Here is a 69,373-nt window from a genome sequence, read left to right on the forward strand (position 1 = left end):
TGGCAACCCTCGTGCAGTTCGTGCTCTCAAGGAGCTTGTGTTCTTAAAAAAGCCGAAGTTATTTTTCTTTGTGAAACACTAGTAGTTGCTAGTAGAATTTAACAACTAAAAGTTGGGATTAATTATGAAGGGTTCTTTGCGGTAGATAGGTTGGGGAGAGGTGGTGGGTTAGCTGTCTTGTGGAGGTCCTCTGCTTCGGTTTCTTTGCTGGGTTATTCGAATAATCATATAGACTTGTTGGTGGTGGAAGCAAATAATTTTATATGGAGATTCACAGGCTATTATGGCCTTCCAGACCTAAATAGGAAAAGGGAATCTTGGAACTTGCTTAGGGCTCTCAGTAGACAATCAGCCCTTCCTTGGGTTTGTATGGAGGATTATAATGATATGTTGTGTGCGGAAGAAAAGAGGGGTCGTGTCCTACATCCAAATTCTTTGTTTCAAGGCTTTCGAGAGGCGGTGGAGGATTGCAAACTGACAGACATACCGTTGATTGGCTATCCATTTACGTGGGAGCGGGGACGAGGTACTGCTGAATGGATCCATGAATGAATTGATCGGGCTATGTGTTCAGATTCTTGGTTTGATTATTTTGATAGGGCTGAATTACACAATCTGACGTGCTCATCATCAGATCATAGTCCAATGTGGTTGGTGACTAGGAAGCATCCGTTTCACCTGAAACATATCAGATTCAAATTTAATAATTCGTGGGTTAGAGAACTCGAGTTGTATCAAGTCATGACCAGCTCATGGGATGGTTTAGAGGAATGGGGCTGCTGGATAAGTTTTGTATCTGTGCTGGTAGAGTATCACAGTGGGGGAGGAGTTTGTGAAGAAATTTTAAGTGGAGATTCGTGACTGCCATAATAAGTTTGATGTTCTTCGACATTTGGATGATGAGCATTCTGCAATTGAGTTTAAAAATTGCACGGACAGGTTTGCTAGGCTGTTAGCTCAGGAAGAGGACTCTTGGAGGCAGAGGGCTAAATATATTGGTTGGCAGAAGGGGATTTGAATACTAAATACTTTTACACGGTGGCAACAGCTAGGAGAAGAAGAAACATGATTTCCGCGCTTGTGGATGGTGCGGGTTAAGTTGTTGAGGATACAGAAGGGCTGCAAGGTGTGGCCAAGGATTATTTCACAAACTTGTTTGATGAAATGCCTCAATAGGATCCTGCTATGCTGAGTTGTGTTCAGCCATGTGTTACTGCGCAGATGAATGAGAACCTATTAGCACCCTTCAAAGATGAGGAATATAGGATTGCAATTTTCCTAATGGCACCTGATAAATCTCCGGTGTAGGGCATGATTGAGTAGGCAGGGTACTTTCATGCATCAACATTTTCATATTTCTGCTCCTTTTGGTTGGTGCAGAAGTTCTGAAGTAAAGTGAAGATAAAACTGGCTTTCTTTATGTCGTGTGTTTCTGCTTGTAGGCAGAGGAAGAAAAACCACCGAGAAAAACCAAGGGGAGAATTTTTTTTATAATTAATGGTGCTAGAAAGAACAAACTAGGTTGGTAGATGTCTGCCTGTTGGAAAGTGGATAGATAGCACCAAACAAGTTGTGGGAAAACTCTGAGAATGCTGCTACAGATGTGAAAGTGCATGTTGCGAGGAGCTAATTTGTATGAAGGTGGTACAAGGAAGTTAAGCTGACAGAGACCATTCTGACTTTTCTTTTAGCCTGATTCCCTTCACAGAGATGGGGTGGTGGGACTTAGAGATGCTAAGCTCTGTGTTAGGGTGTGCTCTTCTGGCAATGTGATGGACTTTTATGTTCAATGTATCTCCAACGAATGCCAGAACAGTCGCTGACATATTTACGTTGTAGAAAATGGAAGAGAAGGGTGGCTTGACAAAACATATACCACCATGATGACCTGACATTTGACTAGACTCTGATATGGTTTGTTCTTGTTAATTAACACCACAACAGATGTGGCGCCGCTCTAAAGTGGACAACTTATGCAACATTTAGCTGCCAACTTTTTCAAGCCATGATAGCAGTTGGGATCCTTCCGGTTTGAATCAAGAGCCAAAATTTATCTCAAAAAAGACAAATTATCTATCTTCCACTTCTTATAAATAGATGTGGATTCCAAACATTAAGTATGAAGAAATCAGAAGCCAAAGTTGAGAAAACTAGTCTTCTCTTTAATTTTCTATTTCTCTTCTCCCAGCAGGTTTTCTTCCACTCCCTTCACCATCATTGTCGCTACTAACCACACGCCAAACTTCCTAGCACCCCCAGCTACTCGTCTTCGGTCAGGCAAACCTCCCTCTTATTTTTCTCCTTAAAACCACCTCATAGCCATTTTAATGCAGAATTCATGCCGCATGCAAATGACAATATAAGTAAAGATGAGCTGGACCTATTTTATCCTAACCTAGATGGTTGGACCGGGTCCAATCCATTTAAAAAAGAGAGAGAAAACGAGGTCAAGTTTGTTGGGTCGCATGTCAGCCCAACCCGACCTAACTAGGTTTGACCCAAATGGTTGGGCCTGGCCTAACCCATATAATAATAATATCAAAATATCTAAATATAATTTTTTTAAAAAAAAATTCAAGGGTCATTTCAAAATATTTGTGATTTTCTCGCATATTTTCTAATAATTTTGCATAATATCAAGCTATATATTTACATTGTAAGATACAGATCCGATATTAAAATACCAGGTTTTCTCTAAGACTTTTCTTAAAAAAATTCAAAGAATTTTAAATTAATTTCCTCTTAAATAAAAATACATTTCCTCTCACGAATTATAGGTTTTCTAGTAACCGTAGTACTAGATGGCAACTCCTGAAATTCATAATCATAATTTTATGATTAAACTCAAAACTCATTTCTAACACACTCAAGAGGCAGACTCGCTTTTTTCGACGTCGTGACAGAATGGTGACTCCACTAGGGAACTCCTTATGTGGTTGTACTAAGCTTTACTTATTTGATTGTTTGTTTTGGTTTGTTTAATTTTAGTACATTTAACATGCATTTTTACATAATGCTCATGCATAAGTATGTCAAGTATGAATTAATGCCTTCATGCATTTTATTTTTTGCAAATAAACTTAATTCTATGTTAGGTGGGGAGTAACGGTCTGCCTCTTAACTTTCAATCAAGATTTAGACTCGTGAAACATCTAATTATAAGTTGAGCGTTTACGTGATAATGACAATCATACTATGCCCAACTATTTATTGTAAACCCTTATATTATCTTCACGAAAGGTGGTCACTAGATAAATCGTATACCTTTTTTAGACTAGGTAGAAAGCTTACCCCCATGTAATGGCCTAGAACCTTCATTTAGGGTATGAACTCCCTAATAATTTATTTTGCATCTTCTGAATATGAGTAAGATCAGAGATGATATAATTAGTTGGGGAAATAGCCTAAAGACTAAGGTTGAAATTACCGCGCGTCAAAATAATTTTGAATTAAAGAGTCTCAAACCCACCTTTTTGTTTTGAACTCTCCACCTCGAAAAGATCATTTCAAATTAATTAGATTGCATATTTTTGCCGATATTCAATAAAGAAATCATGGATTAGCCCTTTCGAACAAGTTAATCCATACCTAGTGTACATGTACATATACTTGCATCTATACATACATATATATACACATTCAGTTTGAATAACATACATGCATGCATCAGGTTGAAATATAGGTACTTAAAGAACTTTAGTGCGTAAAGTTTACAACACTCAACTCAGACTAAGAAACATGGAATACAAATAATATGCCTACCGTGATGCTCATTTCAAGAAGAATTGGAGTCTCTGAAGGCTAGCGTGGCCCACATGGCTAGCTTACTCGAGCAAACACTCAAAAATACCTCTGGTAAAAGTCCTTGTAATAGACTTGTCAATGTTGTTCAAACTTTAGAGACAACTCCCCTCAAAGAAAAAGTGGAAGAACAAGCTTAGAATCTCTACCATATTCCAACATTTGTGTAAACAATGGCACCGATACCTACTCCTGCAATAGTAGATGCATTCACCAACGAGTCCCCAGAGACAAAGTCATCTGATGACATTGATCAAGATAAAATTGTAGCACTAAAAGCTAAAATGAGGGCAATTAAAGGAGTAGATTTGTATGACCTAGTACAAGTCATAGAAATGTGTCTAATCCCAAATATGGCCATGGCAAAGAAATCTTGTGTTCCCGAGTTTATCAAATACATTGGAATACAATGCCCTGTCACCCTCCTCAAATCTTACTACAATAAAATGGCAGAAATAGTATACGATGAAAAACTACTGATGCATTTTTTTTTCAGGATAGTTCAAGTGGGGCAGCGTTGAATTGGTATATAAGGCTGGACAATACAAATATCTGATGATAGAAAGACTCGGTGTATGCTTTCATCAAGTAATACAAGTACAACATGGATATCACTCTTGATAGGACCAGTTTGTCCAATTTAGGAGGAAAAAAAAGAAAGAAAGCATAAAAAAGTACACTCAAAGATGGAGAGATTTGGCGGTGTAAGTACATCCTCTATTTTTAAACAAAGAAATGGTCACCTTATTCGCAAATACGTTTAAGACACCATACTACGAGTATGTGATGGGTAGTTTAGCAGAGTAATTCATTGACAATGTAGCTGTAGTTGAGCATATAGAGCATGAAGCAATGAGTAGAAAATTTTTTATGTCCATTAAGAAAAAGGATTTCAAAAGGAAAAGGAAGAAAGTTGATCATATTAATGATGGCTATATGAGTAAGAAAAACCAATTTCAAGGCTACCACACTCCATTCTCTTTATTCCAAATTACCAACATCACTTTTAACCTTTTATTTTCTGAGAGAAAACCTGAGCTTTAAATCAAGAACCAAATTGAAAGTTTTCTAAAGAAAAACTACTAAAGAGTCCAAAAACAACTACCTCCATTACTGTTACTTTTAAATGAGATGTGCCAGATTTGTTTGGCTAATTAACACCACAATGACTTAGATACCGCCTAAAGGTGGACAACTCAAGAAGTCTTTAGCTACCAACATTTTCAGGCTATGATAACAACTTTGAATCAACAGTTGGGATCTTGTTCAAATCAAGGGCTAAGATATATCCTCTAAAGAGACAAATTGTCCCTCCTCATCCTCCTATAAATAGGGGTGGATTCCAAGCATTGAGCATGAAGATATTAGGAAAAAAAAAAGTAGCATTCTCCTAAGTCTTTTATTTCTCTTCTCCCATTCGATTTTCTTCCACTCCCTTCATTGTCATTGTCACCACCAGCCACACGTTGGACTTCCCAGGAACACCACTAACAGCTTCTTGACTCCAGCCAAGCAAGCCTCCCTCCTTTTATTCTCCTTGAAACCTCCATCCATAGCCATTTGCATGTAGAATTCATATTGCATGCATGTAGAATTCATATTGCATGCGAATGACAATATAAGTAAAGATGGGTTGGACCCGTTTCAGCTCAGATCAGATGCTTGGGCCGGGTCTAGCTCACTTAAAAGAGAGAGAGAGAGAGAGAGAGAGAGAAGAGAGAGAGAGAGAGAGAGAGAGAGAATAAGGCCAGGTCTATTAGGCCACATGTCGGCCCAACCCGACCCACCTGGGTTAGGCCCAACCCATATAATAATAATAATAATAATAATAATAATAATAATAATAATATATATCAAAATATCTAAAATTTAAAAAAAAATCCAAAGGTTGTGATTTTTTTTACATATTTTTCTAATAATTTTACATAATATTGAGCTGTATATTTACACTATAAGATACAGATCCGATACTAAAATACCTTGTTTCCTTTGAATATTTTCTTTAAAAAAAATGAAAATTCCAAAAAATTTTAAAATTAATTTCCTTTTTAAAAAAAGAAAAATATTTTGTTTTTTGTATATATAGCCAAATCCTAAAGGTTTTTTTATGCATATTTTTCTTAAGATAAAGATCATATTTTTATCATGTTTTAAAAAAATATAAAAAAAGAATATCGCAACCAATTTATAATTACTTGTTAGAATTTGATCAAAATACAATAAAAAAAACTCATAACAATTATTTTATTATTCAGAATATTAGGACTTAGCTATATCTAAGAAATAAATAAGTCTGGCTTTTAGAATGATTAAATTTTAACATAATAAGTTAGAAACTTCCTCATAAAAGGAGATATATCTTAAATCTTAGATAAAATTAATGAATAGAAATATTATTTAAAAATAATAATTAAATAACAATACCGTTTATATTAAATAAGATATACTGACATGATGCACATCGCAAATTATAATTGTTTTAGTAATTATAATACTACATGGTTACACTAATTTTATGATTAAATCTGGATATTCGGAAGGCATGTTCACAGTTGTCCGACACCGCACATGCCGCAACATAAGCCACATACAGTGTTGAGACAGGGGACCTCTGTCTCCATACCTTTTTATTGTATGTAGTCAGGGTCAGTCTACTTTGTTTAGCAGGGCGGAGGAACGAGAGGTACATTGAGTTGCACCTGCGGTTTCTCATCTTCTTTTTGCCGATGATAGTTTCTTTTTCTTTAGAGCCAATGCGCAAGAGGGTTGTGTTGTTAAGGACCTGTTGCATCAATATGAGTTGGCTTCGGGACACCAGTTAATTTTCAGAAATTGGGAATTTTCTACAGTAGCAATGTCAAAGTGGACTGCCAGCAACATATCTCAGTTATTCTTCAGGTCTTTTCACCTCTAAACCATGGAAAGTACTTGGGGTTACCATCACTAATTGGACGTAATAAACATTCAATTTTTGCCTATTTGAGGGATCGTTTGTGGAAGAGAATTCGTGGATAGAGAGGGCGTTCGTTGTCAAAAGCAGGTAAAGCACTGGCGATCAATTCGGTGGCTCAAGCTTTGGCGACTTATAGTATGAGTGTATTTTTATTGCTGATAACTATATGTGCTGAGTTACAAAGGATGATGAATAGATATTGGTGGGGTAGTGACCAAAGAGATGGCGCGAGGAATAATTTGGCAGAGTTGGAATAGACTATGTAGAAGAAAGGAAGATAGTGGTCTTCGGTTTCGAAATATACATTGCTTCAACTTGGCTCTTCTCGGTAAGTTAGGTTGGAAATTGATGGCCGAACTGCATAGCCTAGTGGCTAGAATTCTCAAAGCAAGATATTTCCAAAGTGGGGACTTTTTGAATGCTCACTTGGGACATAAACCTAGTTTTGTTCGGTGGAGCATCCATAACTCTCAAGAATTGATAAAGAGGAGCTGTGGGTGGCGGATTGGTATGGGTAATATGGTGAATATATGGAATGATGCTTTGTTGATTGATGATAATAACAGGTTTATTGAGACACAAGTTGTGAAGGGCCTTGAAACTATGCATGTATATGATCTGATGGTGGATAATGGTTCTAGGTGGGACGCCCAAATGATTGATTCACCTTTTCAGAACAGAGATGCTATTGCTATTCAAGGGATTCCATTATCATCTAGAGGTGTAGGATGTTGGGTGCGGAATCCGGTGACCGGTGATGAACTGATAATTGCTCAACGGAGGGATAAGCACACTGAGACACAATATTTTACGTGGTTCGGCAAAACCGCCTACATCCACGGGAGAGAGTCCATTCAATTAGAGTAGAGAAAGAATACAATAAATACATGGAGGAGGATCATCCACTCAACTCACATCTCTGCTGCCCTTGCAGCTGCAGGGCTGCTGCCCATGGCAGCAGCCCTTTCTCTTCTCTTCACTCTTTCACACACTCACGTTATTCTCCCTCTCACCAATTTAGCTCTCTTTGCATGCCTCTTTTATAGGCATTCTCCAGCACATGTAGGGGACAAGACTCCCTTAAAACATGCCACCATTAGTGGCACTAATGATGCTGTCACTTGCTTAGTGGTGGTGGCCACTTTGTTTGGTGGTAGGGTAGTCCCACTAATGGCAATACCTAACAATCACCCCCTTTGCCATTTATGTGGGCAATTGTCCTCTTGCTTCATCAGCACAAGCTTGCATTCTGCAGCTTTTCCAAGCTTACCATTCCGAGAGCGTCCGTGGCCAAGTTTACAGGTACTCGCCAAACCTTTCAATCACCAGAGTCACCAAAGCACACCCTTGCTTACACCAAAGGATCACTTCAACCAGATGGTCTCACACATCACATCTGAAGAGTGTTAACGCTTGTCTCTGGGACAGAAACATTCCCCTTCGAGCGTATCATTCATGCTCGGTCCGGAATGATTCATCAAGCCTCACACCAAGACTTACAACACCCCCTCAAACTGATATTCCCAAGTGCGACAGTCATTATCTGAGTATCTCGATATGATCACAAAGCCCACCACTCTTCCAAGAGTCTACTCATCCAGGAGTTGCGCCTGCCCTCTGTTCCACCGTAGGAACCACGCCTTACTTCTCCATGAGTCTCTCGCTCTTAGTCGTAAGAGTCCAGGTAGCTCTCCACCTTTAACCATGGGGACAGCCCATTAAAGGTTGATCCATATTTGTCTTCATACTCTGAGTATTACAATGCCATCTCCGAGCTCACCACCTTGACAAGAGTCAACTCGTTCCCGGAACCTGCGCATGCCCTCTGCTCCTTCATAGCAGCCGCGTCTTAATGCTCCACAAGTTATCCACTTATTGTCCAAGGCAAATGTCTTCTAGCTCATTGATCTTTAGCATAGGGGCAATATCCATGAAAGTCAATCCTGCAATTGTCTTCATACTCATCATAGCCACTTCATTGGCTATCCATCTGTCCACTTATATCTAGCCATCACATCGGCTTTGGGGCGTTCTGAACTGGGGCTCCTATCATGGCCCTCACACCTTCTCCTGAGGTGTCTCCGCTCGTCGTCATGCGGCGGTCTGAACTGGGCTCATTTCATGGCCCTCACACCTTCCATCCGAGGTGTCTCCGCTCGTCTTGGAGCGGTCTCATCCTCCTTCATCGGGATGACTCCAGTGGCTTCAAGATTCTCTACCACCATGTGGACTTGGGAGAGATTACTGCCACTGACTACATAGAAAGAGAAAGTTGCGGTATACTCCTCGCAATTCTCCACCTCGATTTCTATGTTTGGAGCTTCTACGCCTTTCTGCTTGACAGCTCCACCTACACCACTCTCTTTGGTGTCTTCGCCTTTTATCATAGGCATTTGCACCCCCTCAATTAGGTGCCTCTGCAACAGCTCTCTTTCCATCCTTGCAGGCATTGGAAAGGTCTTCGCCTGTTGTCTTCATCAAGAGCATAAAAGACTTCCTGTTGTACAAACTTTAACAGTCTCTGCTCTGAGCTTCATCTGGGAACACTTCTTCTCCTTGCACCTGTTGTCTTATTTCAGTACCTCGTTGGATCCTTCGGGTACTCTTGCACAATCTCCGTGTGCCCTTGTGCAATTTCTGTTCTCCAGATTTCTCCCTATTCCTTGCTTATGTTTGAACAGCAGCTCATCCTGTCACAACACCTGGCCAAGTCAAAATAGGGTGCCAATCTTTCATCCCCTTGCTGTATTTCTCTTCCATTATCAGGGTCTTCATCAATTCTCCCCTCGAGAAAATCACAGTCACCGAATCTAACTTCTTTGGAGAAATCACCACTCCATCAGATTCCTTGATCATACGGAACCCAACTGTTCCCCTTATGCCGTCATCCTGCTAGTCTTCAATCGTTTCATTACAAACTGCTATATATACGAAAATAGTACCGTATGGATAATCCTTCCACTAAGCAAGTTCCCAGGAAAGATTGGAGGGGTCACAACGGTCCCGCTTAAAACCCAATCTCCTAGACAGAACTTCTTAGGCTATATCTATCCATCGTACTGTCTCTCCGTATATACAACCATTTGCTAGCTTTGTTGCGGCTCTCCTTTGCAAGTGATCTGGGTATCCTGGCTTCATACCTGATTTCTCAACATCTGGCGAGACTACCAGTGCTTAGATTCGTCAAGATTGGACTTCGTCAATTTCCACTCTCCACCTCTAATTGTTCACATAACCGGGTGTCTAGAGTGTCCCAATTTTGCCTTCCATCAAGGTATTAAATTTCCCCATTTAACATTACAGCACATGTAATTGGGTAAACATGTGCACCTTCTTCTCCTTCATCTCCATCGACCTCAATCCAGACCTTCAGATGCCTCCTGATCGGGCAATCTCTCTTTAATTATTCACCACTGCCATTTTTGGTCTCAAATCTCAACGATCGAACCGTACCATTGCATCCGGAATGATCAAATTAGCTGGAAACATGTCTTGAATCGTCCAAATCGCACATCAGACGGCTAAGATTTGATCAAAACAATTCTGGCCTGATCAACGGCTCAGATTCACTCTCAGATCCGGTTGCACGTAGAATCAGCTGCACTGGATCCTATCCCTCGGCTCGCGGCTCGGCTCAGTTCCAACTCCGCTCGGCTCGGCTTGGCTCTCATTTAGCTCGGCTCGGCTCCGCGGCGCTGACGTGGCAGTGGGCCCCACTTAGCTGACGTCACCAATTAATGTCATGCTGATGTCATCATGGGCCATGCTTACTGTGCATGCTGACGTCACAAATTACGTCATGATGACGTCACCCTTATCCGGGTCAGGCACGTGGGTCGGGTCGTCTGGTATTCGGGTCGGGTCAGCCATCCGGGCGAAGAAGACGCGTGTGACGCGTGGCGCGCGTCTGCGCGCGTGGCCAGTCACCTCGCCGGAGCGTGACGGCGCGTGAAGGAGATTCCGATGTCCGATTTCGACGCGGTTTTCACCAGTGGCTTCGTCTCTTCCTCCTCTACACAGTGGTATGGTCAAAACACAATTTTGACAACTTTCATTTTTGAGCAAAAAATCAAACACCACTTTAACCATATGCTCTGATACCAATTGTTGTGCGCGTAATCCGGTGACCGGTGATGAACTGATAATTGCTCAACGGAGGGATAAGCACACTGAGACACAATATTTTACGTGGTTCGGCAAAACCGCCTACATCCACGGGAGAGAGTCCATTCAATTAGAGTAGAGAAAGAATACAATAAATACATGGAGGAGGATCATCCACTCAACTCACATCTCTGCTGCCCTTGCAGCTGCAGGGCTGCTGCCCATGGCAGCAGCCCTTTCTCTTCTCTTCACTCTTTCACACACTCACGTTATTCTCCCTCTCACCAATTTAGCTCTCTTTGCATGCCTCTTTTATAGGCATTCTCCAGCACATGTAGGGGACAAGACTCCCTTAAAACATGCCACCATTAGTGGCACTAATGATGCTGCCACTTGCTTAGTGGTGGTGGCCACTTTGTTTGGTGGTAGGGTAGTCCCACTAATGGCAATACCTAACATAGGAGACAAGTTAATTTGGCATTTTAGCAAGGATGGGAGGTTTAATGTTAAATTCGCATACCGCATGGCAATGGAAATTTGTGGTCCAGATTTGGTTGAAGCTGTTCAAGGAGCATGAAGAAGAATTTGGAGCCTTTGTGTACCTCCAAAGATTAAATATTTGCAGGGATGGTTTGTCAAAATTGTCTCCCTACAAGATTAAGGCTGCAGCAAAAAGGGGTAGAGGTCCATGATTTTATTTTTTTGTTGTTGCAATGCGATTGGTGGATCAAAAGAACATTTGTATATGAATTGTCCTTTCTCCTTGCAGTGCTAGCAGGAAGTTGGTGTTAATATTCATAACAATATAAGTATGGAGTTCTGTCAATGGTTTAGCAACCATATTGTGGGGCTTGATGATGATCAATTGGCTAGAATGACCGTTACAATGTGGTTCCTTTTGAACCAGCGGAATTCAAGAATATGGAATGGAAGCATGGCTGGTGTGCAATCTGTAGTACAGCAGGGGCTGGAGACGTGGAAGTGTGTGAGGCAGCTTGTTCAACACTCAGTTAATGTGCAAGGGCAAAGTCAGAAATGGGAGAAGCCTCCTGTAGGATTTCTGAAATGTAACATTGATGCAGACATTCTTGATCAAGGCGTTGCCATGGGTGCTGGTTTTGTAATCAGGAATAACGAGGGAGCTGTGGCTTACTGTGGGTGCTGGAAGATTAGAGGTTCTTTTTCACCAACATTGGCTGAAGCATTGTGTCTAAAGAATGTGCTGCAGTTCATGATTTCTCAGGGGCTGTCAAATGTTCGTATGGAGTTAGATGCAAAAATTGTTGTGGATGGAATAAATGATAATGGTATTAACGATTTTGAGATGGGTATGATATTTGAATATTGCAGAGGGTTAATTAATCAAGGGAATAATTTTGATTTGTATCATGTAAGAAGAAGTGCTAGTGCTAGTGCTACATTGTCTGCAAAGAGTTTTGTATGCTAGAACCAAAACCCTGCGTTTAGATGTAATGATCTTGCGCATGATATTGCGTGTGCTGTTTAATGAAAGTTAATTTCTTTTTTTTAAAAAAAAAAAAGAAAAGAAAAAGAAAAAAGAAACGGCAAGCTAACCGAAGCGATGGACCGATCTAGCTTTAGAAATAACGGTACTATACGACATGGGAGAGAGACATTGTAGCTATGGGCATGGATAGTTAGGCAGACAGTAAATAATAAATAATAGTTAATGGCTTAATTAAATTAGAGTTAAAGATTTAATTAAATAAGAGCGAGAGAGGAAGCGTCGATTGGGGATGGTGATTTTCTGAGTGCGTGAAAGTGAAAAAAAAACTGAAGAAAACCACTACTTGTTTCCTGTCTCCACCACCGCATCTAAAACGGACACATAACACGCACAGCCTGCCTACCCCTTCCTCTGCTCTTTCCTCCCTCCCTCCCTCCCTCCCTTAATTAATATTATTGAACTGAGTCAATGCTAGATCTCCTTCCCTCCTACTAATTGCAGTCCATTCTCTATTGGCGGTTGTTAATTTCCTCTTCTTGACTATTCAACAGCGAAATCGCCTCGTCTTTTTCTCTGCTGTTTCCCTTTTTTTGGTCTCTCCATCCTCTCCTCTCCTCTCCTCTCCTCTCCTCTCCTGTTATTCTCGTTTTGAGAATTGGGAGATCTGTTTATTAGAATCTTAAAATCTCGAAATTAATTGAGAAAAAAATAAAATAATGGAGAGCGAGAACAAGAAGTCGGCCGTGTCGGATGTGGGAGCCTGGGCAATGAACATCATCAGCTCAGTCGGTATTATCATGGCCAATAAGCAGCTCATGTCTGCCAACGGTTATGCTTTCGGCTTTGGTATTATTATAATTATCTCTATCTCTAGATCTCATCATTCAATATCACAGTGATAATCAATAATTGATTGGATTCATCTGTTGAATCAATAAGTAATCGTTTTCTTTGCATTGCAGCCACAACCCTAACGGGCTTCCACTTTACTGTAACGGCTCTTGTCGGCCTCGTTTCAAATGCTACTGGTCTCTCTGTATCAAAGCACGTCCCTATGTGGGAGCTCCTCTGGTTCTCCGTTGTTGCCAATGTCTCCATCACTGGCATGAACTTGAGTCTCATGCTTAACTCTGTCGGATTCTACCAAGTATGTTACTTAATTAACTGAATTTCATTGTTATTGTTATTCTCAACCCAACAGCTAATCAGATCTGCTTGATTTTTTGTATTAATCTTTTTATTTAACACTCTAGAGCCTCGCATATTCACACATCTACCATTACTAGTATATTTATCTTAATTCACCGTTGCTAAATTAATCAATTAATTGGTGTATGGTTCAGATTTCTAAGCTCAGCATGATCCCAGTGGTTTGCATAATGGAGTGGATCCTTCACAGCAAACAATACTCCAAGGAAGTCAAGCTATCTGTTCTTGTTGTGGTCATAGGTGTCGGTGTTTGCACTGTCACTGATGTCAAAGTTAATGCCAAAGGTTTTATATGCGCCTGTTTAGCTGTTTTGTCTACCTCTTTGCAACAGATTGTGAGTATTTTTTAGCATTCCTTTCGCTTTATTATTAAATACCTTGATTCCTTTTTCCCAACAACTCCCATCCCATTCTTCATGCACTCTCTTTCAAAAGCACAAATTCATGACATTTGAACTTCGATGTTTTTTAGATCTTGTAAATGATTTTGATTTAGCCTACAACTAGATGCTTCTTGTGGGAAATGAATTCCTGGAATGCACTAGCCTGTGAGATAGAGGTCAAGGATTCTAATGATTAGTAAATAGGGAATCAAGACCTTTTAATTTGTAGATATGTTTAACGAATCGGCTTAGGTTATGATAAAGTGAGAGAGAGGAGCAGGCACATTCTCATGAACAAATGTGCATGGGTTGTTTCTAATGCACTGTGGGCTAACAGGAAGAGCTTCAACAAAGTTGGAAAAATCTTGTTGCTTAAGGTTCTGAAAGAAAATATGCACAATGTGCAAGAGTCACAGCCTTCTATATTAACTGTTTTCAAGCCATGATACTGAGTGTACTGATACTGGATGAAGGTGTGGAATGTAGCCACGATATCAAAGCACATTGTCCCAAAATACAGTGTTACATCTTTATAATGTTTGTGGAACAAATTTTCATTCATTTCATTTTTCTTTGCGGAACAGACTATTGGTTCCTTGCAGAAGAAGTACTCAATTGGATCTTTCGAGCTGCTGAGCAGGACCGCACCAATTCAAGCCGTCTCCCTCCTTATTCTTGGTCCATTCATTGATTACTACCTTAATGGAAAATTCATCACAAACTATAAGTTATCTTCTGGTGCCATTGTAAGCTCATTCTTAATTCCATCTCTATTCTAGTCAATGGATTTCTTTGTGTTTCACAGCATCATTTGTACTCTGGAACAAACCTTGCCAACTTTTTTAAGCTAATAGGTAGTTTGAATTTTTGCAGTTGTTTATAATTCTTTCATGCTCCCTAGCTGTGTTCTGCAATGTGAGCCAGTACCTCTGCATTGGAAGATTCTCAGCTACATCCTTCCAGGTTTTAGGTCACATGAAAACAATCTGCGTTCTCACACTGGGGTGGCTCCTTTTTGACTCTGAGTTGACTTTCAAGAACATTATGGGGATGTTTATTGCAGTTCTTGGTATGGTTGTTTATAGTTGGGCAGTGGAGGCTGAAAAGAGGTCGAATGCCAAGACCACATCATATACAAAGAACAGTTTGACAGAAGAGGAAATCAGACTTCTGAAGGAGGGAGTGGAAAGCATGCCTCTGAAGGATGTGGAACTTGCAGAGTCCAAGGAGTAGGCCTGCTTGCAATTGACTGGGAATATAGGTATTTTTATTTGTTTCACTTCAGCATGGTTGGCATCTTTGCCTCATTTATGGCATTGCATGACCGGTCTCCATCAGCTGACCACCCTCACACATAATCTTAGAAATTGTGTTCTATCTCTGTAAACCATATGTTCTTTTATTAATCATTGCTTTTCATTTAAATTATTTTTTTGTATGTGGAAAGAGATTGGCAGTGGAACCAAGATGTGATGAACTGTAAACTTCATATATATTAGTAAAAGAGCTCTTGGTAAGCAATAGAATTATGTCTTCCGATATAAACCATTTATGTTTTTGCCGGATGTGGTGTCTGGTTGTTCTTTGCCAGAGCTTGAACAAAAGATCGCAGCGACGTAGAAAGTAAAAATATCGTGTCAAACTTGCGTGGATGTATTTACCTATTTGGAGCTCATTCCAGATATTTCATTATCATGTATTACCATTAATGGAGGCGATGTTTTTGTCCTTTCCTTCCCATCCTAAACAACATTGGGATAGAGGAAGTTCCAAAATCCCTGTACTGTGACCAATATTCATTAGCATCCTTGTTGCGTTACCAGAGTGCTCAGGAATGCATGGATCTGCAACCAAATCCACAGTCATGATTCTCATGAAGTGGTTTGAGTCGGTTATCTTAAGTGACTCGGACGTCGGTTATCTTCTTTGCTTTGTATGTTTGTTTCTTTTCGGTGTGGCATCGCAAAATTCTCCTGGTACTCTTTGCAGGTTTGTATTCTCAGGCGCAGCTACTTTCCGTTGGTTTTCAAGTGAAAAGTGTATGATACTCAAAGTGCACGGGCTTATCTTGCATCTGGGGGTTTTGCAGCACAGAAGTGAAGTCCTTTTGTGAAACTATGATCACTAATAAGTCGCCTTAAAAAAAAGACGGTTTTGGTGTGGCTTCTGCTTTGCGTCTTCCGGTCATGTCTCGTGCGGCACGCTTCTCTGTTCTAGTATCGGTACATGGGTCATACACTCATGTGCACATGTATGTATCTATCTTGCCCATGTGCACGATGGATAAGCATGTGATGGTAATGGATGATACATCAGCTTCAAGGAATGAAATTGCATGATCATAGCTGGCAGGAAGTCCGGGGCCTCGTGGCATGGTTCCTGCTTTCATGGGAAATCATGTGAAAAGGGTTTCCTTGATTGCTTTCGCTGATTGTACGATGTAGTGTTGTGCAATCAAACTGTGATTGATTAGTATTTTAGTATATAAAAATAAATATAAAAGTATTTATTGAAGGGATAGAAATAACAATATAAAATAAAGGATATAAATGTGTTTGTTAAATGGATGAAGACGAAAACAGTATTAAAATGCTTTTCTTTTAAAACAAAAGGTAAATACATCTTTTATTTCTTTTCTTACAAAAAATACTAATTGATTTACTGTGTCCCTAGACACAGGCGTTCTTATTATTTATTGTAGTGTTTTTTATAATTTTACCCTTATGAAAAAAAAATGAAATACGCTTTCAATTAGGGTACAATTATCTTTTCTAGATGATGTATTAGTCCTTTTCAAATTGATTGGAAGTAATTTGGCCTGGACCTCGTTTTTTAGTACAGTTAAATAATTGTTTTACCCTTGAGAGCAAAAAAATATGTAGTTTTCAAACGGGAACTTTTCAATCTTTTTCAAAAATCTTACACTGTTAAGTTAAGGTCATACCTTAAAAGGAGAAAAGTAAAATGAACATGCAAGGGGAGCTTCTACATCTTTTCCTTTTAAAAAGTCATGAAATTTCAAAACTACCCTTAGAATCCAAAAAAATATAATAAGGTTAGCTTCAAGGGTATCTTCATCCTTTTCTTTTGATTTTGTTGTTATTTTTTTAGTCTGGTTATGGGTTATTTGGTAATTTTATGTTATTAAATATTATTAAAAAAATATTTGACATGTGATGGCCTCTGCACCATTTAGGTGATGCGTGAGGTCCTTTCTGGTTACCGAAAACCTGCTTCCATAACAATATTAGGAGCGATGAGTTGTCATCTTTCTAGTGATGTGGCACGTGTTATCGTTGGAGGTTTGATTAGGTTGTTGTGAGTTTTGTTCTTTCTCATCCTCCTCTCTCATTTCCTAGAAATTCACGCGTCCTCTAGTTTGTGATTTGATAGATTTTGGCTTTTTTTTTTATCATTGTTTATTGAGTTTTGATGCTTTAATTTTATCCTTGAGTATTTTATTCAATTTGTTTTTTTAATCCAATTTGATCCATTTGTTTTTGATTGCTCTATTTCTATGTTTTAATATTTTCTTTATTATTATTTTTTTGCAATTTTTTGCCTTCCAATTTTATTGCATTTGTTTTCTTAATCTATTTTTCGTCCTCATTCTTTTTTATTGCTATATTCTTTTTATTTTTTCTGATTTTTTTTTTTCAATTTTATCCCTAAACATTTAATTTCATTTGGTTTAAGTTCAATTTTGGTTCTCATTTTTTCAATTACTTTATATATATATATATATATATTGTTACATTTTTGTTTTTTAATTTATCCCCTGATTATTCTCTTTCATTTTTTATACCATATTTGGTTTGTATTGTTTTGGTTTTTAATTGTTTTACGGTTGAATATTTTACTTTGTTATTTTTTTTGTGATTACCTTCCAAGAGGGCAATCCTTTATTGAATTTTTTTTCAAACTCATAATTTGACATTTTATTATTAAGCCCTTGTCTTCATTTTTTGTTCCACTTTCATTTATGTTGCGTGATCTTGATCTCATATCTCAATTAATAGGTTAGTCAAGTTAATCATGATTGATTCAGATTTTTTTACTCTTTTTTTTTTTTTGCAATTTCATTCTTTGGTGTTAAATTATTGGCTTTTGAACTATGTGATTTTTTTCATTTTTTTTTTTTGTTAAGTTATTTTAAGTGTGAATTAGCCAAGTTAACTTGCATTTTTTTACCCAGTTCTTTTTATTTGACTTTGGTCTTTCTTGCTAGGTGCCTTTTTTGAAAGTCTAATTTTTTTTAATCCCGGTCTTATATCCTAAGTGGCAGGATGGTTGAGTTAACCTAGGTGGACTCAATTTTTTTTTCTCATTTTTTTAATGATTTTTTTTTATTTCATTATTTTACATTAAATTATTTTACCTTGAACTTTGTTATTTTTTTGCATCTCTTATTGTTCGTTATTTCGAGAGCAGATTAGCCAAGCTAACTTGGATCAATTTACATTTTCTTTCTTAATGTTTTTTTGTTTAACTTTGGTCTTTTTTGTTAAGTCCTTCTTTAGTGAGTTTATTTTTTTTTTATCTCAATCTCACGTCGCAAGTGACAAGTTAGTCGAGTTAACTGGAGTTGGCTCAAATATTTTTTTCCTTGATTTTTTATGATTTTTTTTTAATTTTATGTTTTTACATTAAATTATTTGCCCATGAGCTTTATTTTTTTTTTCACTTTTTTTTTGTTTGTTTATTTTGAGAGCAAGTTGGTAGAGTTAATCTGGTTTAGCTCAGGTTTCTTTTTACATTTTTTTATTGAACTTTGATTTTTTTGCTAGGTCCTACTTTTAAAATTCTTTTTTTTCTATCCTTGTCTCGTATTAAGGGTTATGGGTTTGTCAAGTAAGCTTGAGTTGACTCGGGTTTTCTTATTTAATGTTATATTGTTGTTTATTTTTTCTTGTTTTCATATGTGAAATTAGGTTATTAGATCTTTAACTTTTCAATTTCTTTTCACTTTTCTTTATGCAGGTTGTTTTAATCTCAAATCTCGAGTTGTGTTTTAGTAAATTTAACCTAATTTATCTCGGATTATGGTCGCTGAATATTATTTTTTAGCATTGAAAAAATTTGGCCTGATCAACAACATAACACAAGCCATCTATGTAATTATTCAAAAAACCAATCCCTCTAGTAACATTATTGTGCCCCAAGAAATATATTACTATTCATTACAATAGTGTGATTACTATTTTTTATCTTTTGTCCTCACTTCGGGGGTAAGGTGGCCTTTTCATTATGATATAAATGTTTTTAGAGGATTATGCAGGGTTATTTTTGTATTTGAGCTTTTTATGCACGGTAAAATTACTAAAGTAATATTTGAATAAAATAATTCAATTCCTTCCACACAAGCATTTTCATTATGGATAACTATTCAACTTTCGAACAATCCTTTCTAAAAAAAAGAGTGTATGTATAATAATTTTGCTGGCATTGGTTGATGAAAACAAAGACATCGTCGATGTTGTGAAGTTTAGCTTTTGAATTAATTTCAATCAAACCATAATGGAGATCTATTTTGATTTATCTGTCAATCATACCAATAGCATTTAAATAAAAATACTATATTCTGCTTATTATGATATTACAATTCAATTACCAACACAAAAAAATAAGAGGGTAGTTGTTTGTTTGCAGGAAAAAATGGGATAAGAAAGAATGAGAAGTGGGGGGGGAGAAGGGTCGATCGTCGAGTCATAAATTAAATATTACCGATGACATGACCGACATAATTATTCCATTAATAACTTTGTCAGTCGTTTTTTTGGTAAAAATATCGTGTCATCGTATGATTTGCCTTTTATAAATCCCACTGTAATACCCTTCATAATTTCCTTGGTATATACCGAGAAAATTTTTTCATCAACATATTTACAAATATACTTTACCATCGGGTTAATTTTGTTGATAATGTGGTTTGTAAAAGCTATGCGTCATCGTGTTGTTTGAATTTTATTTTTTTTCACTATAATTTCCTTGATATATACCGAGAAAATTTTTTAATTAGTGTTTATCAATGAATACATAGAAGAAAGATTGTGTCGGTAAAAGTCATCGCAATATATTTTGATATTTCCATTTATATTTGTTAATTTTTTTTAGTAGTGGATGCAGTAATAAACTAACTAGATAGGAAAAAACCACTGCACAACCATATTGCATGCTGCCAATGATATAGATTCATATTTGTAAATGTAAAAAAAGGCTAAATAGTTTACATATATAAACCTATAATTAGAAAGAAATTGGATCAGATTGACAAGCTGTTAATTTTTTCAGTCTAATTTGTTGCGAGATATATATGACTTCACTTCTAGGTTAATCACGAAATGCTTTAGAAATTAATTAAGTACTTAGCTATCTAATTAATTTCCAAATTAAAAGGGATATGTATGTATGTATGAAGCAGACGTACAACGAAAATACAAGACCCCTAAAACTCACGGGCCGGCTTTATATATGTATCGATCATGAATGAGAATATTGGCAAGGTGGGATATTTAGAAGCGGAGGAGGAGAAGGATATTTATGGTGGGCGGCACTGGAGTGGAAGGTGGAAATGAGATCAGGAAGTTGCATGTAATGTGCTGTGGGATTACCAGTCTTAAGGAGGTGAAGAAGGTATTGGAAGAGATGGATCTCGCAGGCAATCCTTAATGCCCCATCGTAAGCGTAACCATGCTCCTGTTCTGATAGACGGAGCAGGTCTTCGAATAGAGGATGGTTTAAGAAATGAGCTTCCATCTCAAACCTGCACTGAACATTGTCTCTCCCAACGCACACTCGAACGTGGCCCTCGGGTGGGGGTAGTGCCAGCTGATCTTCAGCTGAGTCGTCTGCGGACGGGAACCCTTTTGTTCCGCAGCACCATAGCTTTCTAACGATTCCACTCATTAGAAGTAATCTTAATCAGTCTCGCTTGATTCGATGACTAAGAATCGATTGCTTGCCCTTAATTTCTTGCTCAATCCTTTGATCCTATGCTGTATGCTACTACACTTGATTGATGAAGAAGAAATCGATGACAGTTGAAAGGAACCCAAGGAGAGGATGGCAATTTATAGACGACCTGGCAAATTGAAGGCCAATTATGAGTGCATGGTCAATATCATAATATAATATAATAAACAAATTAAACACACATGGTATTCGGCCAGCGGTGGAGCTAGCTGAGGTGATCTGGTAATTAATTAGCTTCAGTGTGAAACTGGAAGAGCGGTCCTCAACCCAGCCTATACAATGTGCAACTGCGCATGTATTAATTAATTTGTTTGGTACGTAACAGAAAGGAAGTGAAGGCCAGCTAGGAACCGCGTAAAGAGCGCGGTGAGAAAATGCACAAGGTATGGCATGCTTTAATTAATTTGAAACTGCAATGATTATTATTTATAGTTTTTTCCCCTCTTAAGAAAAGCATTTCTTCCATATTCCATTTCACTAATACATTGAATCTCTATTGGGTCACCCAGGAAAGTAATATATATATATATATATATATATATAGACCACCTCCACTACTCCGCCGGAGACACCTCTCAGTCCCATGTACTTTTTTATTTTATGAATGCCTTGTCATCCGTGTGTCCAAGTCAAACCCCCCTAAAATTTATCATCTGAATGCCTTGTCGATCATTATTTGGTTTTTCATCCACCTCTACACAACACAGAGAAGCCTTTTAATCAAGCAAGGGCAAGGTCCAGAAAGGCCCGTTCATAATGTTACATTTTAGGAGGAAATGAGCCCTTAGAACACTGCAATAGAGAGGGCCGAGCCCACATCTATAATAAGAAAGATACAAGAAGGAAACACACGGCCCAAACAAATAATGGGTAGAGGAGAGGAGAGGGAGTCCAAGCAGTGGTGAGCGGTGCGAAGTGTGAATTGTGAAGAGAAGACTGGGTTGAGAAAGAGGAAAGGAATTCTGAATAGTTTTGGGGAAGTAGTGGCGATGATGATGGAGGAGGAGGATGGCATGGATTCTCTGTTTGAGGGAATGGTCTTGTTTACACCTCATCAATTCACTGATGAACAACCTCATCAGCAACTTGTTGAAGATCCTCTTAAGCATCCTGAAGAATCTCAATCTGATGATACAGTTAATAATAATAGCAACAATACTTTAGCAGAAGCAGGAGCAAGTGCAGAAGAAGCATCTCATCATCAACAGTTGTCAGAGCCCCTCGATGAGAACCTTTTCTCTTCCCTTCAAACCCTAACCCAGTCCCAGTCCCAGTCCCAATCGGATCCAATTTCCCCTTCTCCTACTACTGATCCAACTACTCAGATTTCTTCTGCTTCTAGAAAGAAAAGGAGAGCTTCCTTCAGGATCGGCTATGCCAGAGATCGCACCTATCCTCCCGATCTCAACAACCACAATGATGATGATGGCCATGATGCTGATAAGAATGAAGACGATGCCTCTCAATCCCCATCATCTATTGTTGCCAATCCTATTGATACTTCCCTCTCAGATTCACAATTCAAAAATAAGAAAGATGAAACCTTGTCCCAATTTGACCACCTTAAGTCCCAGATTTCTGAGAAGCTAGACGCTGCTCGGCTCTTGATTGCCTCTGTTTCTTCCGCCCGCAAGGATTCCATCTCAAGGAGAAGAAAAGCTGCTGAGGATCTCAATTTAGCATCTGCCAATCACGCCCACTTAGAACAGCAGTTGGAGGTTGCTTGTGAGGCCGAAGATTTCGAGACCGCAGAAAGGATTAGCGACAGCCTTGCTTCTGCTGAGAAGGAGAAACAAACTCTACTCCTTGCTCTCAAAGACGCTGAAGCTCACTGTGATACCATCGACTCTCAGATGTACCATGCTCTTGACTCCCAGATTGCTGCTGAGCAAGAATGCGCTTCTCTTCTTCAACATTTCGCTAAGGTCACTACCACATTACTGTTACTTTAAAAAAAGACTATTTGTTTTTATCAATTCCATTCTATGTAAATGTAAAACACCTAATAGAACTGCCTTAAGGAAATAATCATCACTGCCCCTGCATATAATGCCTAAATCATCCCTTCCTTTTCTCCTAGGATGCAGAAAATAATGCAGATTTAGTCTTGAAGAATGCACAGATACTTTCTTCAAAAGAAATCGATGATTGGTTTTCATCCTCCCAAGTCTTGGAGGCCAAGAAAATCGAATTAGATATTGAGTCACATTTCATAAATGAAGCACGCTCGCGGGTGAGTGATTCCATCCAGCATTCAGTTGAGGACGATAGGAATGAGAAAGAAATTCTCTGTAAGAAAAAGGACGTGCTCGCTAAGGAACTCGACCATCTTCTCGATTTAGTCAAACAGAAGGAAATGGAGATAGATGAGAATGATACTAGAATCAAAGCAGTTGATGAGAGGATTGCTGCTGTGGTCTCTGATTTCAAGGAGATTCAATCAAGCATTAATGCAAAGTTTGATGACTTGCAATCACGCCTTTCTCAGATGCATCTGCAGAGTGAAGCATTATCGACAAAAAGAAAGGAAATTGATAGGTTCCTTACTGAAGAGGAAGAACGTGGGGCTAAGCTAAGGGAATTAGTCAGGGTTTCAGAAGATGAAGCAAAAGTCTACCAGGAAGTTGTTGTGCTGAGAAAAGGCCTCAAGTCGTCTATTTTGAAATCCAGGGAAGAAAAGTTGAGGCTGGCAAAGACCGAGGAGGAGCTTACCTTGGATGTACAGATGCTCCAACAGGAAGTTTCTGCTGCAAGAGGTTCCCTGCAGGTGGGTTTTACTTTCCAAATGTTTCATGATTTTTTGTTTCTTTCTTCCAAAAATACATGGAAACAAGTAGATCTCTTTATTTTATTTATTTATTTATTTTGTAAGGGTGTTAAATTTCTGTGCAAGCATGTCTATCTCGCAAAAGATAAATCTTGGGCTTTTCTACTTGAGCAACCTGTGACAATCTAGTCTTTCTAGATTCATGCATTATTTTTTGTAAATTTAATATGACTAAGTTGTTGAAATATTACAGAAGGTCCCTCTACTAGTCTTGCATGGTTTATCAAGTATAATATAGTTGGTTAGAATAAAGATTCTCTTTCTAAAGTGACTTCTTTACTCTGAAAAAACTATACCAAGATTGTTTAGTTCATGAATCTATCCTGGGGAGCCAAACAAAAAATAATCTTCAGAATCATTTTAGCTGATGGGAAAAGTTTGGAATTTATAGGTGTTTACTTGGGCTTAGAGTTGTCTAAGTTAGTATGTTCATGTATCAGAAGAGTACATGAGCTATGGATCCATACAAAAAGTTATATTGATGCGTCTAACTCTAGTTTTTCTAAGTAGAAGAGGTTGTCCACAAGTATAGATTCCACCTGGCCGGCACTTCATTGCACTTTATTGTTAGTCTTTTCAATTACATTCTCGAAAACTTAAGCCAGAGGAAGTATTTTTCCATGATCAAATATTGACATGTCCAAGCCGATCATTTGCCAATTCAATTAACTCTATGTTTCAAAATTTTCACTGAAACTATATCATTTATTATAACTCCTGACAAGATAATACAAGAGAAATTCTGAAATGTTTTCTATATTTTTCACTAAGAGAGTTACAATATATATATACATCAAGAAGTATCAAAATCCCTTAATTCTAGGATCTAATAAACATAATCAGATACTTTAATACTAGGCCTAGACAATAATTGAGATCTTTAGAGAGAATCAAGGGATATACAGCTATAACAGAAATTAAACAAAGAAAGAAGAATATAGTGACAGCTATGAAAGAAATAGAATAAGAAAAAGAAGAATATACTGACAGCACTGACAGCTATTAAAGAAATGAAATAAAGGAGAATATATTGACATCCCCCCTCAAATTGATGCGGGTAGATCGAACAACATCAATTTGCGACTGAGAAACTGATGTCGTTGGCGTGTCAATGCTTTTGTAAAGGCATCAGCTATTTGAAGAGCAGTATTGACATGAGGAAGAGTGATAACACCTCGAGTAAAGGCCTCCCTAATATAATGACAGTCCACCTCTATGTGCTTGGTGCGTTCATGGTAGACCGGATTTGCAGCTATTTGAATAGCACTAGTATTATCACCATGAAGTGGAGTAGGAGCAGTTGGGGGGGAACCCAAGTTCAGAAATAAGACCACGTAACCACACAATTTCAGAACAAGCTGCAGACATGGCGCGATACTCAGCCTCTGTAGAAGATTTAGAGACACAATCTTGCTTCTTACACTTCCAAGAGATCAAAGCATCTCCAAGAAAAATGCACCAGCCAGTAATAGACTTCCTAGTATCCGGGCAGCCAGCCCAATCCGCATCACTATAAGAAGTCAAGGTAAGAGTAGAATGTTGAGGAAAAAACAACCCACGAGTAGAGGAAACCAATTAAAGTATCTAATAAGACGACGAACTGCAGCAAGATGAAGATTTCGAGGTGCCTGCATAAATTTGCTGACTATATGGACAGCATAGGAGATATCAGGCCTTGTAATGGTGAGGTAGATAAGACTACAAACAAGTTTGCCTATATATAAAAAGGATCAGGCAAAAGCTCGCCTTCATCCTTTTTCGGTATTTCACATTACCTCCATTGGTGTATCAACAGCAGTAGCATCCTTTAAAACCAGCAAGCTCAATGAGATCCTGAATATATTTATGTTGATTTTAAGAACAAACCATGATCTCTAGAGTGAACTTCCAGCCCAAAAAATATGTGAGATGTCCAAGATCTTTCATTTGAAATTTACTATGCAGCATATGTTTAAGCTCAGTGATCAACCCAATGTCATTCCCAGTGAGGATAATATCATCAACATAAAACTAAGAGAAATACCATACCAGTGGTGGTCTTGTAAAAGAAAAGTGATGAATTATATTGACTTTGGGTGAAGGAGAAGGTGAGAAGAGTATTGCGAAACTTCTCAAACCAGGCTCTAGGTGCCTGTTTCAAACCCATACAAAGAGCGTCTGAGTTTGGCAAACTGCATTAGAAAGCCTTTGTGGACATACCAGGTGGAAGTGTCATATAATCTCTTCCTTAAGATCCCCATGCAAGAAGGCATTGGTTACATCCATCTGATATAAAGGCCAAGCATTAGAGGCTGCGATAGCAAGAAGTGTTCTTACCGTAGTCATCTTAGCAACGGGTGCAAATGTTTCTTCATAGTCGAAGCCATATTGTTGTTTTATTGCCAAGAGCAACCAATCGAGCTTTATATCTATCCAAAGATCCATCAGACTTGAGTTTTACAGTATAAACCCACTTGCTACCAATGGGCTTGACATGTGAAGGACAAGAAATAATGTCCCAAGTATGATTGGCCGTAAGGGCGTTAAGTTCTGCCTCCATTGCTTGTTTCCAGCACTCATGTGCGCTAGCCTGTTTATAACAAGTGGGAATGGAAATAGAAAGATAGAGTAGTAGACATAGCCACAGGAGTTGAAAAACCATACCTTTCAGGAGGTTTGTGAGGTCTAGAGCTTCTACGAAGAGGAGGGGGATCATAAGAAATGGGCAGAACAGGATCAGATGCTGCAGGAAGATGTGAAGGAACCTCAGTGAGACCTGGAGAAGGAGCAGAAGCAGGAGTGCGCCGATGATAAAACATAACCAGGTTTAAACCTTTGTACTGGTGTTGGCGATGTAGAAAAAGATGGTAAAACAGATAGAGAAGGAAGTACTGAAGGCTGTTGGGTGCAAAAGAAAGGCTGATTTTCAAAAAATATGACATTCCTAGAGACACGAGTTCGACGTGCATGTGGATCATAACAAAGAATCCTTTTTTGGGTGACAGCATAGCCTAAGAAAGCACACTTGACAGATTGGGCAGTAAGTTATTTCTCTCATGTGCAGGAAGGTGAACAAAACAAACACATCCAAAAATATGAAGATTAGAATAATTTGGTGCATGTCCAAACAAACGAACATAGGGAGAATCATTGTTTCAAGTGGGAGATGGTAATCGATTAATTAAATAAATAGCAGTACACAAAGCTTCACACCAAAAATGAGAAGGAACACATGACTCAAGAAGGAGAGTTCGAACAACATCAAGAAGATGACGGTTCTTTCTTTCAGCCACACGGTTTTGTTGTGGGGTGAAAGGACAAGAACGTTGTGATATGATCCCATGACTTTGAAGAAAAAAATTGAAATGCATTTGACATATATTCACCACCTGAATCAGATTGCAGAATTTTTGATTTTGGCAGAAAATTGTGTCTCAACTAAGGCAAGAAAGACTTTAAACACAGAGAAGACCTCACTTTTAGATCGAAGAAAATATACCCAAGTAAAACGAGTGAAATCATCTATAAATGTAACAAAATATCTGTAATGTTCATGAGAAATAACAGGTGCAATACCCCAAACATCAGTATGCACGATTTCAAAAGGTTTGGTGGTGCTGGTTTTATGCAATGGAAAAGGAAGAGTTTTGCTTTTACCAAGTTTGCAAGATGCACAATCAACAATATCATTATTAGAAGAAGTCGAATTTTTATTTCCTAGTAAACCAGATTTTAAACAAGACTCGAAGTACATGAGAATTAGGATGTCCTAAACGTCTATGCCACACCTGATTATCACATTGAACAGCATTACATGCAACATAATTTGACATAGGAGAGGGAGATAAAAGCAAGGGAAATAGACGTCCCCACTTTAGGTCCCTTCGCGAATCATCTTCCCGGACACTTGATCTGCACAAAACAACCAGATTTGAAAAATGAACATCACAATTGTTGTCAACTAATTGGCCAACAGATATAAGATTAGTGGACAGCTTAGGGACACAAAGACAGTATTCAAAAGAGCTGAAATATCACCAACAGCTGTGATAGACAAGGGGTTACCATCGGCAGTACGAAATATGAAGATTGCCTTTATATTTTTGAACATTATTTAAAGTAAGGCAGTGTTGGTCATGTGATTGGAAGCAGCAGAATCAAAATACCAAGGCTTAGGAACAGAATTTCGGTTACCTGAAAGGCCTAAAGCAGAAAGGGCAGAAAACTATCATTTGTTTAGGACCATTTCAGGGGTGATAGAGGACTGACCAGGACTAGGAGTATTTGAGGAACCAACCGAGACATTATAGGCAGTTTCAGATTTCTTTGGAGGCCGGATGGAGCAGTCTTTGATGATATGCCCTGGTTTCTTACAATAGTTGCAGAATTTTTTAGTACAAGTAGTGGCAATGTGCCCAAATCCTTTGCAGCTATAGCACTGGATATTTGACATATTTTCTGCCTCCTTTAGACCTCCCTTGAGCAGTGGTATGCAACAGGAATTGGAGTAGAATTTTGAGCTTTCTGCTCCAAGACAGCTTGTGTAATGATCCGTTGTTCTTCCCTGAGAAGCTCTCCTACACAAATATCCAAGAAAGGAACTGGTTCTCTATTCATCAGGTTGGACCTGATTGCTTCAAATTCCCCTCTTAACTTCATTAAAAACTGATCCACGCTTGCTCGTCTCATGCACACTTTGAATAGCAACAAGTCCTTCAAGAGGTACACTTGCATACACAATGTCTGTGTACTCAGCCCAAAGATTTACAAAGGAAGAATAAAACTCTTGTATTGACATACTGCCTTGACTGAGTTGACCCAACTCAAGTTCCAATTGGAACCTTCGTGCTGTATTGCTTTGGTTGTAAACTTTCTTTCAGGTAAATCCCACATTTCTCTAGAGATTTGTAAGGCTTGAGATTGAGAAGCATGGAGTGTTCCATACTTCCAAGGATCCAAGACATAATCTGAGCATTCCTTCACCTCCCATTTCACATATTTTCTCCTTTTTCCTGCTCACTATCAGTGTGCAAGAATTGTCCCAGCAATATGGACCCCCATAATTCCTTTCCCTTGACAAAAATCTGAAACTGAAAAGCCTAGGCAGAATCGTTCTTTCCAGTAAATCGAACAAGAAAAATGTTCAGATCGTTCTAGAGACATGATTTAACTAGAAACAAGAACCAAAAGATCAAGTCAAGGAAAAAAAAAACAGAATAGAAGAACCAGAAGAAACTAGACACAAGATGAATTGATTTTCAGAATTTTGGCTCTGATACCATGACAAGATAATACAAGAGAAATTCTGAAATGTTTCTATATTTTTCACTAAGAGAGTTACAATATATATATACATCAAGAAGTATCAAAATCCCTTAATTCTAGGATCTAATAAACATAATCAGATACTTTAATACTAGGCCTAGACAATAATTGAGATCTTTAGAGAGAATCAAGGGATATACAGCTATAACAGAAATTAAACAAAGAAAGAAGAATATAGTGACAGCTATGAAAGAAATAGAATAAGAAAAAGAAGAATATACTGACAGCACTGACAGCTATTAAAGAAATGAAATAAAGGAGAATATATTGACAACTCCCCCTCTCTCTCTCTCTGCTATTTGTAGGAGCTATCGTCAACTAAGTCCAGCATCCAGCAAAATATATCATCCTTAAAGCAGAGAAGTCTATTCATAGATAAAAGAGTCCCAGAGCTGGAGGCAGAAAAGAAAGTTGCTGCTGTTGCGAGAAACTTCAAGGAAGCTGCACGAATAGCTGCTGAGGCAAAGTCATTGGGGTGTTGAAAAGGATAGTTTGGAGAGATTGCGCTTGCAAAAGGCCACTTCAGAGCTGAAGAAGCTTGAAGAAGATATTAAAGATACTGTTGACAGATTGCAAACTACTGAGGGACTGATATTATCCAAGGAAAAGGAGGTTGCAATGGCTAGATTCCAGAGGTTGCTTTTAATTTCTGGTGCTGCCACAGCAGAAAGATTTGCTGCTTTAGAGCGGGGCGACACTAACGAAGCTAACCTCCTACTTGCGGAGGCTGAGGCAGCAAATGATGAAGCAAAAAAACTTCAACCAACATACAATTTTAAAGAAGAAGAATTTTTAATACCTAAACAGTTCATCCCTGTGGAGCTTGTATCCAATCTTGGGAGGAAGCAGTTAGCAGAATTGGCAGCTTCCGCTCATTTTCCAGCATCACAATGACTAGAACCAGAGTGAAATTGATTTGAAGATGACCAACCCAAGAATTATTGGTGAACCAATAGCATCCAAATCATGTGATTTCGAAACAGTTTCAGAAATTGCATTGCAAGGGACTACTGTGATTTTGATATTTTCTCTAGAATTTTCATGAGCCATGGACGACAAACATCAATTACAGTTTTGGTGATCAAAAGCTTGGCAGCAAGATCCATCCTATTCTTTGACATCTTGCCATGTGAGGACTTGTCACCTTTGGTAAGCCATAAATACAGAGCCTTATGTTGAATTATATTTTATTGCTCTTTGTAATTATCTTTTTGTCTTGTGTCTTTTGATATATGTTTTCGAAACAGAATCATTTCCTGTGCGGTTGAATTTCATGTTGTTGAGAATATTTTACAAGGTTGATCTTATTTAAGTTCACTCTTCTATCCTGTTTTTTGTGTCAACTGCATACTATAATCACTTTATCTGACTACCAAAACCAATGAGTTTCATGTTTCCAGAGAAGGTTGTGAATCAACCAAGGAAGGAAACAAACTTCACCATGCAAAATGTTAGAATTTATGTATGTGCTATTAGAAATTTGTGTTTGAACGAAAACTATAGGCTAGACATTTTGTTAATTTGGGGTGGTTTGACCATAGCTTACATATCAGATACATGTTAAAATTGAGGTCAATTCTATGATTTGGGTGTCTTGCTTGGAGCTGATACTACCTGGAAACTTAGTGCCTTCGATTTGAGCATTGCTTTGAAAGTTCCAATGGATCAATTGACCCAATGCCTAATGCAGGAGTAACAAATTTACCTGATTTATAAGGCCCGTGGAAGCATTGATTTGTATTGTGTAATCTGCACACTTAATTCTTAGTTGATTCCAAAGCTAAGAAACTCACGTGCACTCCGGAAAAATTAAAATAGCGGGATTAGTTTAAAATGATCATGCATTTCATGTCATACATAAAACGAAATTCTTGTTTGTTTTGAAGTTAAAATTTAGAAATACTCTGCTAGTGAACTCAAAAAAGCCTGATTGTAACTGCGTCAGCATGTGGAAATCAGTGCATGGATGCTGAAAATAAGGAGATTGTCCTTCCATATTAATCTGCTAGGTCGTTGTATCTGATTCTTGTTTGAAGGGCTTGGTGTTAATTATTTTTGGATGATTCAAAAACTTTGTGCAACTAGTCTGAAGGTGAGGTTCTTTCATACCATAAAACATAGTTTGAAGATAGAAGCTGTTAGCATAAACATAAAAACAAGGACCTCCTTCCGCAAGAATATTCGTCAAGTAAATTGCAGCATACACACTCATGATATCGTTAGATTGGCTTTTAGATTGGAATAGGATGGTGTTAAATTATCATTTTTTATTTTATTTTTTTTATTCAATTAATAACTATCATTTATTAAATTCAAATGCAACACAGAACAAGTGGAAAGAGAAGTGCATCCTATTTTGGATTTTATTAATAATGAAGGCATTGAAAAATCAATGAATTGTTTATAGATGTCCTCATCATCACTCCAGCCATAACCTCTATTAAAAGGTAGCGCTAGATTTTACATCTGGGAACAAGCAAGACTCTTAAAATCAATGTTATGGCAAGCAGGTGAGGAGAAGTACCTAGCAATACAAGCATGATATAAATCAAGCAAATTGAACCCAGCTAAATGACCTTTTACTAATAATTGTCATATCTAACTTGCAGAGTTTAGATAGTGTTTGGCTAAGAAAACACAGTCGATGATCCCACTTCCGCACAAACACCAATTTATAGCCTTCAGAGCTCTCTCTCACACACACACACACACTTCTATTTAACTTCGACAATAAAGAAACAAACCATTCGACACTGCCATAAAAACAAAAAGAGTATTGAGAGAGACAAACCGACAACACCCATATTTCTGGCATCAATTATCATTACAGTAAAGTTTTCACATGGCGTCGATCTTAATGACATTTTATTAACAGCATAAGTGCATAACAACATTCGATTATGACCACATGATTTCCTCGTATAACAGCATTCGATTAACAGCAAAAGTGTATAACAACAAAAGTATTCACATGGCTTGCAACGATAGAACGGAACAAGCCACTTTTGGATCTGGATCTTCTCGGCTCGGGTACCGGTCTATGCTGCCACGAGCTTGTTGAGGTCGCCGATGGTGTCATCGTCGTTGCACTTCACTCTCAATTTCTTTCCCAGACGATCGTTCAACACCACCTCCAACATCTTTGAAGAAAGGATTGTCACACCCTAACCCTAGAAAGTGAGGATTTTTCTTCAATTGGAGTGATAAAGGATTGTCAGATTCTAACCGTAAACCCAATGATGACAACAATACTGTCGAAGCGCTCCTCTTTCCTTTTCCCGCGAGTCCCTTCCTGCTCCCACTATAAATTGGAGAGTGCTACAGTGCTCCTTATATAGCTAGGATTATAGACAGTCAGAATAACCGAGGATTTTAACGAGCAACAATGCTATGGGTTTTATTTTTATTTTTATAGCTATTAAAACTAGTGGTGAATTCATTGTATCAATAGACTTAGTTTACCGTGGATTGCTATCATAAATATGTCTGTCTCTCGGTGGAAAAGTTTGAAGGTTAGGAGATTGGGGTATTTTAGTTTTTTTACCTAATTAATTGGTTGTTAAAAGATTGAACATTGGTGTTATTGTTTTTGCATATTAATTTGTACAGTAAAAATATGCTAGTAAAAATACACTTCTACCTCTAAGATCAAAAAAATTTAAACCCGTTGATCAAGGGTGTTTTTAACTTTGCTGAAATGCTTCTCTACCAGTATATATTTTATGCATTCAGTGGGTGGTTTGGTACTTTCATATTAGTTTATTTGTTATGTCCAGGGTTATAAGGGCTTTTTAGTAACATTATTTTTAAATATTAAATTCTAAAAAGCTACTAGTTCGTGTTTTTCACGTGCCAATGCATTAATGGTGTCCATGTTTTTTCAACTGTGCATGTAACGCCACCATTTGTCCAAAAATAGCCTTTCGTTGTATCACTAGAAGTGTCGTCAAGTAATCTTTCTCCTAGTGTAAAGCGTGTCGGTGGTGGTCAAGTGGTTTATCACTAGTGGTCATTTTTTCTTTTTTTTGTCTATATTTCTCTCTCTTCCGATTAAAGTACATGTTTGTCTTTCTTTTTCTTTTTTAATTTTAGTTCTTATGTTTTTTATTGTTTATTTTCATCCTTGATCCTTTTAAAAAAGTTTTTTATATTTTTAATTCAGCCCTTAAATTACAATTGGTCATATATTGGTTTTACCAATTCGATCCTTATTCTTTTGATTTGTCATTGTTACCCTTAGATCTTGTTAAACGTGTGCGACATTGTAACGATCGTCCACCGTCTCAGGTGTAGTTTGTCTATCTATTCCGGCAAATATAAGAAGACAAGGAATTCTTATTTCTTATCAGTGAAGAAATGGAATGAGAGTTACCATTTAGTTTTTGGTTACTATAAACCTTAACTTCTCTTAGAGATCAGGTACAGAGACTGATTGTGTAAAGAGAAGGTATTAGCACTCTAAATACGTCTTATATAGGGTAAGTTGCATTGTTTTATTGTCTGATAAAAAATCTAAGGTCTTGTCATGTTTTTTTTAATTGTTGGTCCGTTTATAGTTCAAGAAAAACCCTTCTCAACAAGGAGGTTATTATCTTACGAGGTAAAACCTAACCATTCTAATATCTATAAAAGAATTAACTTTTTAATATTGGAAATACGTTTTATGTATAAATTCATAATCCCAGACATTAAAACAAAACAAAATATTTTTTTGATTTTTTGATATTGTCATGTGTTTTTTAGGTCATTGATTTATCTTTTCTTGATTTTAATAAATAAATTCAGCAGATACAATCAGATAAATATCTTATTTTGTGTGGTTAAATATCTTGATTTACATCTCTCAAATTTATCAAATTCTCTTTTGGTTGTTGTTAACAATTTTTTTTCTCATTTATTTACAGAAATGATTATTAATTTATTTATTAAGATACTCGTATAAGTTTTTTAATTTATACTTTAAATTTTTTTTATGTTAAAAAATACATTAAAACAGCTTATAAGCTAGTATGAAATGGTGAAAAAACATCATTACCCACGGTTAAAGCGTGGGTTAAATTATTACACTTGAGTAAGGGTGATCATTTTTTGTTTGGTTTGGTTTTTATATAAAAAAATAACCAAACCAGTTTTTTAAAAAAGAACTGAAACCGAATCGAAATTGGTTCAAATTGACCGGTTTTGGTTCGATTATTTTAGAACAAAAACTGGTTCAAACCGACCAGTTATGATTTGACTTGATTTTTTGGTTTGGCTCATTTTTTTTTTTGTTTGATTTAGTTTTTTTGGTTTCAGTCTTATAAAATCGAATTGGTTGATTTTTTAAAAATTCTAATCAGTTTTTTCTCAAGGTTCGGTTTTTTCGGTTATTTTTTTTTTTCGATTTTCTCAATTTAATCAGTTTTTTGGTTTTTTTTGTCCATCTCTACACTTGAGGGTAGGGGTGAGCAAAAAAACTGAAAGTGTGAGGATGAACAAAAAATATTAAAAAACCAATCAAACCAAGAAATCCGAAAAAAAAATTACTAAAAAAACCGAACTGTAAAAAAAAACCGATTAAACCGATTAAAATTTTGAAAAAACCGATTGGTTCGGTTCGGTTTCAATTATATAAGTTTGAAAAAAAATTGAACAAAAAAAACTAATAAAAAAACTGAGCCAGACCGAAAAAAAACTCGAACCAAATAAGAAAAAACCAAAAAAACCAAGCTAACTTGGTTTGAACTGGTTTTGTCCTGAAAACCGAATCGAAACTAGTCGGTCTGAACCGATTTCAGTTCAGTTTCTTTTTTTAAAAAATAATTGGTTTGACTACTTTTTTGTATAAAAGCTGAATCAAACTGAAAATAATCATCCCTGCTTAGAGCTTTTAGTGTAAAAAGCGAAACAATAGATTGTAGTTGGGCCATGTTTGCTGACAACTTCGTTCACCCATTTTAAAGACATGACCCAAAAAGTGGCTTGTCGCTTGGTAACTGTGGTTGTTGAGACAGGCCATAGCCTGGCTCGTGCAAACAAACATTTCTATTCTAGATTTCCTTTTAAAGTTTCAATATTGAATCAACAAATAAAAAAATTATTTTTCAATCTAAATTTAAAAAAAAAATCAAATAATATTTTTTCAAGTAATTTTATAAAATAAACTTTCATTTTTAGCTAAAATGTCAAAATAATGTCGCGTGCATTGTTTATGTTTAAAAATATAAGTACAGAAATTATAAAATAAAAATAAAAAATTTTATACAGGTAAGAGATTTAGACCATGGAGCTCATTAAAGTATAAATATTTGATTTTTTACAAGTATTGCATCATGTTTGAGAATAGAAAAAACAGATACATAAAAAATAAAAACATATTTTGTTGAAAAAATTTTGTTTTTATCCCATGATGCTTTTTTGAAATAGTACTTAAAGACTCCATTTTTCAAATTTGTCAATGGATAATCTTTTATGATTTGTCGTGCTAATAAGAATTGCCCAGTCCTCAAACATCTTACACAAAACAAAAGAAATTAAGGTAATTCATTGCGCGATGGTTTTCTTAAGTTTTTTTTATTTATTTACGTGGGCGTCCGGGCCAGCTTGCGCGCACCACGACTAATCCCACGGCCCACTGAACATCCTGCAAATCCAATGAACATGTAAGGCACTGCGGGAGTAACAGGCGTGCATAGTGAGGTTTGAACCCTGATGCAGAGAAAAGGGAACAAACCCCTTCCACCATTAGACCAAGACCTCAAGTGCAGTTTTCTTAAGGTTTTTGGTTACATTGGTGGGGTTTTATTTATATAATATGATTATAGTGATTATTTTTAAAAATTATTTTGTATCTAAAAATATATTAAAAATAACATTTTTTTTTAAAATCATTCTTAACATGAACACATTACAATTAAAAAATTCAAAATTTTTCAAAAACAAGATTGGATAGCAAAAAGAAACAATGTATTAATCAAGCCAAAACATATATTTTTTTTTAAATGAATGATTTTATAATATTATTCAGTGTAACTCTAAAAAGACGTCGGTTTTCATCATGTAAGACCCCATTGATCATCTTTTTATACATCATTGTGTATAGATTGTGCATTTTTTTTTGTTTTTTTAATTTAGTCCTTGAACTTTTTTTTTCCTAACACTTCAGTTCTAATCGAAGACCAATTGTTTTTTATTTCTTATGAAAGGGTGAAATGCCACAAGTTTTATAAAATATGCACTTTAGTCCTTGAACTTTAAAGATAAAATAATTTATACAATTTTAGTATATTAATATTTTTCTAGTTTAGTTTTGTTACAAATGTTCATTTCTGTTATTTTTCCAGTCCCTAATTGAGAGAGGTCGCTATATTCTAGTGGTACGAAGAAAAAAGTGTCGGTGGCATTAATTAAGGTAACAAAGATGAACAATATTTGTATTAAGTGATTTCATTTGACGAGGGGAGTTCATACCATGTGTTTTTTTTTTACCTTTAAAGTCAATAAAAAAATAACTATGAACTTGAATTGATTTTATTTTTTGGGGTGGTTTTTTGATACCATAGATAGATATGTCATGGTTTCTATGATATTTTTATAGATGTTTTGTGTTAAAAGGGGGTTGAAAATGGATTTTCAAGTAAAAAAAGCTTAATAATATGGCATCCGTAATTTGAGCAAATTGAATGATGTGTTGTTTACCTCAGCAGGCAACATGTCATTAGATCTTTTTTTCAAAATATTTATGGGGCCTAGATGCTAAAAATACTAATAATTAAGGGCTAAGTTGTGCGGGCCCTAGCAAAATAGGCTAGCCCTATTAGTGTCTTTTTTTTAATATTTTTTAATTAATGATTTTCTTATATTTTTTTCTTTATATTTTTTAATTTATATTTAAATTAGTGCTCTCTTTCTCTCCCTTTCATTTTGTTTTGAAAGTATATTTTAAATTATAATTTTTTTTTTCTAATTATGTATTCAAATTTGAAGAGCTTTTCTGATTTATCTATATATATTCTTTTTATATGGATTAATTTTAGGTTTGAAAATAATAAAAAATTATTCTTAGATAATATTTATAATTCGTGCAGTCTTTTCATGGAGTTATTTTTTTATTTTATTTTATTTGATCAATTTAATTTATATTTCTATTTTTATTATCATTTACTCTAATAAAAAAATATTTTAATAAATAAATTCAACAAACATAACCGAGTAGATATTTTATTTTTTATAATTAAATATTTTGATCTATAACTCTCTCTTGATTGTTCAAAATTTATTTTTAGATATAGTTAATGACTTTTTATTTATTTATTTATTCATACATATAGTTTTTAATTTATTTGATTAAATGTAATCTTCTCAATTTCTTTTATTATTTTTGATATTTTAAAATTTATTTATTTTCAAATAAAATAATTAAAATAAAATTTCAGGGGACTGCAATGTCCTCGAGGGTCATCAAACTAGGAATTCTTAAAAAAGAAAAAAGAAAAAAGAAAAAAGAAAAAACCATGGCTTGACGACGCCAATAAAGAAATATAAATACGGAAGTTGGAGCTGGACTGATGCAAAGTCTCTGATAATAATAGTAGTAAGAAAAAATAAGTAAATAAAAGGCTGGCTGCTGTTGCTAAAGCCTGAAGCCGGCGTGTGTGATTGAGAAGATCCTCTTTATCACCCGGTCGCCTAACCCTAATCGCCTTGGAGCCACGGCAGCACTACCAGGTAAATCTCCCGCCGGCTTAAGCTTAATTAGGTTATTTATCTTTTGTGTGTCGACGATTCTTTCGGTCATTAGTAGATTACGTTAGGAGATGATTTTGTTTTTCACGAAGATCAAGAATTACGATCGTCAGAGCACACAATACTTTTCGTGTTCTTCCGGTCGTTCTCCGTGTACAATTTCAGTTTTCAACCCTAATTAATTTTTAACTGCACGCTGGATCGCTGATCATCCATCCGTCTTCTTTCTTTTTCTGGGATCAATTTGTATTGTCTAAACTGATTAGTTTTTCTCCTAATCCAGGCGAGGGGAGGTCAACGGAGAACTATGGTCTCCTCAACACCCTGCTTTCAGGAAGAAGATGATTATTTTTCTTTCTCCTCTAGAAAGAGGTTGAAGATTTCAGATTTTCAGCGCCAAGAACAACAAGATGCATATATCTCCACTGGTAACTGTGATGACGACACATTCATGGTGACGAGTAGCGCTGAAGAATGCTCGTTCGATGGGTATTACATTTCTCTCCTACCTCTCCCAATCTCTTTCTTTTTTTATGTTTCTTGATTTTTTTTTTATCTAACCCTGTCTACGCTACTTAATGCCGCTCCAACCTCTCTGCCTTGTTGCTGCTTCATTGATGATGAAAATATTTAGTTCTAGTTCCATACCAGAGATGAGTTGCAAGTCCAATGGAAATAGTGAAGGTATGCCTAATACTGGCGGGGCTTCATACGGGGGAGAGAATTCTTCTGGCCACTCACCACCTGCTTTTGTTAGTGGATGGATGTACTATAATGAAAATGGACAAATGTGTGGTCCTTACATCCAGCAACAGCTTTACGAGGGATTATCTACTGGTTTCCTGCCTGAGGATCTTCCTGTGTATCCCATTGCAAATGGGATATTGATCAATCCCGTTCCTCTCAACTACTTCAAGCAGTTTCCTGATCATGTTTCCACTGGTTTTACATATCTTTGTTTGGGTACTTCAGGCACAACTATGCCTACAAATCACTCTACAGATTTAGCAGCACATAGGCAAGAAGGCGTTCAGTATGCTGCTCCAGTCTCTGCTCATCCAGATATAGAATCCATATCTGATTCCCGTGTTCATAACCATACTTACATCTCCAACCAACCGATGTCCAACTCTGAAGCAGCCGACTATGTCACACCAGTTTCACTTGTGGTACTGCAATGTTTTTTTTTTTTTCCAGACGGGTGCGGGGTCATACCTCTCTCCTATATCTTTCCCTCCCTGTTCCTTTTCAGTTCACCTCCACCTTTGAAAATGCCTCTGATTCTTTTTTTTCCAGTCAGGTGAAGATTCCTGTTGGCTATTCAAGGATGATGATGGGAGGAAGCATGGGCCACATTCTCTTCTGGAGCTTTACTCTTGGTATCAGTACGGGTATCTTAAAGATTCATTAATGGTAAGCAGTTGCCTCAGACATGTTCAATTGTGCTTCTCACTACATAACATAGTTTTACTTGTATTTTAACCTTCACCATGCATCTCATTTGGCAGATATATCATTCTCAGAATAAGTTTAGACCCCTTCCTCTGCTATCTATTATGAATGCTTGGAGATTGGATAAATCTGAATCTTTCTCCATGACCGATGCCAACACTGAAACTGGCTCATCTCAGAGTTTCATATCTGTAATTTCTGAAGAAGTTTCCTGTCAATTGCACTCTGGAATATTGAAAGCTGCTCGTAGATTTGCATTAGATGAGATAATCTGCAATGTCATTTCAGAGTTTGTTCACACAAAGAGAGCAGAGAGATCTCTTATGCTTGATAATCAGGCTGCCAAAACTTGTTTTGTGGACGGGAAAATGGTATTGCATAGAAATTCTAGGGATTTTACACATGCTTGAATTTCTTCAGGCCTCATCATACCCTATTCTCACTAACATCTTCATATTTTTTTTAGTCTCAATCTGCCAGTGAGAGGCTGATTTTTTCTACTCCTGAGTGTGATGCTGCTGCCTGCAATTATATCTCTGATGAGTTGTCCGTGCAATTACCCAGAATTACAAAATCTGTTGGAAATGCTGATGATTTCTGGGGGTCTTACGCTGTTATTTGTAGATGTCTTTTTGATTATTGCATGGAAGTCATGTGGAATGCTGTCTTTTACGATACCATAGCAGAGTATACAATTTCATGGAGAAAGAGCAAACTTTGGTTCCATCATCCATATTTGTGCATGAAGATTGAAGAATTACCCAGTGAAACTGTATGTAGGGAGTTTATTCAGAGTTCTTTTTTCCTTGTTCCATACACAGAAAATTGCTGAATTAGAGTTTTAAATGGTTTTACAGTATTTTTCTGGCCAAGAATCTCCTGCTAGCTGTGTCGACTGCCCTCCTGGTTTTGAGAGTCTCAAAACTAAATCAGATCATACTGTGCCATCGTCTATTACATCTTCATGTGCACATGTGGGGCAGGAGCCTTGTGAACAGAATAGCCTATCGTTTAAAGATTGTCCGGATGATGACATGAAATGCATCTTAGAAAGCGTAGCATATGAGCTGCATAAGTACACAAAGGTGTCTTTGTTAGAGTATGTTGAAATTCTTGTGAAAGAGAAAGTGAAGAAATTAGTTAAACTTTCAGAGGATAAGAGATTAAATGAGGTAACTGTAAGATTACTGTGCTTTCTTTATTTTTTCCCATTGCTGCTAAAGAAAATAAAAGGAAGTTGACTGTGGCTGTCAATTTGCAGCTTTATCTCTATTGGTTATGCTCTTTTCTTCTGCTGCAGGAAATTGTTGAATTTTCTATTCCATCCAGCCAGGCAAGTGAGTATGGTTCTATAGAAATGAAAGATGAGCAGATGATTGATTCAAACCAAATTCCTGCTGAGATAATGTTTTCCAGCAACCCTCAAAGCTCACTACAAGTGCAAAAATCTTTTTTTCCATTTCAATCTGAGAATGAAATATCCAATTTTCTGGCAATTGCTTTTAAAAGCTTACATCCATCTGTTGTCAATGCAATTGATGATGAAAACATTGACGGGCCACCACCACCTGGATTCAAAGAAACTGCTCTTTTCCCTTCCACTATGAATAAATCCCAACCTTCAAAATCACTTGAATTGACTCCCAAGGCTGGAGCCCATGTCACCATTGCAATGTGCATGCAGAAGCTGCATGATGATGTACTTAGTGTTTGGAAATCGATCTTTGTTGATGAAATTCTTCATCAATCTCCTAGATTATGTTGCGCTTCAGAAAAGCATACTGAACCTGGTATCAATGAGGTATGGATTTATTAATTTTAACTTTTCTTTCATTAGGTGAATAATTCATTTTTACATCTACACATAGTTGTTGGTTGCATTTTAATGTTTGAATTAATGCTTAATTCTGTTGTAAAAATTTTAGGAAGGAGCATTCAAATTCACAGAGGGGTTGAACAGGTTTCTCAGCCCAGACTCTTCAGTACTGTCATTGGTTTCAGGTAAATACACGTATCACCGGAAGAGGAAGAGAAAGTTGGTCGGAAAGAAGCTGGGCTCATCTTCTCATTCTACTACTACAGTTGATCCTGGATTACTGAAACAGCCTGTGGAGAAGTCAAGAAAGCAGGATGTTCTTAGCGATGCTTCTGAGAATGTAGTGGTTCAACCTGTAAAGACTCCTAAGAAGAAGGGCCAGGCTTCATCTGTTGATGCTAGGCCTTTGAAAGCCACTATTGCTGAATCATCTGTTAATGTTGGGCCTTCAAAAGCCACTGTCAAAAGCACCTTAAAAAGGGATCAATCATTGCCCAAAAATATTAGTCATCGGAAAGTAATGAAGATTGCACGAGCAATTAATGGTATTGCATTTTTCTTATAATATTTGATTTCTTTGTAAATGTTATTACCATGAAGTCATGTAATTTTTACCATTACCTATTTACTCTTAAATATCCAGATGATAAAGATGCCAAAGATTCCATAAAGACTTCGAGGGATATGGTTGGGCTTATTGATTGCAATGGCCATGATGCTGGAATTGAGAAATCAGGGACTACTGAATGTTCTAAGAAGACTCTAAACTGTAAGAAATGATGTGATGTTGTTTTGGTGAGCATAAAACCTTTTATTTCTTTCTTTCTTGTTGATTGTGTTTTCTTGTGTACAGCAACCAAGGTGTCAAAATCAAAAAGGAAAAGCACAGTAGATGGTGGATCCGTGTCACACCCAACAAAGATTCTTAAAGTAGAAAATGGCGCTAACAAGCATGCAGCAACTGGACAGGTTATGGCACGGAAGACAAAGTCTGATCATGTTCTCTTACGTACAGCAACCAAAGTGTCGAAGTTGAAAAGGAAAAGCACAGTAAATGGTGGATCTGTGTCACATCCTATGAAGATTCTTAAAGTAGAAAATGGTGCTATCAAGCAAACAGCAACTGGACAGTTTACAGCACGGAAGGCAAAGTCTAGTAAATCCAGGATGTTAAATCCCTGCCCTAGATCTGATGGTTGTGCACGGTCATCAATTAATGGTTGGGAATGGCATGCATGGTCAGTTAAAGCTGGTCCTGCTGAAAGAGCTCGTGTTAGGGGAGTGCAGTGCATTCATGCCAAGTACTCAGGTTCAGAGGCATATGCATCTCAGCTGTCAAATGGCAAGGTCCTTTCTGCAAGGACCAACAGGGTGAAGCTTCGCAATCTTCTTGCTGCTGCAGAAGGTGTTGACCTTTTGAAAGCAACACAGTTGAAGGTGATTGAAAAATGAAGCTTGTCCATGAACTGCTAATTTTATGTTTTGTCAAATAATAATTATTGCACATTTCTTTTTAGGCAAGAAAAAAGCGTTTATGTTTCCAGCAAAGCAAGATACATGACTGGGGTCTTGTTGCTCTAGAGTCAATTGAGGCTGAGGACTTTGTAATTGAATATGTAGGCGAACTGATTCGTCCACAAGTAAGTTTATATGCTGGTTGCAGTGTGTTACATAATATAGTTGTAATTCCTAAACCTTTACCCCATTGCTACAAGTTTTTAATTATTCATTCTCTTTTGCTATTTTTTTTCTCATTTCATTGATGCCCTTTTATTGTGTTTATACTTTACACAGATATCTGATATACGTGAAAGACTTTATGAGAAGATGGGAATTGGCAGCAGTTATCTTTTTAGACTTGATGATGGTTATGTGGTCAGTAGATCAATATTATGGCATGTCTGCATTTTTTGCTACCAAATTTCAATTTCATTATTTTGTTTAAGGCTGCTTTTTAACAAGAATTGCCCTCTTTCCCCTTATCCCTAATCTACTCAACCCCATAGTTTTCCTTTAGCTTTGTTTTTCTCCCCAGCAGTGCTCATATATATGGACTGCTGTCTGGGCTTGTGTTTGGGGTGGGTTTGTTTTTCTGGTGTCTCGACTCTGTACATATGGATGCACAGAACCTTTTCACCGTTTCCTTTCCTTATTTTTTAATCTCTACTGTTGATCGCAAATTTTGAAATCCTGAATGGAGTTGGATGGTCTCTTTGCAAGGCATGTTTTGGTGTTATTTTACTGTAGCAAAATAGTGCTTCAATTTATTTCTGGTATGTGGTCCTTCTATTGAATTATATACTTGTATGCAAACCACAAAGTTGATATTGGGATTGGAGGGCAACAGTGACCTGCTTTTATCACCATTGCATTTTATTTTATGATGTTTGTTATAAGCTGTGAGCGCAAGCATGTTACATTTGTATGCCCTTCCTAAATTGTGTAGGTTGATGCCACAAAACGTGGTGGGATTGCAAGATTTATAAACCATTCTTGCGAGGTAGGTACATATATTATCATGCAAATGATTCCATTTACTGAAATTGATGTTATTTCTTGATTCTTATAATTGAATTGACTTTTGTTTATAGCCAAACTGCTACACCAAGGTTATAAGTGTTGAAGGTCAGAAAAAAATTTTCATTTATGCAAAACGTTATATAGCTGCTGGTGAAGAAATTACTTACAATTACAAATTTCCTCTGGAGGATAAAAAGATACCTTGCAACTGTGGTTCTAAGAAGTAAGTGGCCGTGGATGACTTTTATCTTTGTTATCTTGTTTGCATTGTTTTTCAAGTTTGATCTGGAATCTAATTCAACAATTTTTTTTGTTCAGGTGTCGTGGATCATTGAATTAGGGAAGTATTCTGAGATGCCAATTATGGTGAGTGTCATTTTTATTATTTACTGTGACAAGACATGAATTTTGTTCATTGCCTTCCTATCTCTTATAGTTTATGATCAATATTTTGTAGGCTGTATTTTAGAGTTGTCTCTCACCATGTATGGTTGACAGGATCAGAATATAGGTTTGTTAATTATTTTCAATGCATATATATTTCATTCAACTAAATTGGTTTGATTTAGCTTCTCCTCCTGCTTTTTCCCCCTTCACCTGGAATGATTTCTTAATTTACTACTTTTCCGTTCAAAACTGGAATGTGGAAATTTTATTTAGGTATTTTCTTTGATCTTCTAGCAACAGAGAATTTAGCAATTCGTTTTTTTTATCTTGTAGTTTGATGCGTTTGGAAGAGCTGGGTTTGTTCATAAACTGCTGCTTGAAAGATTTGTTTGGTGTTCTGATGAGATGGGTGCAGAACAGCAGCAGTGAACATTGGCATGGTTTATCTTCAATTGTATGTTTCTAATCACTGATCACTTAGTGTTGAATATTTTATAGTGCTTCCATCACTTATCAACCACTTTACCATTTTTCCTTGGCATCTTTGTCTGTTTAATGAACTAATATGGGGATCCATAATAGCTTAGAATGTTACATGTAATACCTGGAGTTCGTATTGTGTGAATCTAGTTTAGAGATGGGAAAGTTGATATGTGAAAATTCTTAAAGCTAGCATGAAAACAAGACAATGTTTTATGCATTTCATTAAGGCACAATGGCATATCCCTTGGTTCCAAGTGCTATTAGAGTATGAAGTCCGGATTTCAGGACAAGCAACTGGGATGGGTTGTGCATGCGTGCATTTCCCAATGGCAAAAGGAAAAAAGTACAAGGTTTGGAGATATACCTATGAACACTATTAACATGAGCATGGGATGGTGCAAACACATATATACATACATTTATCGGTAATCAGTCTTTCACGCAAATCTTTTTTGTTGACACTCTTGAATTATCATTTTTTTTGTTTTTTCTAATTTTATCCTCTGAATTGTTGGCTGTTTTGACTGACACCCACACCCATTTTTTTCCATTGAATAACTCGGGTTGCACATGTTTCCTTATAAAATCTCAAAATATCTTTAAAAAATCCTTAATGAATCAACCTTGACCAATATTATGATAAAACTCTTTCTTACAATATGATAAATTATCATCAAGAATCAACCCTCTATTGTTTTTTTATGACTTCTCGGTGATTGTTTAGAAAAACATGCTGCATGTGAGTTTTAATGGCTAAATTGGATGGAATCTATAGAAGGGGTAAACATCTTATAGCTTGGCCTCTTAAATAATAATAATAATAATAATAATAAGGTGGTGTTAATCATAACAACCTATAATTCAGAGGTGTTTTTACGATGTAGCTTACATTCATACCCACATTCTTTTATTCTTGTATCTGCTTTGAATCAAAACCTGGAATATGATTATAGCTTTGTAAATGGATTAAACATTTGACATGTTTGCTCATTAATGTTATTTCATTTGCTTCATGCTACCATCATTTCTTTCCAGACAATGTTTTCTTTATAAATAAAAAGAAACTGAAATCTGAAGTTCACCTATGTGTGAAGCTGTCAACTTTGTGCTAGTGTCTCAGACAATCTCATGTTAAAAATGCCTGCCATTTTTGTAATAACTGATATAATTATAACACATTTCATATCTGTGATTAGTGAGTCCGTGTCTTAACCTGAGCAGTAATCTTGAATCCATTAGATTACAGCTCTGGTGGTTAACTTGGTAATATAAGCAGAGTGTGGTTTGCTAAATTAAATGGACTACCAATTATATATCAGTGTGGAGGAAGGGATGGGTGGATGTGTTTTTAGGACAAGGGAGGTGGGGGATAAGCTTGAAGAGAAGTGTGAATTTTCTTCACTACCCAAAATGATGTATCCAGTCAGTCGATCACTTAAAAAGTGGGCCTCTAGTTGGGCATGGATAATCTTTTATGGGCTTTTTTCATAGTGGGTCTCTTGTAGAAACTCCGTACTTGTTCTGTTGGGAGAAGTGTTACCTGTAATAACCACTTCACAAATGAAGTTCACTCTCCAATAATATCACTTTTAAGCATTTTTTTTTATCTGTAGCAATGAATTACCAAGGCATCTTGAGTTCTATCATCTGTACATCATCAGTTGACACTGAGAATCTGTTAATTTTCTGTTTGGTTTAGCAATTGATTGGAGGACCATTTTTTTGCATTCAAATCATTAATGCAATTATTATGTTGTTCCAGGCTGTGAATCTAGGCATTGATAAAAGCTGGACGATGTGATTGTGATGATCATTCTATGTTGAATTTCCCCCCTACTCTTCGAAGATGAATTAATGACCAGTGCATTCTTGTAGATCTCTCTCTGCTGCAGATGAGTTTCTCCTCTTAGAAACTCCAAATCAATTTATTGTTCTTGCACATAACATTTTTGGAGTATTGATTTGTTGTACAGACATGCATTATTTCCTTATTTATTCAGTACAGGGAAAAACTAATATATGTGATGAAACTTATTAATAAATTTAGTTTTTGATTCTCTTGATAGTGATAGTTGGTGATGGCTGCTTCACCCTTGCAACTCTAACATGTTTTTGTGTCTCAAAATTAAATTAGAGGAACTGAAGAATTTCGGAGCATGTGGTGCTTACACCTATTAAACCAAATATTGACTACAGGAGGGACTCGGTAAATATGGGCTAGCTGTCAAGCAGTTGGTAAAAAACTTTTACAAGGCCATGGATCTCAACATTTTTGCTGTCATTTCAATGCTTATGAGCCACCATTTTTAGGGCTGACATGAATTCTGCTGCATGATGGAACGGTTTTTAGTCTTACTTTCATCGTGATTTGTTTGGATTTTTTTTTTAAATTAGCAAAGTAAAATAAAAATTTTGGTAGAATAGTATATTTTGAAAAAGAATTGGTGAAATAGCCTAATCATGACAATCATGGATGTCGCGGTTCTAAAGTGCGATGATTTATCCTGTCATGAAATTAAATCCTCCAAAATACAATATTTATTTAATGTTGTGTTTTTCAATTGCAGACTTCTTCATATATTGCATTTTGGAATCAGCTATTTTGCTGAAACTTTTTGCAACGGTGTTGTTTCACCGATATTTAAATTCTGTGATGGCCATTTCTTTGGCACTGGCTAAAGCCTATCATCCTATGCTTTGATTAGCGAAGTTGTGAAATAAAAACTGACGCCATTCTAGCAGTAGCTTTTAGATTACAGCAGCTAAATATTTTCAAGTCACGCCTTGATGAGAGGTCCATAATATTGACCAGGTAATGGCACCTCTCACAGGGCTGAAACAAAGGAAAAAAACTCTTTAGGATTTGTTGGTCAGAATTTGAAGAGAAAGCATGCGGTTAAAAGCTGGGGGAAGTGTGTGCCAAAAACCAATCCCATAGGAATGTTGATGACCAACATACCACGTTAATTTGGTTGTTTGATTTTCTATTTGAGCCTTGGGTATATGATAGTCTCACACAACAGCTTATCTTGGGTATTTAATTGGTGCGAATGTTTAATTGTTCGTCATTTTCCATCGATTTCTTTTTGGCTGCAGGAGTGCATCAGGTAAAGATTCATTGTCGCCGCTGAGGTGGGGCGGCGGAGGTTTCCTTATGCCCCCTGGTATGTCATGTCTGCTTCCCTCTCTGTATACATGCTAACGCCGTTGCCCACTGTAATGGTTTTGTGCAGATATGGAAGGTACCGACAAAACGGCAATTGCTAATTTCAAGACACTTGAATCACGGTGAAACTTGCTATAATATACATGTACATTTTATAATAAATCAATGAAAAGTGTTAAAAGAGCGGGGGTTGCTTAATTTGTCTTTTATTATTTTATAAACCGAACTCAACTCACTCAAATCTCAATCCAAACGTGTTAGGATTGGCTAAAAGGTTTTTTTTTTTTTTTTTTTTTTTCTTTTGGGGGGGGGGTTGTCAATAAGACCGTACAGCCACAATCGACTGTCAGGTTATAAGCGTAGCAGTTAGTATTTTAATTGCAAACATGAGTTGATGGGAAAGAGAAGTCGTGTTACAACAGATTGAAATGACCATTTTCTTTGCCTCACTGCACTAGGAAATAAGCGCTTTAACAAAGCAAAGGAAGGTTGGTGGATAGTACTTTCACCAATTGGAGTGCTTTGGTTCGAACCTCCATTTGGTATGCGTGCCATTTATTGATAAAAAGAGAGATTTTAAAATACTTTAATCTGTTTGATCATCCAGATTTTGTTGCCTGTTGCAGTTGCATAAGAGTAACTCCGCCTGTGTTGTTTCATGGTTTGTAATGCACACCACAGCCGGTCCCAAGCCCGGACAAAGGAGGAGGGTGTGGTTAATAAATAATGAGCCTTGCAGCAATAAAAGATGCGGGCTTTTCTCGCTGGCTTCCAAGCTCGAATCATGTTTCTATTGGATTTTTGAAAGATTCCGTGTTGGCAAATGAACTGAATAATGGGCAAAAAATTCATTAAGAAAGCTAAACATTTTTATAAATAACCATTATAAGCTACGTATTGGAAGATGGGTTATTTAGGATTGATATGAGAATTGAAAGTTTCTCTTGACATTCGATAACATGTGTTTTATTCTATGTTTTCGATAGTGGTGATGGCTTTTGTACCACTGAAACAACATGGCTTTGAAGTTACTAATCGGAGCAAAACACGTAAAAATACCTTGTTGTACTCGATGGTCCTTTTCACTATCATAAATAAGAGAGATGGGTGAATTAACCGTGATATCCAGTTTGTTTGGATTGTAAAAAAGAAAAATAAAAAAAGGAGAAAAGTGTGGTGCATTGGGGGGTTTGGTTCGTAGCCTTCGGTAGACCGGTGTATGCAAGTGATTGCCTCTATGATGGCAGAGGTGCAAATATGGCCTCTATGATAATTGTTTCTGCTTTTTATAAGCAACTATGTAGTGAAAATATTGAGAAGCCTCTGGTTAGTGCCGAAGCCAAAATCTAGTATAAAAGAAAAGGAAAACTGAAGATCAAGCAAAGCAGAAACCATGCTACGAGGCTCACAGATTTATTGACAGCAAAGGACCGTTGTGAGCTGGACTGATAAAATTTGCATGTTTCCAGTTTTATGACCCAAATTCGCAAAGTTTCTGACGTTGTGAAGGAGTGTTGAGTGACAAATGATTAGTAGATATCTGTTGGCGTGTGAAAATCGAAACCTGATCCAAATTCAAGATGGCGTATGTTTTTTAGATGAGAACATGAGCCAATGCAATGCCAGGAGAGAAAGTGGGATGTTTGGGCCATAATGGAAAGGTAAAGAGAGCTGGACTGGGCACGGCAGGGCGATAAAAAAGCAAATCTATGGCAACTTGAAGAAGAAGTAGTTGTACTGTGTTGTGTAGAGTTCAAGACAAGGCTGCAAGCAGTAGTAGTGAGTGAGTGTGGGTTATCAATCTATCAGACTCGGTTATGGGGTCGGAGCAGAATAGATTCCCTCAGCAGCAGCAGGAACAGGTACGTTTATCTTTCAATTTCTATTTCTGGTAGATACATACATAAGTACATACATGTCCTCCAGATCTGGATCTGATGCCTCTTACCAATCTTATTTGCCCTCCGCGGCCTTCCTTTTTTGTTTCAATCTCTTCCTCCCTTCCTCAGATGGATGGATAGATAGATCTGTAATATTATCTTAATCATTTATTTATTATTACTTCTTAAGTGAGGAAATAAATTGGAAATTGAAATTCATATAAATCAAATGAAAAAAGAAAAAGCACAGATCTGATTATAAGAATCCTCTTATCTACTAATTGCTTTTATTGTGTTCCAGATCAACTTTTATTTTTCTGGATAATAATGCATTAACAGAATTGGATCACGCTAGATTTTATTTTTTTTTTGTGTGTCCATTTAGTATTAAATACTATGAATGTATGCACAAGGTGATTCTATATCTATAATCGTTTGAATTTTCCTTGTAAAATCTAAAATACACAACGCTAGCTCTTGATTTCTTGTCACTAATTTTCAAACATTTGGATTGGATTTTCCTTTTTCATGAGCAATTTGTCATCTACTTATAATTGTTTCGCTATGTTGAGCAGCGCAAGAGATGGGGAGGATGCTGGGGAGCATTGTCTTGTTTCAGCGTGAAAAAAGGTGGAAAGCGTATTGTGCCTGCATCTCGAATTCCTGAGGGAAATGCATCAGCAGCCCAGCCAAATGGTCCTCAACCTATTGGGCTAGCCAATCAAACTACAGCACTAGCTCCATCACTTCTAGCTCCCCCGTCTTCACCAGCGTCATTTACTAATTCTGCTCTCCCATCTACTGCTCAGTCTCCTAGCTGCTTCCTTTCATTATCTGCCAACTCACCTGGGGGTCCTTCATCCACAATGTTTGCCACTGGACCTTATGCTCACGAAACACAACTGGTTTCTCCTCCCGTTTTCTCAACCTTCACAACAGAGCCGTCTACTGCTCCTCTTACACCCCCACCAGAGTTGGCTCACTTAACTACGCCCTCTTCCCCAGACGTTCCTTTTGCTCAATTCCTCACATCATTTAGGGATCTCAAAGGCGCTGAAAAGAACAATTACAGTGTTGCATTTGATCTTCAATCAACAGATTCTCCCTATCCTGGAAGTCCTGCCAGCAGTCTCCTATCACCAATTTCTAGGACTTCAGGTGACTGTTTATCAGCGTCTTTTCCTGAACGTGGTTTTCCCCGGGATTGGGGTCCTTCAGTTTCTCCCCAAAATGGAAAATATTCAAGGAGTGGATCTGGCAGGCTTTTTGGGCACGAGACTACTGGTGCCTCCATGGTGTCACATGATTCAAATTTCTTCTGTCCCGCTACATTTGCACGATTCTATCTGGACCATAATCCAAATGCTGGTGGGAGGTTAAGTGTTTCCAAGGATTCGGATGTTTACCCTGCTAGTGGAAATGGACACCAGAACAGGCATAATAAAAGTCCCAAGCAGGATGCAGAAGAATTAGAAGCTTACAGAGCATCGTTTGGCTTCAGTGCTGATGAGATAATCACTACTCCTCAATATGTAGAGATTTCTGATGTAATGGAGGACACATTTAGCATGACTCCTTTTACTTCAGCCAAACCTACCATGGAAGAAAGTATGGAAGCTTCATTACTGAATGAGGGTCAAAAAGCAAATGCGAACTTGCCAAAACAGAATAGCCTTAAATTGAAATCAGATCTTGCTGACCGGGTAGTATGCTGTGAAGTGCCTGTCACGTCTGATAGATATGAAGGTGATTCTTTAACTTTATCCGCATTTCTTTGTTTCTTGTTCTGAAATTATGGGCAAAGAAAAGAAAAAAATGGAATCTCAGAAGAGTGACATTGAACAATGACGCGATCTCAGTTCCCAAAGCAACTTTTAATCTATGTTTTCTCAGCAGTCAAACCTTTTTCCTATGTTCAATTTGATGTTCTAAACTTAAAAACGTGGTGGCAAAAGCTCTTGATGCTTAGAAAGATTGGGAAGTTTATGATTTTTGGTGGATAAGAAAGAGAGCATGGCAAGGGATGTTCTCTATAATATCGGAGCGTTAACAGTCAAGGCTTTTGGCTCGCTCAACTTGAGACAAGTTTTTTCTTGGCAGATAACCTAAAATGTTGCAATCTTTGTACATTTTGCTTTTCTCAACAACCTCTGCGTGCGGGTATGTGTTTTCACTTTTCAAAAAAAAAAAATTGGTTTGATAAATAGAGCACCCTCCATCTCCTCACGTCTTTAAACTTTTATGACGTCTTTAAACTTTTATGTGCATTGTTAATGTTGTGCATACTTAAATTTACCTCACCATGTATAAGACATCCAATTTTTTAGATATGCTCTCACAGAGATCTTTTTTTTCTTAGTAAACTCAGACCCTAAATTAAGATGGCAACCTGGGAATGTCTCTGGATCAATTACACCCAGTAACCATGTTGTGACCGATTATGACATATTCTCAAAGATGGCATCATCTAAAACCAGCAGGAAATATCATTTGGGATTATCGAGCTCTGATGCAGAAATTGACTACAGGAGGGGAAGAAGCTTAAGAGAAGGCAAAGGAGATTTTGCATGGCATGACTAGAGAGTAGAGATTAAGCAAGCTGCCAGTTGTTTTCTCTGTGTATTAACTTAAAGGTTTCTTTGTCACGCTCTTCTTTGTGTTTATGTGATAGGTGGCATGGTCTAACCTGTGATCCAACCTAATCTGCCTTCCCTGCTGCTCTTTCAGGTGTGGCCTGATATCTCTGATTGATGAGTGTATTGCCTTCCTAATTCTCCACTTCTCTATAAGTCATAATATTTGATGTCTAATTATGTGTGGTAAAAAGCAACTTTTGTCCCCAATAAGTTGTGATATGTTCCTTTTGGAAAATCAGTTCAGCAATAGCAGCCATGTTGTGGATATTCATCATTTATGTGTAGAGAGAGATCTATGCATGTTATGAACCTTTTATTTGATAATTTGGCTAAATGACGGATCGATTGATAATGCCAAGGTGGCGGCAGCGGCGGTTGAGATTGAGCTTCAATTTCAAGTCAACAACCAGGTGATCGAATATTTAAATATGAGGAGGTTCGTCTCGCAAATTGAAAGGAGAAGAAAATAGAATATCAAAAGGGATCATGATATGTAATAGCATGTCAATATAATCATGCAGATCCGATGCAGTCATGTCCATGTGTGCTTGCTTAGAATGACCTTGGCTAATAAGATGTGAAGATTTCAAAAAGACAACGAGCAGAATGTCTGCTCCGCCCAGAAGTAGCGGTGGAAAGGTTGAAAAACACTGCATGAATTGCCGACCTTTGGATCTGCGTTGTAAAACTCAAGCACTAGTGTTGAAAACTTGCATCAGGGGAGGAAAACGGAGAAAGTACGATGAAGAAAGGACAGAGGGAAATGATTATTCTTAGTATTTATTATTTAATTGTAAAATTAGAACTTAATTTTTTAATTGAATTAAGATTTATTATATTATTCTATTTTATTTAGTTTTATACACTAATTCGTGTCTGGGTCGCGCCTTACCCATGGAACGAATCATGAATAAACGTGGATCGGTCGACCAAAACGGATGCCTAATCGTCAATGTCTAGGATTGCAAGTTAAGAGGCCGAAAAGGCATGAATTAACAAGGGGAAACCCAAAATCAGCAACAAATGCAAGGACTTAGCAAGGTTCCAGGAAGATCTAACTTCAGACAACAGCAACAATGGCTCTTAAATAACATGGCATGTTCTGAGGTCGCAATTACAGTCTTATTAGCACAAAGGAAAAAGGGAAAACGATTGCCAAGATGATGGTGTGAGCAGGCTTGAGACGAAGCAGCAGCGGAGGTCTTGGGAAAGGCATCGAAAGGACGGGGGGGAAAAAATACTCATAGCCCCTCATGAAAGTCTCTAGACTGCAAAGCCGCGTGGCTTAACGCTAATTGTTCCTGCATCCAAACGTAAAACTGAGTTCTGATGATAATGGAAAGAAAGTGATCGAAGGAAGAAGAGGCAAGAAACATCATGGCCAACCTGGAATTGCGAATCCAACCACAAAAAAATGGGACAGAACGTGTTATAAAAAGAAAGAGGTCACGCTGCTTTACAGGGCTGCATTTCACGTTATCTGAAACTATGACAAACAAAGCACCATTTACGCCTTAAATGGATATCTCCAAAATAAGTATCTGCAATAGCGTTATCTTTGGCTTGAACGAAAACTAATAATTGCTTTAAATTAATCATTATTATCAAACGGTTTCATGCTTTATGACATTTTTTCCTTCCCCTAAAACGGAAGGGCACTGTACCGATGGCTAATCTATCGTTTGACCCGCCCCACTTTGTATCTATCCCTCTATAGCTGACCAACTTAAAGCAACACAAGTAGAATCTGAATAAGTCTGCAGTCTGCCAGATGTTTCCCTCCCCTTTTCTTTTCAAGCAAATATCATCAGATCAACCTTACATACTGTCTAAGCACACGACAGCCAACCTGTCAATTGAGAGCAGGTTCGCTAATGACAGAACCGGGGACCAAAGAAGAACATTCTAAAATCGATTGTAACTGCATCATCAGAAGGCAGAAATGTTAGAGACGAGAAAAAGGAAAAAAAAAAAAAGATTGTACTAGGAGTAAAAAACACCCAGCATAAATAAAGAAAAACTGGCATAAAAAACAAAGGAACAGTATAAAACAGGCATATGGATTGGAAGTAAACAGTGAAGAACTCGAATGATCAAAAAGCAGGAAAAGAAGAAGAAGAGAAGATGCAACATCAAAACGCAGTACAAAGGCAGAGAATGAAAGGACAAACAAAAAGGAGCATGTCTTAGAGCCTAGAGGACCACATTAATACAAAAGACTGGAAAGGATTGCAAGAAGATTATAAAGAGCACAAGGCAATCCTACAACCACTATGAGATGAAAAAAAAACTTGTCTGAAGTAAATCTCCAGGCAAATCAATACACTATCCACCAAACAATCAGCACGTGTCGTTTCCATTGTGAGAAGCTATTCCTTTGTTTGTATCTGAGTAAGAAAAGCCCGAGAACCAAACAAAGACAGGCGAAGGGAAAGCAACCATCCAAGAAGACAGAAGACAAAAGGAAAATGCACTAACTAAGGGATTCAAATCATGAACCAAAAAAACAGACCTAGCAAGGAAAAAAATAAGCCTGGTTGAGGAAGAAAGCAAGATACACTACCAGCAGCACAGATATCGTAAAGAAAGGAGATGAATAACAGGTTAAAATACAATGCCAACCTGAAAAAAAAAAAAAAAAGATTAAAGCAAAGCTGGAAACAAACCAGAAAATGTTTTTTGACCTGGGCTATCAACCCCAAGATACAAACCCCTACTATAACAAGGAAAACAAAGGAAAAAAAAAATAGCAATAAGAGACGCTCCAAAGCCAACCAACAACAATCAAAACCCTTTAAAATGCTAGCAATAGCAAGGCAGTCTCTCCTGGTGGGAGGTTAGGACCTAAAAAAGGGTAAAAAACCATCAGAAAAAGAACTACGGAAAGCTCATCTGAACTAAAGCTCTAAAAAGACTGGGCAACCAAAAAAAAAGAAGTGAAACAACATAATGAAAAAGCGCAGAATAGAAGTGTTGCAAAAGAGAGGAAAAAGCAAAGAAGAAATAACAACCAAACATCAAAAGATGAAACAACAACTAACTGGTTAAAGAAACTTGAAGCAAACAACCTGAAACCCGTTAAAAAATTCAGCAACAGAGGCAAGGTTAAACTCGGCAAGCAAAGAAAAACCAGGTAAAAAAACATGAATGAAGTCAATAACCCCAGACCAAAGAACAATCCAACACAACGTCGTAGCCACATAACCCTCCAAAATGCACCAATGATCCTTATAACAACACAGCCTCCTCCCTGCTAAAGCTCGAGGCTGAGAAGGAAGGAAAAAAAATATGAGAATCAGAACAACCAACCACCTGCCCAACCAACCAATAGGAGCGAAACATGAAACAACCCAAAAAAAGAGCTGGATAACAAATAGAAAAAGAAGAAGTGGATATCCACAGGACAGAGAACACTTAAAAACCAACATGAACGGGAACAAAGTCGCAAAATAGGCCTCAGAAGCAACTAAGAACCTTGGTAGCAAGACAGACTCCTCTATTGTCAAGGAAGAGACTGAGAAGGAGAAACAGAACCATTAGAATCAGAACTGCAACTAATCCAAATAACAAAAAAAGCAGAACAAACCATCAAACGGTAAAAAGAACCAAAAAAAGAGAGAAAACATACAAATGGAAACAACAAACAACAACTAACATGCAAATCCAGATAAAATCATAATCTGCGGACCCATAATGATTAAAAAGGCAACCAAACCAGCACAAAGCAAACCAGGTTTTAAAAGCAACTTATCTGGCTGAACGCGGGCTTGTCTACAACAAAAGCCTTCGGAATGGATGAGCTGGAAGTTGAGATTGGGAGAACTGTAATCGATGAAGATTCGGAATAGTCAAAGCTGCTCCTACATATATAAGTTAAAAAGAAAATAAATGAATTATAATTAAAATCCAAAATTCAGAAGCCAAATGTTTAGGTGAAACCGTGAAATCAACAAAAAATAATAAAGATCTCTAATCACATTCGCACACTTGGTCTGTCCCTTTAAAAAACCTACTCCAAGTCTTCCATAAATAAACCCAGTAATAAGTTCCATAAACATACCAGTTTAGTCAAAGCTCCTAGATAAAACAATCTCCAAATCAATCAAACCCCAATTCCCAAATTAAATTACAAACCCTAAAAAATCCATAAAAATACAAATTTAACCAAACACATCCAAAAAAATCAATAAACAACAAAATCCTAGAAACCCAAATAGCCAAACATATCTAAATAAGCTAATAACCAAAAATTTTGTACAAAACCAGCAAAGAACTTAAAAACCACATCAAGAAATCGAAAGTAAAAGGAAGCAAACACTAACTGGTGTGAGGAAGATGTGGTTCTGTAAAGCCTCAACCAAGAAAGGATCCACCGTCGACTCCTTCACATCAATGGCAGGTACCGGTTGTTGTGTTGTCTTCTCTCTTCGTTTCTCTCCCAAAAAACTCCTATTTTTTCTCTCACAAAAAACCAGGGGGGTTTTGTTCTGGGTGTTGTTGAAGGCTGAATTAACCGGAGGTAATGGCTGGAAGTAGAAAAGAAAAAACGAAAGAGGGGAAAACGAAAGAGAAAGATGGAAAGGATGCAGTGACTAAAATCTGGCTACAACTAGTCCACAGTATTTTTGCCCCGCGTTTTCGTTTTTTCTGTATATTATAAATAAAATATCTAAATATTAATTGTTTTAGTCCTCGAATTGTTAATCGGAAATGAAGAGAGGAAATACCTATCGCGATGTCCAGTCCACGCATAAAACACGCGGCAAACTTATCAAAAGATGCTTGTGTTTTGCTGGAATGATGGAGAGGACAGTACGGGTACAGTACGAGTCTTGTCGAATCTTGTGGGCTGTGGGGCATCGTGGGGTCACCCCGCCCACAATAATAGCGATTCCCATTTTGTGGCGGCTACTCCTCCTCATCCTACGCTCTCTATGATCTTCTTCAATTCACAATGTAAAACCAAATTAAGCAATTTGCTATCAGTCTTGATTAAATTATATTCGCTGATACAGTCCGAGTCATGGTGATCACATCACGCACATCATCATAGTCTTATTTTATTCATATACATCATTTAAATCTAACAGCTCATAAACTTATTTCGACGGGTTAAAAAAATTCTTATGATCTTTTATTTTTAAAAAAAAAAAACATATTCAAAAGAAAAGAATGAGCATGACTCGAGTGGGGTTTAGTAATGTACCAAGGCATGAGCCAGATTTATTTATAGTTAGGCTTGGTAGTGTACCAAGTTTCGACAATACACATCCTCCTTTGAAACACTTAAAAGAATGATTATTGTTCCTTAGCATGCACAAATAAGTGAGGTAATGTGGGTATAATAAATATATCAAACCCGAAACACTTAAACTTGATAATTAATCAAATTCAAAGTAATAATCATTATCTCTTAGATGCACACAAGAGAATGATCATTCTCTTTTGACATATCCACAAAAATGAGATAATACAAGTAGCAAATATATCAAACTCAAAACACTTAAATTTAATAGTTTGTCAAGTCTAAGACAATAGTAACTTCTCAAATATACTAAACTCAAAGTATTTGAATTTAATAATTAACCAGATTTAAAATAACAACTATCTTTTTTCTGAATAAGTCCAAAGAAATAACTATCCTTCCATGACACTCCTATAAAAATGACCAATCTTATTTTAATCTAACCTCATGAGAAAATCAGTTTAGTTATTTCTCCTCTTGCTACATTGATACGCTCCTAGTCATGGTGATAATAAGTGTTAGAAAGTATTTTTTTTTTTTTTAACATCGATCATCGATTATCTTTTATAAACTTGTTCTTGCTAAACCAAGCCATGCATGATGATGACCTCATGTGTTTAGAGAAGAAGAAGCGGCAGCCATGACCAACGTTTATCAATTGCTTTCTCCTTGTTCTTTGTAAACGTTAAATGAACAACGCATGCATGCAACTGATCAGCCCAGCCACCATGTCTCTCTCACAAACTCGGCATACTTATCATCAATGTCCAAAATGCAATCACAATTCCAAGTTATAAATTTTTCACCATCGATGGAAAAAAAAGGGTGAGAAAACGAGAGGAATTAGGATTGACCAAAGAGGAATTAGGAGCGACCAAAGAGGGTTGAAGCGACGCCATTTTCTTGACCGCATAACATGAATGATAGGAAGGAGGAGATGGTTAGGGATTTCTCTTTTAATTTTGTTTTGTTTGTAAAGAGGTGAAGAGACAATATATATGGAAAGAAACATTTCCATGCATATCGAGAGTGGGATTTAATTTTGTTTCCCAAGGATGTAATTCTTCTTGTTTTTGTGCTTTAATTTTGTCATATATATATATATATAAACTAAGTTAAACAAAATATTTTATTTTAATGTATTAAATCGACGGTTACCCCCCCCCCCCCGCCCCGAGGAAATAATAGTCAAGAAGGAGGGAAGCTTCCTCCACGCGCTTCCTTTCCGCGTCTGGATTCTAGATCTTTTAAAAAAGAAACAACTGGCCAGTCATGCCCAACAAAACCGTGTTCTTTCACTCACTTATCCATTCCTGAAGCCACGTCTTTTACACCCCTGAGCATGACGGCATCAATTATAAAAAATCAGCCCCCAGAACCAAACCTTTATATATTGCCATGACCACTCCCTCCTTTCATTTTAACCATACTCCCTGCAAACACAACTCACCTCTACTTCTCTTTCTATCTACTCCCTTCTCCAGTTCAGCTATCTCATCTTCTTCTACGATCAAAACTCAGAAAAGTACTAGGCTATATATCTCAAACCTCAACCCAGCTATCTAGCTATATATCATGAAATCACACTCGGTTTCATCTCCACCTTATTCAACTCCCGCCAATTCATCTCCTCTCGCAAGATTACGTCGTAAACTATCTCCAAGGAAATCCCATGACAAACCACATCCCACAAGCGTCAACAACTCCACTAGTGCTCTTAATGTGGTAGATCACAGCAACGAGCTCCGAAGGGTCTTCAATTACTTTGATGAAAATGGAGATGGAAAGATATCTCCTGCTGAGTTGCAGTCCTGTATTACCTCTGTTGGAGGTAAGCTTTCCATCGAGGAAGCTGAGGCTGCCATCAGGTTCTCTGATATGGATGGAGACGGGCTTTTGGGGTTCCAGGACTTCCTATGCTTGATGACAGGCAATGTTTCAGAGGAAGAGAAGACCGAGGATCTCAGACAGGCTTTTGGATTGTACGAGACTGAGCCTGGCTCTGGCTGCATCACTCACACCAGCTTGAAGCGGATGTTGAGTCGATTGGGGGGGTCCAATTCCATCAACGACTGCAAGGCTATCATCCGTACCTTCGACCTCAATGGAGACGGGGTTCTTAGCTTCCACGAGTTTGCTGCCATGATGCGCTAGTTCATTCCCATCCATGCCCTGCCCTTCTCCCACTTCACATATGTACATCCGTGTTCTATCAGGTGAAATAAAAATAAAATAGTAGAATAGGAATTGGCCGAGTGGTTTGTAGCTCCGCTCTCCAAAACCGATACCATTCTTTGTGAACTATTTGAGTGTTCGAATCCATCTCTCCTTGATTCATTTGTTCTCCTTGAATTGTTAAATATTCATTATCTTTCTGTGCATATTTGATTAACTGTAAGTTTGTTGGGATATCATTAACTGTTAACTCTCACGAATTTATTTCTTCCGAATCTTAAGCAATTGCCTGCCAAGCTAAACTTAGAAATATTAACAGAAACTCTAAAACCCCTTGGGAAATTTACTGCGTGGATACCAGAGTGACTGTTCACGCCTCTTCTTTTCCCACGACGCGAGCTGAATCTCTCCTGGATGCAACGTAGTTTGATTTTGGCAGGCTTCGGCTGGAATTCTCCTTCTTTTCTATGGGCTTCGGTTGGTGATGCTTCCTATGTTCCTGCTGATTGAGAGGGGTCATTTACGCCTCTCTCTCAGTCTAATATGGGGTCTGGGCGAGCTGGGTTTCTTTCAGATTGGGTCTCCCTTGGGTTTGTTCAGACTCCTCTGGCAGCGTTGCTGGGATTTTCCAGCGGCTTGGGGATCAAGAAGATCCTTTGTTTTTCTATTGTGGCTGCGTTCAATTCTGCTCGATTGTAGCCGTTGGCTTGGAAAAGATGGCTCGTAAAAATGATACTCCACCACTTACTTACCATAGAATGATGACATTCTGCTGCTATCGTGTTGATGGGAAGCAAACCTTTTTTTGGTATGCATTTCATTCATCAGCAGTTGCATCTTAAAAATCCAAATACATGGGACTCAGAAGCTACTGGGATTTCATCTTGTAGCTGTAACAATATAATTTATTCTATGAATCTAGTTTTTAATATGCTCGAAGTCATCAGAACGCCAAGTCCAGGAACAAAACAAGGGCAGTATGTCCCGTTAAAATGTGAAACAGGCACGATAATCTGCCACAGCATCATCTTAAGTTACAAACATACAAAAGCCAAATACTAGCTCCTCATATTCCATTGAGGGTAACCACAACTTTACGCGCAGTAGGGTGGTCCCGGTGCTCACACAGCCATATTCCCTGAACCAGAACAGTATATATAAGAAGGGAATTGTTATCAATACTGTACTGCACTGTTAGAGATAAAATGTGTGGAGGTCAATGCACACTATTACAGCCTCAAATTACCTAGTATTCGTAAACATTGGAAAGCCTAGTTAATAAGATATCTCAATTCCAAGCAATTTCTTTCTTAATTGAAAGAAAAGGAAAAGATATCTCAAGTCCGAAAAAAAAATGTTCCATTCTACATGCTTTCAAAACATTAATTTGATGTACTGGTTCAGCACAACATATTATTCTCAATAATGGTCGTTTTATAACCATATGAAGTATAAACCAACGAATACCAGTGCGGCAACAAAAAGCTAAGCATTTCTTATCAAACAAAACAAGAAGAGGAAGCTGAGCATCAACAACTACTTGTGCAATTGAAGCATTCAGACCACCCATTATTTATAATTAAAATGGAAAACATCTGTTAATAATGCACGTACATGACTGAGCATCAGCTCGTGATCATGACACAATTCCAAGGAATCCAAAAGAAAGGATGTTCACAAACCTGCCAAGTGCCCATATTAAGCTTTCCATCAGTGATTGGAACCCTGCACAGGAATAGAAACTACGTAAATGATAGAATAAATAATAATAAAAAAAAAACAGGAGTAAAAGTAGCAAGTATTCGCACGTTAGGGAACATCCGAACATTGATGATTTAATGTGTGCCGGCATGTCATCTGGACCTGCAAAAGTGTTAAATGCAGAGATTGATTAGTATAGGTGGATAAATTTCAAATTAGACGAGATCAGAAACTAGAAATAGTAGTACTTTCACAATCCCTCTTCTATATCTATTTAGTTGCTGTATGAGGGAATAAATAAAAAGAAAATTCATTGCATTTAACATTGAGGACAAGGACAGAAACAATGACCTTCGAGGGTATGCTTCCAAGGAGCAGATCTTCCCTGAAAACATAGGAAATAAAGGAAAGTAAGAAGAAGAGTCCAAAGACTGAATCTTGTTGGTAAATGAAAGAGAAAGGAAAAGGAGGGGGAGGTGTTTACCTCAGGAACAATTTTGTTGAGGAAAGTCTCGGTGTCATCTCGGACATCAGAGTCGTAATTCTCATTGATAGTAAGAGAGGCGCTTGTGTGATGCACTGAAATAGAAATATTCATTAGACATACATCATCGAAACAATGAATAATAAAACAAAAAATGAGGCTTTTTTCACTTACAGAAGAGATGGGCAAGGCCGCACTTGAATTCTGACAAGTCACTCCCAATTTCATTCAGTATCTATGTTTTATAATAATAAGAGAAAATCAATTAGGTAATTGGAAAGTATAAGCATGCCTATATTATTGTTGTTGTTAGATGTAGTAGGTAAAGAAACAGCACTAAATTTTTTTTAATTTTTTTCATTAATTGAATGTTCTAGCTAGAATTCTCATCAAAAAAGAATTTTCTCTTGAATCCAACTAAAAAATCTCGATGCGAAGAGAAGAAGAAACCTTTGGGGTAATAAGATGACAGCCACGGCGGTGTGGGGGCAGAGTAATAGTCTTCTGGGCCCACTTGGGAGCAGAGGTGGCCATGGAATCGGAGAAGGAAGGCTTTGCTGTGTAGAGCGAGCTGACACGAAGCACCTGAGGCGGAGGAGGAGGACGAGGCGATGAGGAGAAAAGCATTGAAGAAGAGATGGAGGACATGGTTGGTTGAAGAAAGCCCACTTCAGTCCCCCTCAAGACAGACTGGAAAGCCACAGGGTTGGTTTCTGATGCCACAAGAAGAGCCCAAGTTGGGAGCCTGTTTCTGTGGTTGTTGTCCTTCACTTTATTTAAAAATGGTTTTATACAATATAAATATATCCTGGTCGAAGAAAGCCCACTTCAGCCCCCCTCAAGACAGTAGTCACAAGGAGCCCGAAATTGGGAGGAGCCTGTTTCTGTGGTTGCAATAAAATTTACTTATTTTTTTATTAGTTGTATAGAATAATAGTATTATATCTGTACTTAGTAATATGTTTTGATTCAAAGCAGTTCTATTTTTATGTTTTTCTTTTTTTATTAGCTTTCCCTCGCTTCACTCTCACCCTTCTTGCTCGCTCTATTATAGGCATTCTTTAGCATCCTATTACCTTGGTCCTCGTCAGTCCGTCCTCCTTCGAGAATTTCCTTATCCCCAAGGGTCGACTTCCAGGAACTGAAAATTCTCTAGGTTCCAGAACATGGAAAGTTTTGTTTGTCAGGAAATATATTCGTGTCTAAATATGGAATAATATCAGCTAATTATACTACAGCAAAAGCCTTATATATATATATATATATATATATATATAAAGAATCGGCGAATCAATTTATATGTTAATTAAAACTAAATTCCTAATATGGAATAATATCAGCATTAACTACACTAATTTTTTTTTAAAAATGGCTGCGGCTGCTTTTACGAGCAGCAAGAGAACCGAACTGCGACAATTTCGATAACACGACCAAAGGATTTGTGTGCAACGGAGTAAAATCTTCTTACATCACCTTCCGATCTTCCCTTTGACTCTCCTTCCCTTATTGCCAAACTTTTAGGCGCAGCCACTCTTATCGCCTCCATCAATCACATCTCCTCCGAAAATGCCTCCATTCCCACCACCTCCCAGGTCGTGGTTGCTGTCAGTGGCGGAGCCAAAAAATTTTTAAATAAAAAAGATAAATTACTAAAAAAAATACTTAATATTATATATTATATAAACATATATTATATATAGAGAAATTAATTTAAAATACATATACTAACTCATGTCAAGTAAAAATAATTTAAGAATATTTTTAAAATAAAAAACCTATATTATAATTATTCTTTTGAGTTTTTATATTTTAAAATTGTTTCATAATGATTTTATTAAAGATATTCTTTCTAAATATATAAAATTAAACTTTTATTTATCTATTTCTAAATCTTCCAGGGACTAATGAAATTATTGGCAACAATTCTTTGTTGACTTGTTGTTTTATACAAGTGGGTTAAATATAAATATTAATATATATTTTTAATTTTTTTTATAATGTCTCTAATTTTTTTGAGTTGTTGAGTACTTTATTTTTAATTACTAGTAAGTTGATCACCATCATTTTTCATATGAAATTCATAACAAAAATACATATTAATTCATCAAAACTTGTTTCAATTAATATTCATATGCATATAATATTTATTCATGTACATATTAATTTAACAAATCTATAAATTATAATAAACTCTAACATTTTTAATAACTAATTATTAAGGAATAAAACTAAAATTAGACAATGGAATAAATAGAAAAAATAAAAGAAACTCACCTAAAATATAAAGCATAAAAAATTACTTACTTAACTAATTAATACGTTAGGATTTGAAGAAAAAATTTTATCAAAAGAAGAGAGGGAGGAACAATAATTCAAAAAAAAAAAAAAAGCTTGGATTTAGTAATTAATAAACAAAATTAAACTTGTTAAGTTATTATATATATATATATATATTTTAATTACTACCAGTGGCGGATAATTGCCCCCTTAATCTCCATTGTGGCTCCGCCACTGGTTCCCGTCAACTGCTCCTGTTATGCCCGTCAATATTACCAGCACAACGTCAACTACACTCTCAAGCACGGATACGAAACTTCACGGTGGCCAACAACACCTACCAAGGCCTCACCACTTGCCAGTCCTCGATATCCCAGAACCCCTATGTTTTTCTGAATCTGACCGCGGGACTCATTCCCCTGATACCCCTGAGGTGTGCTTGCCCAACTTCCAACCAGAATGCTTTAGGGGTTAACTACTAGTTCACCTACATGATCAACTGGGGCAATTCCATTTCTTACAAGTTACAATCCCTGGTTGTTCGGTGTCGACCATCAGAGGCTGTTTGACTCAAACATGCTGTCGTCCTCCAGTGTCATTTTCCCCTTCACTTCTGGTTCCTTTGACCACTGAGACCACCAAAATTGAACATATCGGCAGTCCCTCCGCTTACCTTGCAGACCCCCATTGCGCCCGCTCTTCCGATTACAATCGGGTGCATGCGGGCGTTGGGATAGGTTCTGATTTGCTCGTTCTTGTATTTACGATCTTTGGATTTCTGTTTTGGTACCGCAAATCTCTCAGTACAAGCCTGTCTCCACTTCAAAACCCAACACACTGCCAATCTTTTAAGGGCAATACAGCTGCTGTTAAGGTCATGAAAGGGGATGTCTCTAACGAGATTGACATTTTGAAGATGATCAATAACTCCAACGTCATTAGGCTCTCTGGTTTCTGCGTACATGAGGGCACCACTCACCTTGTTTATCATTTCACAGAGAATGGCTCTCTCGCTGATTGGCTTCTATCTAACAACAAATACCGAAGCCTTGCATGGATGCAGATTGCCTACGATGTGGCTGATGCCCTCAATTACCTTTTCAACTACACCAACCCTCTCTATATCCACAAAAACTTGAAGACCAGCAATATTTTTTTGGATGCCAATTTGAGAGCCAAGCTTGCTGATTTCGGGTTGGCAATAACCCTGGAAAATGACCAAGATGGTGGATTTCAATCGACAAGGCACGATAGTGGCTACTCAAAGTTATTTGGCCCCTTGAATGCATATAAAATGGAGTCCGCCCCGAGATTAGCATCTGGGGTTGTTATGTTGGAGCTCTTATCTGGGAAGGAAGCAGCTGCAGCGGCTATTGAAAAGAGTTCAGGTGATGAGATGCTCTCCGTAACGATAGTGCGTGTGCTTGAGGTAGACGACGTGAGAGACTCTCTGGCTTCCTATACCCCTTGGATCTAGCCTTCCCAATGGCCCAGCAGGCTAAAAGCTGTGTCTTTCATGATCTCAATACAAGCGCTTCGATGACTCAAGTTTTCATGATATTGTCCAGGTTCCTCTCGTCTTCATTCGACTGGGATCCATCCGATGAGCTTGATCGCTCTACGTGTCTTTAGGCTAGGGGAGCTAGATCAGCAACAGCACATTTCATGCCAACGTATTAACTAATATGTTTTATCAGACATGCAACTGCACAAGTGAAACACTGCTTTCTTAACACTCCATGAACGTCATTGTCACTGTGGTCTTGCAAGCTGTGTATACATTGTTGTTCCAAAAACATTTCAGAAAAATGGATCCCCATTACCAACAGTATGATTTATAATGGCCCCTCTTGAGCTTCTCCGGTGACTAGAATCCAACTTTGAGGTTCCAACATACTAAAGTACATTACAATCATTGGGTTTTAAACCAGAAGGAAACAGCATGATACCATAATTTACAGACAATTCAATCAGTGATGGTAATTCATATAATTGTCAAAAGTTGGTGACGCCATGTGATACGAGAGAAGGATTTTGCCACCCTGCCATCTTTTCCAAACGTGCATCTTGGGGGAGCATGCATCTCATTCCATAAGCTTATGCAGGATGTTCCAATATCTCAAAGAAGACGGATTTGTATGGATTGCCCGAAGAACCCATTTAAGTGGGCTTTGACAAACTTCCACCGTAGATGGAGTTTTAAACCCAGCTTCTGATTGTATTGAAAGCAAATGCATTTGAAAGAAGAGTTCTGCAGGTCTCATTTCTGTAAAAACATGAAGCATATCAGAATAACCATGTATATGCAGGTGTGTGTGTGTTAAATACCCACTAACAGTTGATTAATCAGCACTCGGAAATAATATGCATCTACCACCAGATACACAGCAAGTGACCATATCAATCTAACTGGGCCTTCTGATCCATAATCTTTCGATGGGAAAGAATGTAGTTTTTGGCAATTCAAAATCTTGAATAGGTATGCATGTTGTTAAACAACTAAACAATCTTCTTATCTGGAATGGTTGAGCCAGGTTGAAATGCCGGGTAAAGTTTACAAATGTACACAAATGCTGATCGTTACTTTGTATAACTGTAAAACCAACCCTAAAATGCGTTCAAATTTATATCAAAAGGCAACCATTAGAAGTCGTCTCATGGTGCATTGGTATGCATTTTTATTTGAGGAGAAATGAAAACTAAACTACTGCCCACTTTGTATTCAGATACATTTCCTTTTCGAATGCACTTTATAGCCTTCTGTAATTCATTTCAAAAAGTTTGGACATGGTGGAATTCTAGCACCAGTATACTACTAATAGCAGTGCAATTTGATGCAAGACGAACTAGCAAGAAAATTGGCATTTCAGAATTATGTAAATAACAAAAAGATATCCAGTATCTTAAGCAGTTCATACCTGGTGGCCAAGAATACCATTCAAAGCGGAGGTTCTTCTCCCAATTTCGCTTTGAACCAAGGCTCCCTTCTGCTTGCGCTAACAGTAACGATACAAGAGGCAAGGGGATGACAGAATTCGCATGAGCACTGGTGAGGCTACTTACAGCAAGAGATAAGTAATCAGAGCTACAAAACTGTCTGGCAAGCTTCATACAGGCGACACCTGAAAGCATTAATGATTCAATTAAAAGGAAAAATTAAAGGAAACAAACCAAAAATATTTAATCATTAAGGTTAATTTCTTTGACAATTTTGAAAATTTGTTATAAATGCACCAGCCATCCCTATCAAGACACCCAAGAACTTTTAACATTGTGGGGTTATTTCATAATAAGCTGACAAAAATGCAGAAGTGATCAGGGTAATTTCAGCAAAGTGTGATCCATATAAGTCAATAAATAACCAACTCACCCAAATATCTACTAAGCAAAAGACAAGTTTACTAATAAAAGTTCACAGCATTTTCTGTCTTAAGGGAATTTTCAACATGATGCATTAATGTAATAGACTGCCAAAAACTCAATCTAATTGACGAATACCATGGCAGAGAAAAAGGCAGCTCTCAGAACTGGCCAGCGAACAAGCTTCCGCAAGGGATTCTTCAGCTGAAAAGTACTCCTCCTTCCATAAAGATATTAATCCCAGAACAAAATTAAATACAGCTATCCACATATTCCATGAATTCTTCCACTCTTTCGAGCATTCCTTGAGGCTCAACACTGAGATTTTTGAATCGCTTTCCACATTATACAGAGATTCAATCATTTTAAGACACATCCACCCTATATTATAATCTGTCTTCAGTTCTATGCATCTTATATACTGTTGCTGGAGGTTTGTGTGATCATCCACTGCAGCATAGGCACGACATAGCAGCAAGTGTCCAAAAAACAGGTAGTTATTAGGAAGCAAAAGTGATGAAGCATTTTTAGCATGTTTGATACAGCCTGCTATATTTCCACCTTGCAAACTGATCTCAGAAGCACAAAGCAAAAGCTGAAACTTTTGATATTGATAAGACATGCTTTCTCTTGAATAGAACTCATTGGAAAGCGCCACCAAAATTAAACGCTCAAGTATGGCACAAATTTTGCTAGGGAATCTCTCTTCCCGAGCCTTCTGTAGAAGATTAAGTATAAGCAAGTATTGAGCCCTATGGTTCCAAGGTTCTTGGCGCATGTATCTGCACATTGAAAACAAAAACAGGAGTGTTTACTCATTCCAATACAAAATAAATGGGTTCAAGCATATTTTTATAAAGGAATCTATCAGATCCCACAATTTATGCAAGTCACCACCAGCACAAGCACAAAACAATACACATGCATGCATGGTGGTGGAACCAGACATTAAATTTTGAAGGCAGGCGACTTTGAATTGCATCCACTTCTTGAAATGTAACTTGGTTGGCATATTATCTGTCCTTATTCCTTTCCATTTATATTTTTCTTTAGACATGTTCTATCAATTCACTGATCTAAATTCATTTCTTGAACACAGGAGAATGCTTATTTGATGAATAAAAACTACATGTGTATTTGTTTTAGGAGGGGAACAAACTCCTCCAGTCTGTGCATGTAGGAAACAGCACTGTATATTTTTCCAAAAAGCCACAGCAATATGAAAAGTTGAAAAAGTAGATGATTTCGTTTTCAACCTTCATCAAGTACAAAGATCGATTATTGAAAACAGAGAATCGTATTATAAGAATGACACAGAACAGTTACTATACTTCTGAAGTTCTTGGACAGCTCCAGGTCCATTATGGCATTGATAACCACATGCTGGGTAAGAAAATTTTGGATCTTCATGGCCAATTGCATAGCAAGCAACTGCCCCAGCACCAAGAATTTCACATCCTGACTTTAAACCTTGCTTGCTTGCACAGTTAGGAGCTTCTGTGACACAGCACCTACTAGCTACATGAGTTTCTTTCCATTCTTCACATGATAGCAAAAGATGACCGAGTAGATTCCTGTTGAGAGAGGCACAACAAGGATACAAAAAAATTATAAATAATGATACTGCTTGCTGAAGCTTGGATAAGCAATCATAACATTCATCAACCTTCAAAATGTTTAGGTGGATAAAATTAGGAAAGATGTCCATGATGCATAAAAGTATAGCTAATTTGACAATGTGAAATCAAACCGAACATAATATAATGAATTTCCAAATATTCTATGCAATCAAGGAAAATTGCAAAATTTTGTAAGTTTCCAAAATTTCCAAAAATATCAAAAATATTTTACACAAACTGAATGATGGGGAAACCAATTACGTGTGGAATATGCTCTAACTTGTGAGACTCTGAGTTCACATATGAAACAACAAGGAAATCATAATGTAGAATCTATGACACACATTCTGAATAAAAGAAATTGTTGCTTTTATTACCAAATTCATGCATACAGACCATTGTACATGCTAGAATGTGGATACTGACA

General features: G+C 37.2%; 9 protein-coding genes, 1 long non-coding RNA gene and 1 pseudogene across 17 annotated transcripts in view; 7 read left to right on the forward strand and 4 right to left on the reverse strand.

The window, feature by feature from the left end:
- The first annotated feature begins 11,669 nt into the window (after positions 1-11,669).
- Positions 11,670-12,305, forward strand: LOC118041970 (uncharacterized). Its single transcript, XM_035049469.1, has one exon. The coding sequence runs from the start codon at positions 11,670-11,672 to the stop codon at positions 12,303-12,305; it is 636 nt and encodes a 211-aa protein (XP_034905360.1).
- Positions 12,306-12,587: 282 nt separating this feature from the next.
- Positions 12,588-15,444, forward strand: LOC118041999 (UDP-rhamnose/UDP-galactose transporter 1). Its single transcript, XM_035049496.2, has 5 exons — positions 12,588-13,172; positions 13,289-13,473; positions 13,670-13,870; positions 14,503-14,664; positions 14,792-15,444. Exons 1-5 carry the CDS (start codon positions 13,043-13,045, stop codon positions 15,149-15,151), a joined length of 1,038 nt encoding a protein of 345 aa, XP_034905387.1. The 5' UTR covers positions 12,588-13,042; the 3' UTR covers positions 15,152-15,444.
- Positions 15,445-20,171: 4,727 nt separating this feature from the next.
- LOC118042000 (indole-3-acetic acid-induced protein ARG7) lies at positions 20,172-21,107 on the reverse strand. Its single transcript, XM_035049498.2, has one exon. It carries the CDS (start codon positions 20,822-20,824, stop codon positions 20,399-20,401), a length of 426 nt encoding a protein of 141 aa, XP_034905389.1. The 5' UTR covers positions 20,825-21,107; the 3' UTR covers positions 20,172-20,398.
- Positions 21,108-21,758: 651 nt separating this feature from the next.
- Positions 21,759-30,349, forward strand: LOC118042001 (uncharacterized). Its single transcript, XM_035049499.2, is given in 4 exon segments — positions 21,759-22,815; positions 22,971-23,657; positions 29,327-29,494; positions 29,496-30,349. Coding segments are annotated over 4 exon segments (2,211 nt in total). The 5' UTR covers positions 21,759-21,879; the 3' UTR covers positions 29,916-30,349.
- A 7,131-nt stretch (positions 30,350-37,480) lies between these two features.
- On the forward strand, positions 37,481-46,460 carry LOC118042002 (histone-lysine N-methyltransferase ATXR7). 2 transcript variants are annotated; one of them, XM_035049500.2, is made up of 19 exons: positions 37,481-37,727; positions 38,029-38,234; positions 38,380-38,914; positions 39,042-39,158; positions 39,254-39,568; positions 39,664-39,969; positions 40,055-40,369; positions 40,498-40,998; positions 41,123-41,558; positions 41,657-41,782; positions 41,867-42,450; positions 42,531-42,653; positions 42,808-42,888; positions 43,460-43,513; positions 43,605-43,756; positions 43,852-43,899; positions 43,991-44,044; positions 44,254-44,374; positions 46,166-46,460. In XM_035049500.2, exons 2-16 carry the CDS (start codon positions 38,053-38,055, stop codon positions 43,871-43,873), a joined length of 3,849 nt encoding a protein of 1,282 aa, XP_034905391.1. In that variant the 5' UTR covers positions 37,481-37,727; positions 38,029-38,052; the 3' UTR covers positions 43,874-43,899; positions 43,991-44,044; positions 44,254-44,374; positions 46,166-46,460. The 2 variants fall into 2 exon arrangements, with proteins under 2 accessions (XP_034905391.1, XP_034905392.1); XM_035049501.2 differs by lacking the exon at positions 43,991-44,044.
- A 2,040-nt stretch (positions 46,461-48,500) lies between these two features.
- On the forward strand, positions 48,501-54,739 carry LOC118042003 (uncharacterized protein At1g76660). 5 transcript variants are annotated; one of them, XR_012169255.1, is made up of 4 exons: positions 48,501-49,431; positions 50,025-51,195; positions 51,809-52,176; positions 52,445-54,739. XR_012169255.1 is itself a non-coding variant. In XM_035049506.2 (3 exons), exons 1-3 carry the CDS (start codon positions 49,387-49,389, stop codon positions 52,027-52,029), a joined length of 1,437 nt encoding a protein of 478 aa, XP_034905397.1. In that variant the 5' UTR covers positions 48,501-49,386; the 3' UTR covers positions 52,030-54,739. The 5 variants fall into 5 exon arrangements, 2 of the variants coding, with proteins under 2 accessions (XP_034905397.1, XP_034905398.1); XR_012169254.1 differs by having other exon boundaries at positions 51,809-52,082; positions 52,177-54,739; XR_012169256.1 differs by having other exon boundaries at positions 51,809-52,082.
- On the reverse strand, positions 53,061-56,824 carry LOC118042006 (uncharacterized). Of its 3 annotated transcripts, none has more exons than XR_012169258.1 (4): positions 56,408-56,824; positions 55,541-55,945; positions 53,472-55,351; positions 53,061-53,386 (listed from the first exon to the last, which is right to left on the reverse strand). It is a non-coding gene; the product is annotated as an uncharacterized lncRNA (long non-coding RNA). The 3 variants fall into 3 exon arrangements; XR_012169257.1 differs by having other exon boundaries at positions 53,472-54,006; positions 54,649-55,945; positions 56,408-56,823; XR_004686402.2 differs by having other exon boundaries at positions 53,472-55,945; positions 56,408-56,822.
- Positions 56,825-58,714: 1,890 nt separating this feature from the next.
- LOC118042004 (calcium-binding protein CML37) lies at positions 58,715-59,711 on the forward strand. The gene has a single exon (XM_035049509.2). It carries the CDS (start codon positions 58,906-58,908, stop codon positions 59,482-59,484), a length of 579 nt encoding a protein of 192 aa, XP_034905400.1. The 5' UTR covers positions 58,715-58,905; the 3' UTR covers positions 59,485-59,711.
- Positions 59,712-60,389: 678 nt separating this feature from the next.
- LOC118042005 (uncharacterized) lies at positions 60,390-62,458 on the reverse strand. The gene is made up of 7 exons (XM_035049511.2): positions 62,141-62,458; positions 61,865-61,925; positions 61,691-61,785; positions 61,558-61,591; positions 61,314-61,368; positions 61,188-61,230; positions 60,390-60,643 (listed from the first exon to the last, which is right to left on the reverse strand). The coding sequence occupies exons 1-7, from the start codon at positions 62,336-62,338 to the stop codon at positions 60,572-60,574; spliced, it is 558 nt and encodes a 185-aa protein (XP_034905402.1). The 5' UTR covers positions 62,339-62,458; the 3' UTR covers positions 60,390-60,571.
- Positions 62,459-62,856: 398 nt separating this feature from the next.
- Positions 62,857-65,615, forward strand: LOC118041971 (protein LYK5-like; annotated as a pseudogene).
- Positions 65,616-65,765: 150 nt separating this feature from the next.
- Positions 65,766-69,373, reverse strand: part of LOC118042007 (tetratricopeptide repeat protein SKI3) — a 9,023-nt gene continuing 5,415 nt past the window's right edge. Inside the window, exons 17-20 of the mRNA XM_035049512.2 lie at positions 68,659-68,901; positions 67,466-68,109; positions 66,886-67,089; positions 65,766-66,233 (exon numbers count right to left, since the gene is read on the reverse strand). Of these exons, the coding sequence (XP_034905403.1) occupies positions 66,052-66,233; positions 66,886-67,089; positions 67,466-68,109; positions 68,659-68,901 (1,273 nt within the window). The 3' untranslated portion in view covers positions 65,766-66,051. The remainder of the gene's footprint in view (positions 66,234-66,885; positions 67,090-67,465; positions 68,110-68,658; positions 68,902-69,373) is intronic.

The sequence above is a fragment of the Populus alba genome, chromosome 2 (assembly GCF_005239225.2).
Source record: "Populus alba chromosome 2, ASM523922v2, whole genome shotgun sequence".
Lineage (NCBI taxonomy): Eukaryota > Viridiplantae > Streptophyta > Magnoliopsida > Malpighiales > Salicaceae > Populus > Populus alba.

Bases quoted from the DNA above. Each gene is read 5' to 3' on its own strand.
- LOC118042000 (XM_035049498.2), bottom strand. From the start codon at position 20,824: ATGAGTGGAATCGTTAGAAAGCTATGGTGCTGCGGAACAAAAGGGTTC.
- LOC118041999 (XM_035049496.2), top strand. From the start codon at position 13,043: ATGGAGAGCGAGAACAAGAAGTCGGCCGTGTCGGATGTGGGAGCCTGG. The intron at 13,173-13,288 runs GTATTATTATAA...TTTGCATTGCAG, and splicing joins CGGTTATGCTTTCGGCTTTG to CCACAACCCTAACGGGCTTC. The intron at 13,474-13,669 runs GTATGTTACTTA...TGTATGGTTCAG, and splicing joins ACTCTGTCGGATTCTACCAA to ATTTCTAAGCTCAGCATGAT.
- LOC118042003 (XM_035049506.2), top strand. From the start codon at position 49,387: ATGGGGTCGGAGCAGAATAGATTCCCTCAGCAGCAGCAGGAACAG. The intron at 49,432-50,024 runs GTACGTTTATCT...TATGTTGAGCAG, and splicing joins CTCAGCAGCAGCAGGAACAG to CGCAAGAGATGGGGAGGATG. The intron at 51,196-51,808 runs GTGATTCTTTAA...TTTTTTTCTTAG, and splicing joins CACGTCTGATAGATATGAAG to TAAACTCAGACCCTAAATTA.
- LOC118042005 (XM_035049511.2), bottom strand. From the start codon at position 62,338: ATGTCCTCCATCTCTTCTTCAATGCTTTTCTCCTCATCGCCTCGTCCT. The intron at 61,369-61,557 runs GTCATTGTTTCT...ACACTTTTGCAG, and splicing joins TTGGAAGCATACCCTCGAAG to GTCCAGATGACATGCCGGCA. The intron at 60,644-61,187 runs GTTTGTGAACAT...GTTCTGGTTCAG, and splicing joins TTAATATGGGCACTTGGCAG to GGAATATGGCTGTGTGAGCA.
- LOC118042004 (XM_035049509.2), top strand. From the start codon at position 58,906: ATGAAATCACACTCGGTTTCATCTCCACCTTATTCAACTCCCGCCAAT.
- LOC118042002 (XM_035049500.2), top strand. From the start codon at position 38,053: ATGGTCTCCTCAACACCCTGCTTTCAGGAAGAAGATGATTATTTTTCT. The intron at 40,370-40,497 runs GTAACTGTAAGA...CTTCTGCTGCAG, and splicing joins AGGATAAGAGATTAAATGAG to GAAATTGTTGAATTTTCTAT. The intron at 42,451-42,530 runs GTGATTGAAAAA...ATTTCTTTTTAG, and splicing joins TGAAAGCAACACAGTTGAAG to GCAAGAAAAAAGCGTTTATG.
- LOC118041970 (XM_035049469.1), top strand. From the start codon at position 11,670: ATGGAGTTCTGTCAATGGTTTAGCAACCATATTGTGGGGCTTGATGAT.